Genomic DNA, 72,089 nt, shown 5'->3' on the forward strand with positions numbered 1-72,089 from the left:
CGAACGTCACATTTTTTTCTTCGTCGTGCCGCTTGTAGCGAAGGAGTTTCTTGGCAATGTTCTCTTTGGCTACGTCCTCTGGCGTCTTATCGTAGCGCAGTTGCGGACCCCAGGCTCTCTTTAGTTGCTTGGCATATTCTACGCGACTTACGGCGGTGTAGATAAGGTTGCTCCAACACAGCCGCTGGTCTATGATCCATAAGGTTTCTTTGATGGTAATTCCTTGTGCGCTGTGGACTGTCATGCAATAGCCCAAGCGCCAGTCTGGATGGGAGGTTATTTTTTCCACCTTTTCTATGGGTACCAAGGCTTTATCGTGGGTAACTGCGTTCTCTAGTTGAACATTCGTGCCTGGTACTAAGACATCTCTTTTTTGCATGCGGGTGTCGTGGGGTTTATAACAAACAGGTACGGGATGCGTAGGGAAGCGCTCTTGGTGTATTTTGAGTAAGTCTTTCTGTATGCGAGACTGTGCTGCGCGTTTGCTGCTCAGCACCAGATCCTTTGGATGCCACGTGTAAAGGAAGTCCTCGTATTTCTTCGCTCGTACGCGTTTGCGCAGCGTCTTGCATTGCTCGGCGTCACTAAGGCCCCTTAATTCCGCTTTCAGGTTTCTTACTTGATCCTTGCTGCGGTAGTCGGTGTTAATTTCCTCCGCATGGTCTACGAACCCCTTTAGCCATTCGTGGGGCATCTCTCCGGCTATTGGAGGAGGCTGGCAGGGATCTCCGGCGAATATTACTTGACACTTTCCACGGAGGAACTCTACGAATTCTTTGAGGATTTCCAAAGGTACGGTGCAAATCTCATCCCAAAGTATCACCGGAGGTATGTCGTGGATGGCTTCTGGTACCCACTTTTGGCCATTCCAACGAAAGAAGCTGTGGTAGGTCTGCGCGTCGTGGCCCATTTCGCAGAGTTCTCTTTCCAAACGATGCGTTGGCGTTAGCACCTTTAAGGCCGGAAAGAGTTCTAACACACGCGTACTCTTACCGCTGCCTCCCGTACCGTAAAGGTAAGAGAAGCGTTGGTAGGAAATGGGGTCCTTTACGGTTGGCATGGGCCTCATTGTGGGCATTACGACGCCCCAAGTATTTTCTCCGTGATATTCTACGCGTTCTCTCCAGGCTTTTATTTCTTCGTCTTTGACGCGCCATTGGCCACTTTCTGCTAATTCATCGTCGGTGTAGAATTCTTGCATCTTTTCTAAGACGTGCGGTTTCACGTATAGGGAATCCGTGGCTACGCGCGGGATGTCCTCTTTGTCGAACCGCAGCAGCATCGCGAGAAGGTTAATATGCGCATATGCTAACATACTCGCACGCAGGTGGTAATATTGCGGTCGATGGTCTTGGTAGTAACACAATGCATTCCATTTCTGTTCTTTCTGACCTTCTATGAAGTAGTCCCATTTCTCCACAGACACCATTGTTCCTTGTTCATGGGCGCGCTTAATAAGGAAGCTTAACTCTCCTTCGTCTGTTATCAGGCGTCGCTGCATATGTTTTTCTCCTTCTTTAGCGCCCTGTGTGAATTTACCTATAACAATTCGCGCTGTGGGGTTGTGCTCTGGGAGCCATTGTGTAAAGGCGCTATGACAAAGTATGGCTTCATGCGCCGCGTAGGTAAGCAGCTTACGCTCTTCGAAGAACTTTAACAGCGGTATGGGTATCCATTCCTTCTCCTGCAAGTGCTTTCCATACCACGCGTAGATTATTGGATGTAAGTTCTTTGCGAATTTCCAACTGGTCAATCTAACGAATCCTGTAGCTGGCGCATCGTACTTACCATCTAAAGCCACGCGGAAGAACTGGGAGTCCGGATGTCCGTAACGGTCGTAATATTCCTTACAATCGCCGAGGCCTTTGAAACTGGCAGGATAGCAATGTTTCATATCCAGCGACACGTATTCGTCTTCGTCGTACTCCATGTTCCATAGGCCTCCGTGGCCGTGTTCTACGCATGCTTTGGCTACGTCTTTGAACTCTGCCGGCGTGGGTTTCCAGCCGTTTCTTTTCTTGGCAGCCAGAAAGTCCAAACTACGGGAGCTAAGCACTTCGTCTGAGAAGTCTTCTCCTAAGGTCTCGCACGCGCTTTGGATGCGCTGGTGTTCAACTTCGGGGCGGTAAAGAGTACCGTCTTGCGTCATAAACTGACTTCCTTCTGAATCCATTAGCCAAACGGAGTTCTCGTGGATTAAATCTGCAAGTGGCGACTCCTTGTAGACCTTGGTTTCTTTTTTTCGTGGGAATCTAAGTTCTCGCCACGCATGCCCGTTGTGTTGGTAAATTACGATAGGCGCACCACGGCCGCCGTACTTATGCGTCCCGGAGTAAATGAAGCCGTCGGTAATATCTTTCACATGGATTCGCCTCTCCAGCGCCGTTTCTAACTTCTTGATGTTGTCTATCGACCCTCCGGTCCTATTAGTATCTTTTTCCCATTTCCTGATGGCTTCTCTTCTCTTTAAAGTCAGTTTACCGCCCCGAGAGGAGTCTTCAAAGAACTCTCTTACTAACTTCCCTACGCAGTTACCGGGATGTCGCATCGGTTTCAACTTCTTAACGTCTGGCGTCTTTATCTCGTACGCACCGTAAATGACTACGGTAACCGGGTAAGCAACCTCGTAGAACAACATGTCTATTCCTACCAATGCTCCCGGGCGTGTGTTTTCGTTTAAGACAAACAGGTCCTTCTTACCAGACGCCCTGATAGGATTGCGCCCCTTTTCTATCATCCACTCGCCGTCTAAATACTTTATGAACGTTAGCTCCAACCGGTAGTTACCTTCGGGTATTAAGTTAATTATTCTTTCAGCCCTTTCTTCTGTCATCGTCTCGTCCGTATCTCCCTCCATAAATGTTGTGAAGGCAAAGTCAGCATCCAGACGATCCAACACCTGAGTTCGCAGTCGGCGCACAGTTTTATTTCGAAACCTTGTGATGGTGTCCATCTATATGTAAGGAATATTTTAACCTCCGTTTGCGGTTCGACAACACAGCAGCAGTAAGGACTTATCGCGCGGCTTATTCCCGCTGCCGGCGCCTTCCTTAAACCGCCTGTAAAACCCGTAAATCTTTGACATCGACCGCGAGTCCCCCTTACTGCTGCTACTTCTCTCTCAAAAGTTGTACATCCCCATTACATGTAGCAGCACACCACCAAAGATGGTTTGAAATGGATTGTATCCAGGGTGCCAGCTCTTGGTTTTTCTTCAATTTTGCTTTCTTGTTCAGCTTTTTTACAATTGACTTGGAAAGATGCCACACATCATACTGGTGTTTGATGTGGCTAAAATCTTTTGCCATAGTGCTGGTGATGGATGTGTGTCTGTCAGTTGTGATACATTTTATACTGACCGTGTCTTCTAAAGTGTTCAAACACCTTAGAAACCCCTCTTTCTCCATAGCATTGGAGCTGGTTACTTCAGAGACTTGAACAATGCTGAAGGTGGCAATTTTCCCTGTGCTTGTATCCATCATAGTATATGTGCCATATTTAGCACTATGGCCAGGACTGTCACTTCGGCCATCACCATTGAGATTTACTATGTCCTTATTTGACAGCTCTTCAATTACAGCAGCCTCCTCTCTCTTCCAAGCATCATTAACAACAGGAAATAGGTAACGTTCCTGATGTCTGTAAAAGACCCTCTCACTCAGAAATTTTAGGCCAAGACAGGATGCAAAGTTTTGAAGTCTGGTAAAAGTATTACCAGTAAATAATATTGATGAGGAAATCAACAAGTTCCCAATAGCTAAGCGATTTAACATTGGCTGTGAGTACCATGTCAAAGCATGATGTTTCATACATATAGTTGTCACAATAAGTAGGCTGCCTTGACATACAAAGTTGACATCAGCGACAGGTGCTCCACAGCTTCTACAAAACTTGAATAACTGCTGCAAACAAGAGTTAAATACCAAATATTTAGGTTCTTTGATATGGTTTTCAAGAGTTTTATTGCAGTCTTTGTTTTCTGGCTCTAATTCACTGTCCGTTGTTGAAACTGTCTCTTGCGATGAAACAATGAAACCATCATCATCGTCACTTAGTGGGAGTCCCTCTTCCTCTGAAAACAAAGACTTTTCTGACTTTTGTGGAGACACTGTTGGCATTGACTTTACTGGTGAGGGGTGATAGCTAGTACTGTAGCTGTGGTCGTGGAAGCTCACACTGAGTATTTCATCTCTACTGATGTTTGGTGAAGGGGAGGGATTGTAAACTGTTGTTGTGTCGGCATCTTTATAGTATCCTGGCTCTGTCTGAGTTGATGCAGTGGATGTTACAACATGTCTACAACCAAGGCAACGCTGAACACCAATCTCCTTACAAAGTGGTTCAGGAGAGAACTCTGGTGTTTCCACACTTGGTGGATCTTCACACGAGGGATTTATTGTGGCACATAGCTGCTCCACATTCTTTGAAAATACGAAAATAAACAATGTTTTCAACAATACTATAAACCATTCTTCGAGGCCTACTTTACCTTAAATAATACAAAATAAACATATTAACCAACAATGCTATAAATTATTCTTGCGTGGTCATTTATCCAAGCAAATTTGGAACATTACGGCAACATTGTTATGGTTTACGAATAAATATCAAATGTAAACTAAACACGTGCAAATAACCATTTTGAAAATTTCAAGTATCGATCAAATACTACTAGCTATACTTATGATTTTAAGCAACATTTCATCTATGAAAGCATAAATAGCTAATGATTGATGACTCGCTTCGGTATGCATTAATAAGTCTTTTTCATGAGTGATTATTTCGAAAAACAATGTAAACTATGTTATGTATAAATGACATGTTATCTCACCTCTTCGTTTTGTTTGCGTTTGAGCCGGTTCTCTGATGTAGCTCTTCTTTTAGCTGGCTTGCAAAAATTGAATACTGACGGAACAGCATCGCTCTTTAATCTCCTCTTCCTTTTTATCCCGGTTAACTGCTCCATCAGATCCACTTCAAAGCATGAATCCTCGAAGTGATCGGTGCAAACGTAGCAGTTCTTCAAAGGCGGCAGGTTCTCTCTCTTTATCCGCGCTATCCATGCCTTCTGAAGAGCTATTTTGTTAGGAATTGTGTGGTAGCTAACAGACTCAGTTTTGGAAGAATGGTTGGTGCATTCTGGCACACAACAATGGACCATCTGGATTAAGAAACTTACTCTAACTTAGACTATTAAAAGATCGACTAGCACTCGAAATATACAAACTCAACAAGTTTGGAATGCAAGCTTCACGTTGTGACGTCACGGCATTAATGCGGTAATTTATTGCGGGCTCAAATATGGCGCTCTTCTATTGCTATTTTTCGCGAATTGATTATTTCTTTTCGGCGACATAGAAGCTGTATCAGAGTTCAAAGTTGAATTTATGTGATCTATGTACGTTGTAGTTTTATATGAAAAACGGCAATTTTTGGGGTCAGTTGTCCTTTAACTATACAACACCAAAACCCGGTGAGCTGAACATGCATTCAGTGAACTCTTGTTTGAAAGACTCGTACTCCACAAGTAACTTGCTAACTGGCAGGTAAAGGGTACAGCTGCAAGTATTAGCTGTGAGCTTCCTTTGTGTTTCAGTGTGATTGAACATCACAGAAAGTTGCTTATCAAATCCAGTCGCCGGTATGGTTGGACATCCAGTAACAAACTGTAAAATGTGTGTAAGTTGGACAGTGATCGAATTGAGGTCATCAGTGTCTGGATCAAGAATGCTTGTTGACACACTATCAGCTTCGACATCTTCAAGATAATGTGTAAAGTTGAATGCTATTGCTTCTTCATCCTTTCTGTTGTTACTTCCAGTGGGAAAATAACAAAACTGAAACAGTTGGTCAACCTTATCTGCATTGAGCTTTTCAGCTTCTGAGAACTGTAGCAATTTTCGAGATTTCATAGGGTTGCTTCTCATGACATCTAGGACTCCATTAATGTTCAAACCCTGGATGAACTGTTCTATTTCTGGTAGAGTTGACAGAATCATATAATGCAGGCAAATGCACCTTATAAACTCTTCTTTGTTTTGAAGGGTCACTACTGGTTTGGAATACCCTGCTTTAAATCTAAATGGGGTGTTAAATGAAGCTTCCTTCTTAAACACATCTGGATCACTGATTTCCTGAAGTTCCTCTAGTTTCGACCTAACTTTTCCTGTTGGTAGATCACTGATGGACGTGGAAACAGCTTGTAGTTTTCCATGGATAATATAGTCCACAACAGAGGGTGAAAAAATTATGGGACCAGGTGATCCCTGAAGAATGGACAATGCTGCCATTACACCATAATAATAGTATTCTTCTTTCTGCAAGGCCATCACATTGTGGGCAAAGCTTCGGCTGTGTGGTTGACCGGTGAAAAGGCAAGATGTTTGCATATATCTATGAATAAAGAAGAACAGTTCCTTTCTTGGTCCTCCCTCATCCACAGCAGGCTCTCCTATGAACTGAACGTTGACTGTGCCACTACTGAGACTTTCCTTCTTGTATCTCTTTAGTTTAAGCAGGGTGTCCTCCCAGACAAAGCTTCTTCTAACTTTAAGTTTGATTTCAGCACCTGAATCCGAATGTTCCTTGTATAACTTCTTCAGTTGATCACTAATGGAAGCCTGGTCTTCTACTTCTGTTTTATCACATGCATTATTTCCTTCATCAGATGTGATGTTCCAGGCAGACTCCACAAATTCATCTGAATCCCAACCATCATCATTTTCGATAACAGAAGCATATGAATCAATTAATTGATCTGAAGATCTTTCTGTTTTAGCAGAAAGGTTGATGACAGCATTTTCAACACCACCACCATCCTTTAAAGCATTCAAGATTGCCAAATCACTTAAATGGGGAAAGATGTCCTTCACAATTTTATGGGGAGTGATTTCATGGCAGCTAGTTTTAGCTTCCCTGTTGCTCTTTGTAGCCAAACTGTCACCCAGACTGCTTGAAGGACCAGATTCTTTTGTAACTTTCTCACTGCTGATTTTTACATCACTGATGTTCCTTAGGGAACTTGTTGGATGGCTAGTGTTTGCTGTCTCTCCTGTGAGATCACATTTGGTTAAGCAAATCTTCTTTTTAGGAATCTCTGAGACTTTACTTTCATCTTCACTGCTTTCTGCATTCGTGACTAAAAAACTATCAATGCTTCTTTCAAAAAAGTCGGAGTTGGTACAAATGTAGAAGGTTAACCGATTATATGGTTTTCCTATTTCAGATTTGTATTTACATAAAGAAAACGGTTCATCGCTTTCTTTTAAGATTTGAACCAATGTTCCATCAAGCAGCAGTAAGGGGGACTCGCGGTCAATGTCAAAGATTTACGGGTTTTACAGGCGGTTTAAGGAAGGCGCCGGCAGCGGGAATAAGCCGCGCGATAAGTCCTTACTGCTGCTGTCTTGGGAATCAAAGATAAGTGTTTATAAAAATGTACGATATATATACGATGCATGAATGTAAAAAGTTCACCAATGACTTCTGTATAATTTGTCTAAGATCCAAAGTTAACATACCTAAGCCCAAGGGTTTCTGGTGTTGTGGTAAGAAAATGCAAATAGAAGACGACACGTCAGCGCAGTGTTACGAATGTGGTAAGAATATTCGTAATGCCGTACCAAATGCTACCAGAGAGCAGTATTACGCCAATGGAGGTCGTAAGAAGACCCCATACAAAAGAATAAAATACTTCAGGGACTGGATGAGTCATATCCAAGGTTTACATCCGGTATATTTAAGCGACGAAGTAAAGAAGAAAATCATAGACCATTTAGAAGAGCCAACCCCGCAAAGTCTACGAAAAACGTTGAAAAAATTAAAGCTAGGGAAATATTACAAAGCTATTCCCTATCTTTTGTCTGAAATTACCGGTAAGTCTATTCCTGAGGTTTCTGATATGACAAAAGCCGAGTGGATGTTTTGTCGGCTGAATAAGGATATTCCTTATTATCCTGACGTAATTTACGAAATATTTTACAAAATAGACCCCAACCACCCCCTGTTAGGATGGATTCCGAGAAAATAAAAATGCAAAACTGGCGTTTATTTTGCCAGAAACCCCACTGGGGAATGCATCGCGCAGAACACCAAGCTATCCCCAGTGGAGTTTTTTGCATTTTGGGCTTACGGGGCTTATTTCATCCCGCGCCAGAGGCCCTCTAGTACATACACATATATCTTTCTTACGACCCACCAGAGGGTGAACTCCGGACAGCGTCCCGAGACACCCCCTGACTTTTCCAACTTTTCCTCGCGAAACCCCCCATCGCGGGGTTGAATCGCACTTTCTACCCCTCCCCCCACGGTTGCTGTGAGTGGGGGAGGCTTTTTTTTCACTCACAGCAACCGGTCCAAATGCATCTACAGCGAGGCTCGAACTCGGGACTTTAGGCCTCCCCAGCCCCAAAGTCCACGATCACAAGCGAACGCCAGACACATCTGGACGCTTATGTATGTGAAAATTATTATATTTAATCTGCATATTTTCTAGACTGACGTTCGATATGTAAATAGAATCCCGTCACGCTCTTTTCGAAGCAGATGTTTACTGAGCAAGCCTCCTGGTAGATCTTTTGCGAGATTCCTCGGAAAGATCTTTTACGATTGTTTTTTTATTCCTTATGTCCGTCTTTAATTTCTCGTATTTGTCTTCTTCGGCCAGAATAAGCGAGAATTCTACGTCGTCTATCTTTCTGTCACGCAAAGCCTTTGAGACAAGATCGGTAATAGTATTTACTTTAGCCCTAGATAGAGCTATTGTCGTGTCATGCTTGGATATTTTCGTGGATAGCTTTTTCATAATGCCCGTAGCAACAGCCGAAATGATACCACAAGCTGCCCCAACGCCGGCCAAAGGAACTCCAACGATTATTCCCGGCCCAGTAAGCGAAGTAGCAACGCCAGAGCCCGTTAACACAACAGATATGGATCCTGAAGTTATCGCAATCTTATGTAGCGTACTCCGGGCTCTAACGTACTTTTTTCTAACTTTTTCATAGTGTTTTGCCTGCCCTTCCAAGTAAGCCAGGATTAAGTTCGCTTTATTCAGACGAAAGTTTTCGCCGTTTAGTTCGTTAGGTGTAGTATAGGGAACATCTGGGTACAACTGAGGTGCTGATGGTATAACATCCATTATATATACTAATGTACGACGCTTTTGGGAATGATATTGAGAAGCAGCCACATCACGACAACCGGGATTACTGGAACTGGAGGGCCTTTAGGAAGATGTTTCCGCATGCAGACCCTAGTAAGTTCGAAAGGAGACCCGATGGGATTTACTATAACGGCTCTAGGATGTACAGCAACGAGGATTTGAAACCTACGCTGGTCGATCAGATAGACAATCAACTGAAGAATTCTGGTTATATCGAACATAAGCCCGTGCAAGGTTGGTCAAAGGAATTATTGCTTGGTACCGATACTTATCCGATACCCGCGGTTTCATTTGATGAACATCCAAGTTTGGATTTGACATTGAACATGCGGATCTCTAACAACCATTCCTTTCCGTTAAAGGTGCGAGATATCTTCAAAGAAGTTCCCATTGTTCATACCACCGCTAAGGAATCTCATGAATGGTTAAGTGGTCCTAACATGCGTTATTGGCCGCAGCAACTAAACTTTGCGGTTTGGTGTGCCACCAGCGGCTGCGGTGTAAGTGCGAAGTTGATGAAGAATTCGATATTTATGTTTCACTTCCACTTCACGGTTAGAAGAATACTACATGAAATGGGTGTTATTGCGCTGCCGGGAGATGCTGCGTTTTATCCTAGAGATAACAAATACAGCGTGCCGGCTTATGATAGACTTTGTAAGGAGTTTGGTGTTGTAGGGAAGGATTTCCGATGCACTACGGGCGCTAACAATGGTTTGGGACATATTTGGGCTTATTGGGGGATTGGTGGGCACGAGCTAAGCAACAGGGAAGTTCATGCATTGAATCTACGGTGGAACACGGGATATCATAAGGAAACTCACGACAGTAGCACCTTCTTTGAACCAAATGCTAAGACCACTAAGGAAGTTAGAGACGGACCTCTGTTCAAAGACGAGGGTGGTAAGTATGCAGGGGCCAATCCACTGATTATTAAGATTACCAACGACGAGCAAACGAAGCAATATCTTAATTTCATACCCCCAGAAGGTAAAGGACTAACTAGAGCCGGCCTTGCCCGTTTGAACCGCAGCATAGAAGCTTACGTGTATTCTATCCTTGGAGCTCAGGTAAATACCCGATCGAGTATAATTGGAAATACGGGCGCCGCGGAAGAAACGCGAGCCGAAGCCTTGATCTTATTCGAAAGTTCAATCTTGGAGGGCGACATTAGCAAGGGCGTACAGCGTTACCAACTAGCTATACAAAATTCTAAGGCGAGGTTGGACTATGCAGTAGCCCCGGGTTGTTGGTTAATGCCTAGTAATTTATCTATAAATACTGGTTCTGTAGTAGGATACAACAACAAACTGCAGCGAGCTACTAAGGATATGAAGTTTGGGGTGAACGACGTGAACTCTGACACTCTTAGGAACATTCCTCACTTCGTGGAGAAGTCTAAAAAGTCACACGAAACGAAGCTACCCGTAGTTAAGAAACGAAAGAAGGTCCTGCCTGCGATACCTGAGGAATATGACCATAACTTACTAAAAGCCGGCTTAGCAGCTGCAAGCATTGGTCTGAGCTATTATATATGGCGATGAACAACCCCTACGTAGCTGGAGTAGATTGTGTCTATACAACTTACACAGGCGAGAAAAAATACACCCAGGCATCTTGGGTTGATGTCACGGGCATGTCTGTGGATTTGAACTACTCAGGAAAGAAGTTAATCCTTTGTAGTATTTGCATGGGCGCGAGCAGTCACGCCAACGTCGGCTTTAGGTTCCTGGATGAGAATGGCGTACTGCAGCCTATGCGCGCGAAGACAAACAACAGGGAGCCTGCGCATTTCTCCGTAGAGCCCAACCCAGCCAGTAACGAGAACCTATCGGTTTGGACTTTCCACATGGTCGCCGATTGCCATGGGAAGGTAAAGCTGCAGATACGCGTAGATGATACGGGGAAGGTCACGGTAAATAGCATAGAAAATCAGAGGGATCAGCCTTATAATCACGCAACCATTAGCACTCTTACGGTGGTAAGCCTTTAAATATATGAATCCGCACACGAAAGAGGACTGGTTTTTTCATTACCTGGGGGAGAAGGGCTACGTAAACGACGAATGGTATGACACCGGATTGTGGGTGAAGGTTGGGGGCCTGGGATTGATCATGTGTACCATTAGCATTTCGACAGAGTATTCGGGCAATGTCGGGTTTAGGCTCGTCGATGAGGCCAACCATCCGCTATTGCCTTACAGGTCAAAAAATAATGCTAGACATTCAACCCATTTTTCATGTGAACCCAATCCACCTACCCAAGAAGACCTAACGCCCGTGACTTTTCATATGATAGCTAATTGTCAATATGCAAAGCTTCAAGCTCGCCCCAGCGATGCCACTAATTCTGGAGCCAACCCCAGCAACCTCCGAATAAATGTTGTGGGAGATCCTCCGGTGGATGCTACTTGGAATCATAAGACCATTAGCACTATGACCGCCATACCGCTAGTTCCGCATTATCAAGGCGGTGCGAATACTATCTTTACTTATCCCCAGTCGAGGACGCCTCGGATGCCTGACGACGATAAGCCACCAGTAACGTACCCAGATAAGATCATCCCCGAATCTTCTTCAGGAGGACCACCCCAATAGCTACGACTAAGATCCAAATGTTATTCCCCACGAACTTTAACAGTTCTCCGCCGGCCCTAAGTGCCAAGGAAACAACCGAACCCAGCAGCCCAGGAAGACCGGCTGCCATCTTTTTTCCCAAGTCCGTCAGCCCACTGCCTAATTTCTTTACGCCTGCGCCCGTAGCCTTAAGCGTGGATAGGATAACTCCTACTACGGTGCTAATAGCGACCGCAAATGCCAGCGGAATACCATACTTCACCAGAGCTCTTTTTACCTTTTCCTTGGTGGTAAGCCCCAGCTCTTTTTCCAGGTTTTCCTTTTGAGCCCGCAATTCCGCAAGGCGTATTTCGAGCGTATCTACTTCCTTTTGAGCTGCTTCCCTTTCTTCCTCGGTACGAGTTTGGTCCTCGATTACTTCTTGCTGCCGCTCTATTTGCCCCTCCAGGTCCTCAATGGCCTGATCTCTTTGCCGGATTTGTTCCTCCTTAGTATTGATTTCAGCCATTAACCGTCGCCGTTCCACTAAAGAGCCGGCTATGGTGGTTTGCAGGTTATCGGTATCGTCTTTAATTAAGTCTAACTCTTGCAGGGCGAGGTTAAGAGCCCTTTGAGTTTGATTTCTTTCGCGTCGAATTTGGGTTCTTTGGTCTACCAGCTCCCTTATTTCTTGATTTTTAAATTCGACTTCCCTCCTATGCGCGTCGGCAAGCCGCTGGTTTTGCTTCATGTATTCCTCCTCCCTTTCTTCCAACGTTTCCCGCAGCGCTTCCACTGAGGCGCCAGAGCTTTGGGCTTCTCCTAAGTCCTCCCGTGCTTTGTCTAATTCGCGCAGGGCCTGATCCACCTGATTTCCTATTTCTTTTATTCTTTCATCTTGATGGGCGGACTTCTTTTCAGCATCGGCAAGTAGCTGACCTTGCTTTGCATATTCTACATCTTTTTCTCTTAACTCCCTTTGCAGATCCGCGGCACGTTTTTCCGCGTTGGTCCTTTCGGTTAAGTTGTGCAGCCTTTCTAACAGGCTTCTAGTAGCACGCTGAAAGCCTCTTAATCTCAAGACGTCACCCCTAACGTTGCCCTCCTCATCAAAGAGGTTTTGCGGTTTTGTCCAGCGGTCTTTGTCGGGAAATCTTAAGTCTTGGACGCTTATTAGGACTTTGTTTCCCTTTTCCGTGAGCTTTACGTCGTCAGCATCAAAGTTGTCGTAGCGCAGCTCTAGCTCCTGCTTTGCCCACTCTACGGTTTCCCGCGCGGCTGCTTCCGGCTCGCCCATGTTTTGAAGCTCAATGTGCTCACGCGGAAACGTGTACTCGCGTGCTTTGGGATGTCTTAGGGCCTTTGCAATCCTATCCCTTAGGGAATCGTCGACTTGTTGGGTGGGAAGCAGCGGTTCTTCATCACCGTCGTTAATGTCAGCCTGACCTTCCTATGTGGTGGGATCGAAGTCGGGGTCTGTTCCTTCTACTTCCATTATATATGATAAGCTCAAAGTTAAATCCCAACGTATTACCTAAGCAGGTTGGCGGACTGAAAGCAGAACGCACCTTTCACCGGGTCACCTTTACCCCCAGCAGCGCTAAGCCAGGGGAAACCCTGTACGTAGGCGTGCCCCGCCTAACGGATAACCTAGTCTTAGTACCTGGTACCTTGGCTTTAAGGTTCGACCTAGCGGTGCAGTCAAGCCCCACAGATGAAAGGATTATCGTTAACAACGTGGGTCGCAACATCGTTTCTAAGATGCGCGTAAAGTTCGCCAGGGAATCCTTGCTGGACTTAAATAGGTACGATCTGTATACCACGTACAAAGACTTATGGTTGACAGCCTTTGACCGCGCGCAAAGGATAGAACAAGGAATTGGTAGTGTCATTTTACGTAAGGTCCGCACACCTACGAAAACGCAACCTACTGACGGCAGCGGAGAAACCGCAGTGGCAGACGCAAAGCGAATAAAGACCGCCTATGGTAGCAAGTATGTCATACCGCTGGACTTTGAAGTAATCACGAATCACGGTGTCTATTACCCAAGACAGTTATCCGAGCTACAGTTTGAAGTAACTTTAGCAGATGCTAATAACATCATTGGTGGGCTAAGCACTGCACTTACCACAACAACCCCATACTCTATTACCAATCTAGAGCTACAGTACGAAACGGTGTACAGCGAAGAGCTGGCCCGTAGCGCTGGCATGTAATACAGCTCCGGGAAGGCATTCTTATACGACCACGTAGTGATGTATAAGACGTTTAGCTTCTTGGATAAGACGGATGAGGTTATCAACCAAAGTATTAACCTCCCCCGAAGAAGTCTCACGGGGTTGATGTTGGTGTTTGCCAAACCCTACGAGGCCGGTAAGCGCGACAGCGAGGCCTTTCACAACCCTATTACTAACGTAGGGGTCAACATAAACGGCGTTCCAAACAAGGTCTACTCCCAGGGAATAAAGCCTGCAGACGTGTACAGGGAGGCAATGCGCAAGTTTGGTGACCAAATTAGCCCTGAGGAATTCTTTAAGGACAAATATGCGTTATGGATTGACATGCGCACCATTAACGACGAAGACCTACATGGCCAGGGTTTACGTCTAGTAAATACGCAGGATGGTATAACATTGGAGATCAAACGCACCAAGAATGCCTCCGCGGGCGACGGCGATAAGATAAACTGCTACGTCTTCGTCGTGTCTGACGCGCAACTGAGCGTAGAAATGAATCAGCTAAAGAGCGTTGCCTATTGATCCACTCGCTCATCCTTTTGATAAAAAAATATCGTTGGTATATAATGCTTCGCGTATTCGAAAACAACGAAACCAAACTGCAATGCATAGTGCAAGGCGAAACTTTGTACTTCAAAGCAAAGGAGGTGGCTTTGGCGTTGGGCTATGAGCGCCCTAGAGATGCAATTAGAGCACACGTATCTGAGAAATACCAGAAAAAATGGGTTGATCTACAAGGGGCTGCGAATCACCGCTCCTTTACTACGCAACCAAATGCCGTGTTTATATCCGAACCTGGTTTGTACGAACTGATATTTAGCTCCAAACTACCCAAAGCTGTGGAGTTTCGTGATTGGGTCTTTGAGGAAGTCCTACCCGCGCTAAGGAAAACGGGTAAATATGCAATAGAAAGGCGGTTTGGCGGCCCAAACAAGTTAGTATTCAAGATCGAAAATGAAGCCGACCTACACGCGAAGGTCGTCGACTACACACGTAGGTTGTACCCCGATTTCATCATAGCGCCGGGTCTTGGCGAACTTCAAGATTCAGACAGCAAGCGAATAACCTGCTGGCGAAAAGGCTACCAAGCCGGTCAACCCGACCTTTTGATCCTAAATGCGCATAAGAAATACCGCGGGTTGTGTATTGAGTTGAAAACCCCAAAAGGAAACGGCGTCTTATCCGCGAAGCAATCTAAGAAAATCTCACAGCTTGACGTAAATGGTTACCTAACGATGGTTAGCAACGATTACGACATTATCTGCCGTGCCCTCATGGATTACGCGGACGGCATTCGTATTCCCTGTAAGGGCTGTGTAAAGCGGTTTAAGTCCTACGCCACTTTGAAAACGCACCTAAAGATATTCCATAGGTATAATGAAGCTCAGCTTGACTCACTGGCGTGATCTTGTCCACGGTAAAGCATACGAAATAAAAAATTACGTCGTCTTCGAAGACATCGACCGTTTACGGTTAGTCCTCAAAGACTTAGAAGGCAAGGAATATTCCCTTTGGGCGCCGGATTGCGTGCGGTACGTAATTCAGGGCGAGGAATTCACCCACTTACGCAGCTATGGTAAAGTAAATGGCCGATGGAAGTTTGATATTGAAAGAACAGTCACTCCATCTCCTCTTTGTAGTTAAGCGCCCGCTGCGCTTTAGGATCCGCAGAGCACCAATGCCCCACAAAGGATCCTTCGGAGAATACCCTGTCGCAATGAAGGCAGGTGTATTTTTTACGCGGCTTACGAGGGGTAATGCAGTCGGCAGGTAGTTCGCAAGTAATACAGTCCATATATTGAAAGGGTAATTAGGGCGCCCCCAAAGAATGCCGTGAAGTAGGCTACCATATACTTAGGGGACTCTGCAAGGCCCCTTTAAAGGGGTCTTTATTTTTATTTATTATTATTCATTATCCTTAATAATAATAAATAAAAATAAGGATGGGATTTGAGACTCTTTGCGCAAACCCTACCTTACTATTAAAGGCCCCAAGAAATGCTATTTCAAAAGTGTCTCAGAATGTTAACAATAAGGTTAAATCTTTGTTAAGTATGTGTGGAAACTATTTCAAAGAGTGTCTCAGAATGTTAACAATAAGGTTAAATCTTTGTTAAGACACCCCGGAAACTATTTCAAAGAGTGTCTCAGAATGTTGACGTTTAGGTTAAATCTTTGTTAAGGCAGTTGAAGATATGTTCCTCTTCTCTAACACAACCACAACGATCGCACTCCTGCCTCCAATACTCCCTTTTAGTCCACGGAACGCCTTCGGCGCGTTCAAAAGAGGGGAAAGTACGGACTATCTTCTTATGGTAATCTATGCGATTCCTTAAGTAATCCTCTTTATGCGGGCAGCGACACATCAAATCCGCACATTGGTAGCAATCCACGCCTTCCAAGTCGTAAGCGCGGGAGAGAAACCTATAATTCACTTCATGCGTTCTCCGGTGCGTCTGTAAACGTTGACGACTACTAAGTATCTTATTACTGAAACTACACTGTCTGGTTCGATTACAGACGCCCCTTTTCAGATGCTGCTGCATTTCGAAGGGGTTGTGGAATTCCTTATTACAGTCCTTACAAAGCCCACAAATGCGTTTATCCTGATGTTGTTGCATCTTTTGAACGGTGCTGAATTCCTTACCGAGTAGTATAGGGAATGGGGGTTCTAGCGCAGTGACCACACGAGGATTTCCCGTTTAAAGTCACTAACCCGTGTTTGCGTAGCCCTCATTCCCTATGAGACCCCCAGGATTACCCGTGGGGGTAACAGCGCACTCGAAATATGTTAGTTTACGCCAGGATTACCCGTGAGGGCAACAGCGCAATCTCAACACGGGCAAGATCCGTATCAAAAATCCACCTACGGACGACCCCCACTCCAAGTGTGGTTGAGGGCAACAGCGCACTTAAATATGTTAGTCTATATATGGAGTGCGAAGAATGTAAGAGAACTTTTAAGAAAGAAGCGGATTTGAAAAAGCATTTGAAAATGAAGACGAAGTGTATGAGCAGTTATGATTGTGGATGTGGTAAGAAGTTTGAGACTAAGGTTAAATTGTTTTGGCATTGTCAGGACTGTGAGTACGACTACGACGACCTAAAAAGTGCTTGGTATTAGGTATAAAATATTTCCTATTATATAGATGGAATCCCAAAGCAACTTCAGCACGGTGACAATACCCGGTAACGGTGAGATTGACGTTAGACAGTTTTGGCGTCAGTCAGAAAGGAAGGTTAAAAGGACTCTCCGAAAAGGTATAGAAGAATTAGGAGCCCTGAAAGCGAGCATAATGGTAGAAGTAAGTTTGTCAAAAGACGAGGTAATGACGACAGCAATGTTGCGATCAAAGTCGTTAGTGATATTAGAATCCACGAATCTGGATAGGTCACTCAGTGAAGCCTTAGAAGCAATAATGGAGTCGCTGTCTAACTACACGAAAGAAGGATCGGGTTGGACAGTAGAGGAGGTTGAAGGAATAGAGATAAGTATAGCCAGGTACGTACCCATACGAGGGGGGAGTTACGTACCGCTACCAACGTGGGTAGAAAGGAAGAAGGCTATTGTAAACGTGAAGAATGAAGACAATCGATGCTTTATGTGGGCAATCAGGTCTGCACTGTATCCAGCAGAGAAGGATCCCTGTAGGACAAGTAAGTATCCCACAGATGATTTAGAGTGGGATGGTGTGGAATTTCCCATGCAGTTGGTAGACATCCCCATATTTGAGGAAATAAACGATCTAGCAATTAACGTTTACGGAGTCAGAGAGCAGACGATAGTACCGTTAGTTCTGTCAAAAAGTAAAGGAGAGCGCGTACATTTATTCTACCACGGCGGACACTACTCATGGGTTAAATACATTAGCAGACTATTCTACAGACATACTAAGCACAAAGGCAAAAAGTACTTCTGCGACTGCTGCTTGCTGTCATTTACATCCTTAAATACCCTAAAGAAACACGATGAGATCTGCCGCGGAGTCGAAGAAGTGGCGCAACGGATCCAGATGCCCACCAACAAAGAGCTTTCATACGCAGACCATCAAAAGCAGATGCAGGTGCCTTACGTGATATATGCAGACTTTGAAGCGTTGATAACTAAGGAAGAGCAGAAACGTGGCGCCATGAATAAGGTAGGATTACACGAGATCTGCTCCTTTGGTTACATAGTAGTCAGATCAGACGGTAAGGCCGACCCTCCTGTGATTTACCGAGGTAAGAACGCAGCTAATAAGTTTCTAGAAGCATTGCGAGAAGAGGAGGAAGAGATAAGAGAACAATTAAGACGTCCAAAGAAGATGGTATTTACCAGAGAGAACCAGGAGGCTTTTAACAAGGCAAAAAAATGCCACATTTGCCAACATACGCTTCTTCAGTTTGGAAGACGAGCCAAGAAAGCGTGGGATGAAGATGGAAAGTATCTAGGAGAAGCTCATTTTAAATGCGGGAAGTATGCTAAGAAAGGTGAGAAGCCGGGAAAGCCCTCCACGCACTGCATTCACTGCCACAAAGCATTTGTTGAGGATTTCTATGTGGATAAGGTTAGGGATCACTGCCACATCACTGGTAAATACAGAGGAGCGGCTCATTGGAAATGCAATATAAACTTCAAAGTAAATCCAGATATGGAGATTCCGGTGTTCTTTCACAACCTCCGCGGGTACGACTCCCATTTGCTACTACAAGGAACAGACGGCTCCGACGTCAAATGCATACCCAACAACAAAGAGCGCTACATGTCCGTAACTGTGGGTAAGCTAAAGTTCTTAGATTCGCAGCAGTTTATGGCGGACTCCTTAGCAAACCTCGTAAAGTATAACACCAACTTTCCCATTTCCAGTCAATATGGCGCGGAAAGGAAAGGAGTCTACCCATATGAATACATGGATTCCTGGGATCGATTCAAAGAGTCCCTACCACCCAAAGATCGCTTCTACAGCACCCTAAACGAGTCCGGTATAAAGGATGAGGAGTACCAACATGCGTTAGACGTGTGGGAAAAGTACTCCTGTGAGAACATGGGGGACTACCACGACATCTACCTAAGGTCTGACGTAGTGCTGCTTGCAGATGTTTTCCAAAGCTTCAGAAAGATGGCTATGGAATATTACGGATTGGATCCCGCTAATTTCTACACGGCTCCTGGGCTCAGCTGGAGTGCTTTGTTAAAGAAGACAAATGCGCAGTTGGATCTCCTAACGGAATACGACATGTACCGCTTTATGGAAGACGGTATTCGTGGCGGCGTATGCGGACCCAGCCGACGTTACGCCCGCGCAAACAACCCCTTAGTAGAGCACGACCCAGAGAAACCAACCACATACATTTACTACCTGGATGCGAATAACCTTTATGGTTGGGCAATGTCACAGTACCTACCTGTGAGAGACTTCGAATGGGATCCAGTGAAGCCGATAGACTTCTACATGCAGGTAGGAAAGGAGGAAGACAAGGGTTACGTTTTAGAAGTGGATCTGGAGTACCCAGAGCGCCTGCACGACGAACACAATGAGTTCCCCTTAGCACCAGAAGCGATAGAGATACCATTTAAGCAGCTAAGTCCGCTGCAAAAGCAAATGTGCCCTGGTTACAAACCGTACAGGAAACTAACTATGAACCTGATGGATAAGAAGAAGTATGTGGTACATTACCGCAACCTGCAGTTCTACGTGCGACATGGAATGCGCGTAGAGAAGATCCACAGAGTCCTAAAATTCACGCAGGAACCATGGATGCGCCCCTACATTGACTTTAACACGCAAAAGCGTACGCAGGCAAAGAATGACTTCGAAAAGAACCTGTTTAAACTAATGAACAATAGCGTATTTGGTAAGACAATGGAGACCATCCGCAAGCGCGTAAGCGTAAAAATAGTCGGCACCAAAGAGGAAGCAGAAGCATACGTGTCACAGCCAGGCTTCGTTAGATACGTAGAAATGCTGAACTTCTACGTGATTCACATGAAAAGGGCAAACCTCTTACTAAACAAGCCCGTTTACACAGGCTTTACGGTGCTGGATCTATCGAAGCTGCTTATGTACGAGTTCTACTACGATAAGCTTAAGCCAAAGTACGGAGACCGCTGTCGCCTCCTGTACACAGACACCGACTCCCTAATTCTAGAAGTGCAAACGGAAGACGTTTACAAAGACTGCCTCCCCGACATAGACGAGTACGACACCAGCGGTTACCCGAAGGAGCACTTCCTTTACTCTGCGAAGAATAAGAAGGTAATTGGGAAGATGAAAGACGAAATGTTAGGAAAACCCATAGTAGAGTACGTGGGTCTGAAACCAAAGATGTACAGCGTGCTAAAGTTAGACGGCGTAGAAAAGAAAGCTAAAGGCGTAAAAAAGTACGTGGTTAAGAAGGACATTACGCACGAGTCCTACCTCAACGTATTACGAACACGCAAGGAACAGCGGCATAAGATGAACAGCCTGCGCAGCTATGGTCATCAGATACATAACGTCACGCAGGAGAAGGTGTCACTGTCTGCATTTGACGGTAAGCGATGGATGTGTGATGACGGAGTGCATACGATAGCATTCGGACATCACACGATAAGCAGTTCTTCTTTGACGAACCCACGTGTGGGGCCATCGTGAAGATAATACAAGATGGGCTGACCCTTCTTAGCTATTACGCTTCGGATCTGGTAAGTTTCCAAAGACCAATTAGGATCCGTAGCTCTTTTGGATCCTCCTTCTAATTCACCCGGCTCATAGAGATATCGAACCGTGACATTACCTAATTTTTTTTCCTGGGGGAAGACCGCCCTCGAACTTCTGACGTAGGACTTGTGTTCCACGTGTTTCTTTTTTATGGCATCCTTGGGTTTCATTCCTGTAGCCCTGGCCGCCTCGTTGTTCAAAGCCGCGACGACCTGGGGGAGCCTCTGAGTCCATTCCCTGTTGCGTTTGGAGGGATCTTCCAGCTCTTTCCAATACTGGTACCCAAAGAGACGCTCGGCCAAGGTATTATTGAATCTTTCGACGATGCTCTGACCCCTGTGATACTCAGCTTCAGCTCTCCTAATCTTAGTGTCGTGGTCTTTCAGGGTCTTAGTAACCACGCCCATGAACTCCGTCCCCGCATCCACTTGCAGCAGCTTGGGCCATTTCAAGACGGGCTTATAAATCCTACCTAGGGCTTCTGCGACTTCTCCAGAATCCTTGCTGGTTATGGGTTCGGCGTCCTTGTATCTGCTTGCGATATCAACTACGGTCAAAGCGTACCTATAGGTCTTTCTTCTCACCTTGTCGTGCGGTAAGAAAAGCAAATCCACCTGATGAACTTCATTGGGGGCATTTACGGTAAAGCTGGGCCTGGGAATGTACTTAGGCACGGGAAGATAAACCTGCCAGAGGGTTTGTTTTCTTAGCCAGTTTTTAGCCGTTTCTTCTGATACCCTGGCCGCGGTCGCGAGTTTCTTGATGGCCGACGCTCCTTTCCAATAGCCTTCAGGCCCGTAGTAAATCCTTTTGAGTTTGTCCTCTACGCGGCCCATTATATGAATTCCAGGACGAGATTGATCTTGCGTCCGTTGAAATCCACCTTCTTTCCGTCCACTTTAATGGTGATGTTTAAGCTTTCTACCAAATTAGACAAGTCATAGCTTAAAGAAATGGGAGTGTATTCTACTGGGTCAAATGGATTACCTTTGGGCAGAAACTTGGACATAAGAGAAGACTTTTCTCCATTGTTGTAACTATGGACTAAATCGCAATAGACTTCGTAAGAGGATGCGACTTTCCATTTCACAGGTATGGCTGTGTCGGTAATTGTCTTGCCCGAGGCACATAATAAAGATCCCAATGGGTCAGACTTTCCAAAAGTCATTGAATAATTTGACATATTATGTTTGAGGGTCATTTCGTGCGGCAATCCTGTGGTGAGAGTATAACCGTGTTTTGCTAATTCCTTGGCCAGTGTGATTGGCGTATAATGTCCATCGGGCAGCAATACGGCTTGATAGTTAGATCCTCCTGTATGCTCAGCGACTATGCCCCTAATCAGGTTATACCAAGAATTGTACAAAGAGCAACTTATGAGCCGGACCTTATGGGCTTTGATGGGAGGATTCAAGTAAGTGGTAAAGTCATTCTTGTCGCTTTCCAAAAAGACGATCATTATATTAGATACGCCAAAGCTACGCCTCCCGCCAGCCCTGCGACTCCTACAAAGACCAATTCATTATCTTTTTGTTTCTTAGGAGGCTGATAGTAATCCTTAAACTGAGGCTTTCTTAACCCCGTTAATGCCGCGGGGTGCGCCTGCGCATAGAGCTTAAAGGCGTAGTCTGTATTTTCAAAGTTCTTATCCGCCTGCATTTTGTCTTGGTAATTCTTGTCCAACCAATCCCTGTAAGCTTGTCTTTTTTCATTCCAAGCCGCAACGTCTCGCTGATATTTCTCCAGCGCTAAGTCGTGTCTCTTCCTTTCGGCGTTAGATTCTGCGTTTTTATCACCGCTAACTAATCTATCCAGATATCTACCACCATAATTAGCCCCTGTAAATGCTAAAGCTGCAATAACTCCGCCTGCAACTAAGCTAGCCATTTATATGTTAGGTAGGTACTTTTCCTTCTGTAGGTAATTCTTTGCCATGATAGCCCCGCCTACGGCAGCGGTCATCTTAGCAAAATTAGCGAAGCTCTTGCTTGGGTCTTCAGTAAAGTCTTCTTTGAGCACTTTCTTACCTACCCAACCAATACCCGCAACGATGGAAGTAATAATAGCTGCTTCTTCAACAGTTTTCAACAACGCGGTCGACATTATATTACAGAGCGAGAAGGAAAATCTAGGTCGCCACGGCACGTGGTGATAAATTTACTCCATTTCAGGGATCTTACTTTTTCTAACGGGCGGCTCCGTAGGCGTGTAATGCGCTGGCTCCAACTTTACTTTTGGCTTTGCTGCCCGCCATTGTAAGTAAAGGCTGCCTGCTGCTATAGCGACTCCTAACGCACCGATGACGTACCCAGGATTCCAAAAGGATTCCTCTTCTTTTTCCTCCACCTTTTCCTCCTTTTTTGCCTTGTTCTTTTTATTCATCTCCGCGAGCTTCTTCCCCGCGGCAACTCTGCCTGGAGATTTAGCCTTGGTAATCTTGGTATCTTCTACGGGTGGTTGTTCTTCGGTGCCACTCATCTTATATTAAGGGACTTGAAGGACTTGACAAGTAACTTGATGACGACTTGACAATGACTTAAGGACGACTTGACTAAGTACTTGAGAATGACTTAAGGACGACTTGACTAAGTACTTGAGGTGACTTGACTAAGTACTTGACTAAGTACTTGAGGCGACTTGATCAGGTACCTCAGCAAGTGCCGCCTGGAAGACCTTTTCGACTTCTCTGTCCTTCTTGAAGTCCTTCCAAGACACCAGTACCTCCTTCAAGTCAACGTGCTGAGCTACGTGAAGTGCCGCAGAGGCGACTGCCATTAACTTACCGCACTTCAAAGACAACCACCCGCAGGTTATCTTAAGTTCTTGGGCGATGACATAGTCATCTCTTATGTCCTTACGCAGTTGCTCCACGTCGTCTATGGGCAGCGCAAGTCCGAGAAGCTTGGTGGCCAGCTTAATGGCTGAGTCTGCTACGGCGTCCGTGGTCTTACTTGCAAGGGCAGCCTCGTACCTCTTATGGAACTTCTTAACTTCCTCTTCTGACAACTTATTAACCTGTTCATGGGTAAGTTCCTTGCCTATCATTTCTTTACACTTCCCAGAAGACACGAGGATGTTAAGTTGTTCCTTGAGGTTACTTTCGTCTAACTGTGTGGGGACTTCATCTAAGAGCTGCTCAATGTCCATATATGTTAATGGAATACGGAAACCTCAAAGAGAAGATCATCTTGGAATGTTGGTGCGTTTTTAGGTGCCGCATGTATTCGTGTAACTGTTCCTTGGATATCTCACCGCCGTAGTCAGAAAGGATGGTTTCCAGGTCACTCCGGCTCGGAGTATAAAATACGACCAGGGATCCTATGTTTTCCCTAAAAGGCTTAGAGACGCTGGTAAGCTGCTGCGAGAGCAACCAAACGCTAATATTGTCGTGTCTGCCGCTAAAGGCGAGCTTCACTAATTCGGAGGTGCGTCTTTTTACGTCGTCCCCGCAGGCAATGTCATCCAATATGAGGAGCGTCTGCGTATCTTTAGGGAATTGCTTATGCCAGAACTTCAAATGGCTGGATAACTCGTTAGGGTCTAAGATATCTACGAAGAAGTCGTCATCTTTCACTCCTATGCCCGTCCAGGTGCGGTTATTCACGTAGGTGGGGCATAATAGCACGATGTAGTCGAAGCGGTATCTAAAGGGTCCTAATAGCTGCTCCACGACGAACTGGGTCTTTCCGCAGCCGGTGGGTCCTACTATCAGAGCATTGCAGGGAATATGGTTCGGATCCATTATATATACGATGGACCCAGTGGACGCAGTAAGAAGGATTGCCACCGACGCAAAAGATAAAAGAGACACCATAGAAATGCAAAGGGAGGAGATCGATCGGCTGAAAGAGCGCGTGCAGGAATTGTACGATGAAATGTGCGGTCTGAAGCGCGCAGAACGGTTTGGTGCGCTGATAACTATGGCAACGTGGGCTAAGGAGTCCGTTAAGGACTTCATGCGATATCCCCTGTAGAATGTTAACAATAAGGTTAAATCTTTGTTAAGGATGCCTGGAAACTATTTCAAAGAGTGTCTCAGAATGTTGACGTTTAGGTTAAATCTTTGTTAAGACGTGCCCTTCAAAGGGGTTGTTATTTTTATTTATTATTATTAAATATCCCTAATTATTCTTAATAATAATAAATAAAAATAAGAATGGGATTTGAGACTCTTTGCACAAACCCAACTTTACTATTTTAAGCCGCCTACTAATCCTTACGGGCTTTCCACATATACTTAACAAAGATTTAACCTTATTGTTAACATTCTGAGACACTCTTTGAAATAGTTTCCAGGCATCCTTAACAAAGATTTAACCTAAACGTCAACATTCTGAGACACTCTTTGAAATAGTATCCGGGGCAAAAGAGTCCATTAAGGACTTTATGCGGTATCCCATATAAGGGTTATTAAATCCTTATTATATATGGAGTGTGAGCGGTGTAACAAGGAGTTCAGCAGCAAGCAAATGTTAAAATACCACCTGGAAAAGAAGGTATGCGCTAAGAAGGCACGCGAAAGGCGTTGTAAGGAGTGTAATCGCCTCTTTAGCAGCGCGCAGATGTTGGATTACCACGTTGATAACCGCGTTTGCCTAAAGAACGTATGTGAGCGCTGCGAGGAGGACAAGAACGACGAATGGCATCGACATCGGTGCCGCGGCAATTACGACCTGCTGAGCGTAGCCTGTGAGGAACACGGCGACGTTGCTGCACGATGTTGCCCAAAGGAAACCCAAAGGAAGTTAACGCGCCGGAAGAAGGAAATTGACCAGCGCTTTGCGGAGTTTGACTGCGTCGAAGGCGTAAGGTGGGAGGATAGAGAATATTGGGAGGCAACTTGTGAGCGCTGCGGCTGTCAAAGAAGTGACCAACATGTTTGGCAGTGTCTCTATGACAGCCAAGGCGGTTTCAAGGAGTACTTAGATCGCTTCGAAGCTTGGCATGCCGGCAATGAGGCGGCAAGGAAAGCCCGTAGAAGTTAGAAAGGACCTAAGATAGTAAAGTAGGGTTTGTGCAAAGAGTCTCAAATCCCATTCTTATTTTTATTTATTATTATTAAGAATATTCGATAATAATGAATTAAGGATATTTAATAATAATAAATAAAAATAAAGACCCCTTTTAAGGGCGCTTGCATAATGAAAATAAGGACCCCTTTTAAAGGTATATGCTAGCCTACGCAGCTGCCTTTCTGGGAGGCATTCTAATTACCCTTTCAATATATGGACTGTATTACTTGCGAACTACCTGCCGACTGCATTACCCCTTGTAAGCCGCCGCGTAAAAAATACACCTGCCTTCATTGCGACAGGGTATTCTCCGAAGGATCCTTTGTGGGGCATTGGTGCTCCGCGGATCCGAAAGCGCAGCGGGCGCTTAACTACAAAGAGGAGATGGAGTGACTGTTCTTTCAATGTCAAACTTCCATCGGCCATTTACCTTACCATAGCTGCGTAAGTGGGTGAATTCCTCGCCCTGAATTACGTACCGCACGCAATCCGGCGCCCAAAGGGAATATTCCTTGCCTTCTAAGTCTTTGAGGACTAACCGTAAACGGTCGATGTCTTCGAAGACGACGTAATTTTTTATTTCGTATGCTTTACCGTGGACCAGATCACGCCAGTGAGTCAAGCTGAGCTTCATTATACCTATGGAATATCTTTAGGTGCGTTTTCAAAGTGGCGTAGGACTTAAACCGCTTTACGCAGCCCTTACAGGGAATACGAATGCCGTCCGCATAATCCATGAGGGCACGGCAGATAATGTCGTAATCATTGCTAACCATAGTTAGGTAACCATTTACATCAAGCTGCGCAATTTTTTTGGATTGCTTTGCGGATACGACGCCGTTTCCTTTTGGGGTTTTCAACTCAATACACAACCCGCGGTATTTCTTATGCGCATTTAGGATTAAGAGGTCGGGTTGACCGGCTTGGTAGCCTTTTCGCCAGCAGGTTATTCGCTTGCTGTCTGAATCTTGAAGCTCGCCAAGACCCGGCGCTATGATGAAATCGGGGTAAAACCTACGTATGTAGTCGACTACCTTCGCGTGTAGGTCGGCTTCATTTTCGATCTTGAATACTAATTTATTCGGGCTGTCGAAGCGTTTGTCCATCGCATATTTACCCGTCTTTCTCAACGCGGGTAGGACTTCTTCGAGGACCCAATCTTGGAATTCTTCTGCCTTTGCCATCTTCGAGGAGAATATCAACTGATACAATCCGGATTCGTTCACATACAGGGAATGTGGGTGTGAATTGGAAGGGAGGCGATTCACCTCCATTCTAAGTTCGCTAAGCCTTACCTTGTATTTATCGCGAACGTGCACCTTAATTGCATCTTTTGGGCGTTCGTAGCCCAATGCGGCCGCTACTTCCTTTGCTTTGAAGTACAATTTATCGCCTTGCACGACTTGCAGTTTCGTACCGTTGCTTTCAAATACGCGAAGCATTGTATATTCAAGAAATATTTTAACATTGACGACTTCATTCCTCAGCCGTCCTAGTAGGCAACGCTTTTCAATTGGTTCATTTCTACGCTTAACTGCGCGTCAGACACGACGAAGACGTAGCAGTTTATTTTATCACCGTCGCCCGCGGAGGCATTCTTGGTGCGTTTGATTTCCAATGTTATGCCGTCCTGCGTATTTACTAGACATAAACCTTGACCATGTAGGTCTTCGTCGTTAATGGTGCGCATGTCAATCCACAGCGCATATTTGTCCTTAAAGAATTCCTCGGGGCTAATTTGGTCGCCAAACTTGCGCATGGCCTCTCTGTACACGTCTGCGGGCTTTATCCCCTGGGAGTAGACCTTGTTTGGAACGCCGTTTATGTTGACCCCCACGTTAGTAATGTTGGGGTTGTGAAAGGCCTCGGAGTCGCGCTTACCGGCTTCGTAGGGTTTGGCAAACACCAGCATCAACCCCGTGAGACTTCTTCGGGGGAGGTTAATGCTTTGGTTGATAACCTCATCCGTCTTATCCAGGAAGCTGAACGTCTTATACATCACTACGTGGTCGTAAAGGAATGCCTTGCCGGAGCTGTATTCCATGCCAGCGCTACGGGCCAGCTCTTCGCTGTACACCGTTTCGTACTGTAATTCTAAGTTGGTAATAGAGTATGGGGTTGTTGTGGTAAGTGCAGTGCTTAGCCCACCAATAATGTTATTAGCATCTGCTAAAGTTACTTCAAACTGTAGCTCGGATAACTGTCTTGGGTAATACACACCGTGATTCGTGATTACTTCAAAGTCCAACGGTATGACATACTTACTACCATAGGCGGTCTTTATTCGCTTTGCGTCTGCCACTGCGGTTTCTCCGCTGCCGTCAGTAGGTTGCGTTTTCGTAGGTGTGCGGACCTTACGTAGAATGACACTACCAATTCCTTGTTCTATCCTTTGCGCGCGGTCAAAGGCCGTCAACCATAAGTCTTTGTACGTGGTATACAGATCGTACCTATTTAAGTCCAGCAAGGATTCCCCGGCGAACTTTACGCGCATCTTAGAAACGATGTTGCGACCCACGTTGTTAACGATAATCCTTTCATCTGTGGGGCTTGACTGCACCGCTAGGTCAAACCTTAGCGCCAGGGTGCCAGGAACCAACACTAGGTTATCTGTTAGGCGGGGCACGCCTACGTACAGGGTTTCCCCTGGCTTTGCGCTACTGGGGGTAAAGGTGACCCGGTGAAAGGTGCGTTCTGCTTTCAGTCCGCCAACCTGCTTAGGTAATACGTTGGGATTTAACTTTGAGCTTATCATATATAATGGAAGTAGAAGGAACAGATCCCGAATTGGATCCCCTTACCGAAGAAGGCCAGGCTGATATTAACGACAACGAATATGAAGAACTAATAAAGGTCGCAGATACTAATTCTTCAATGCTCGACATTAAATTCGTAACCATGTTTGGTAAAGAATGGAGAAGCTTTAAGAAAGCCTTTGCTCGTAAGTGGGGGGAAAAGAACCCCGGCAAGTCTCCCCCTGAGTACATAGAGCTTCAAAACATGGGCGAGCCGGAAGCAGCCGCGCGGGAAACCGTAGAGTGGGCAATGCAAGAGCTAACGCAGCGCTACGACAACTTTGATGCTGACGACGTAAAGCTTACGGAAAAGGGAAACAAAGTCCTCATAAGCGTCCAAGACTTAAGATTTCCCGACAAAGACCGCTGGACAAAACCGCAACCCCTCTTTGATGAGGAGGGCAACGTTAGGGGCGACGTCTCAAGATTAAGAGGCTTTCAGCGTGCTACTAGAAGCCTGTTAGAAAGGCTGCACAACTTAACCGAAAGGACCAACGCGGAAAAACGTGCCGCGGATCTGCAAAGGGAGTTAAGAGAAAAAGATGTAGAATATGCAAAGCAAGGTCAGCTACTTGCCGATGCTGAAAAGAAGTCCGCCCATCAAGATGAAAGAATAAAAGAAATAGGAAATCAGGTGGATCAGGCCCTGCGCGAATTAGACAAAGCACGGGAGGACTTAGGAGAAGCCCAAAGCTCTGGCGCCTCAGTGGAAGCACTGCGGGAAACGTTGGAAGAAAGGGAGGAGGAATACATGAAGCAAAACCAACGGCTTGCCGACGCACATAGGAGGGAAGTCGAATTTAAAAATCAAGAAATAAGGGAGCTGGTAGACCAAAGAACCCAAATTCGACGCGAAAGAAATCAAACTCAAAGGGCTCTTAACCTCGCCCTGCAGGAGTTGGATCTAATTAAAGACGATACCGATAACCTACAAACCACCATAGCCGGCTCTTTAGTGGAACGGCGACGGTTAATGGCTGAAATTAACACTAAGGAGGAACAAATCCGGCAAAGAGATCAGGCCATCGAAGACCTGGAGGGACAAATAGAGCGGCAGCAGGAAATAATCAATGACCAAACTCGTCCCGAAGAGGAAAGGGAGGCAGCACAAAGGGAATTAGAAGCCCTTCAGGAAAGAGTCGCGGAATTACAAGCGCAAAAGGACAACCTGGAAAGAGAATTGGGACTTACCACCAAGGAAAAGGTAAAAAGAGCCCTTTTGAAGTATGGTCTTCCGCTGGCATTTGCGGTCGCTATTAGCACCGTAGTAGGCGTGATCTTGTCCACGCTTAAGGCTACAGGCGCGGGCGTAAAGAAATTAGGCAGTGGGCTGACGGACTTGGGAAAAAAGATGGCAGCCGGTCTTCCTGGGCTGCTGGGTTCGGTTGTTTCCTTGGCACTTAGGGCCGGCGGAGAACTGCTAAAGTTTGTGGGGAATAACATTTGGATGTTAGTCGTAGCTATTGGAGTGGTACTCCTGAAGAAGATGAAGGGTTAATCTTATCCTTGTATGTTATGTCGGGCTTATCGTCGTCGGGTGTCCGAGGCGTCCTCGACTGGGGATAAGTAAAGATAGTATTCGCACCGCCTTGATAATGCGGAACTAGTGGTATGGCGGTCATGGTGCTAATGGGCTTATGATTCCAAATAGCATCCGTCGGAGGACCTTCTGTCGGAGCAGCATTTATCCGAAAGCGGCTGTCTTTGCCACTCAACTCGCTGGGACGAACTTGAAGCTTTGCATGTTGGCAATTGGCTATCATATGAAACGTTGCTGGCGTTAGATCTTCTGCGCTACTCACGGGGGGCTCCGAAGAAAAGTGAACCGGATGCCTATTACTAATTTTTGCTCTGTAAGGCATTAGTGGGTTGTTGGTCTCATCGACGATCCTAAACCCTACATTACACGAACGCCCCGCCGAAATGTCAATAGTGCATATGATCAATCCCAGGCCCCCAACCTTCACCCACAGCCCGGTGTCGTGCCAATTACCATCGTTCTTGTACTCCTCCTCCCCCAGGTAATGAAAAAACCTATTTTCCTTAACGTGCGGATTCATATATATCAAGGATCAAAGATCCTCCTAAAGGCTAAGCACCGTAAGAGTGCTGATGGTGGCGTGGTTATAGATAGTATCCCTTTGATTTTCTATGCTATTTACCGTGACCTTTCCCGTATCGTCTACTCTTATCTGCAGCCTTACCTTCCCATGGCAATCAGCAACCATATGGAAAGTCCAAACCGATAGATTTTCGACGCTGCCGGGGTTGGGCTCTACGGAGAAATGCGCAGGCTCCCTGTTGTTCGTCTTCGTGCGCATAGGCTGCAGTATGCCGTTGTCATCCAGGAACCTAAAGCCGACGTTGGCATGGCTGCTCGTACCAATGCAAATACTACAAAGGATTAACTTCTTCCCTGAGTAGTTCAGGTCCACGGACATCCCCGTGACGTCCACCCAAGATGCCTGGGAGTATTTTTTCTCGCCTGTGTATGTCGTATAGACACAATCTACTCCAGTTACGTAGGGGTTGTTCATCGCCATATATAATAGCTCAGACCAATGCTTGCGGTGGCTAAGCCGGCTTTTAGTAAGTTATGGTCATATTCCTCAGATATCGTAGGCAAAACCTTCTTTGATGGTTTCTTCTTTACGTTCTTTGGTGCGGGCTTTTCTACGTGCTCCTTCTTAGGCTTCTCCACGAAATGGGGGATGCTTCTAAGAGTGTCAGAGTTCACGTCATTCACCCCAAACTTCATATCCTTGGTTGCTCGCTGAAGTTTGTTGTTATAACCCACGACGGAATTGGCGTTGATAACCAAATTACTTGGCATCAACCAACAACCAGGCGACAAAGCGTAATCCAGTCGCACTTTAGACTGCTGCACCGCCAATTGATATCTCTGCACCGATTTAGATATGTCATTTTCTATTATTGCAGACTCAAATAAAGTTAGGAATTCTTGTTGCGTTTCCTGTGAAGCGCCTTGGGATCCAACAATGGGGTTGCGGGTATTTACCTGCGCTCCCAGGATGCAGTACACGAATGCTTCAATGCTACGGTTAATCCTGGCTAGGTTCCTTAAACCTTTTCCTTTCATTAACACAAATGGATCCCAAGTGCCGGGGTAGTTCGTTTGAATTCTAGTAATTAATGAATTATTACCCTTATTACCACCCATATCACTGAACTCTAACTCATTACTTGGGTATTCCTGATGTCCGTAGTCAGCCGGCTTCTCACCATTGGCACCCCAAACGTAAACTATACCCAGCCCATGCGTCTTACCCTCCTTATAACGAAAGTCTTTTTGCTGTGGTTTGAACTCATTAATTAACCTTTCCAGGGCTGCGGCGTTATATCGATTATTCATTGGATTAAATGCCTTATCTCCCGGTAAAGGTACGTTAAGCTCCTTCAACAACCTCCTTACCGTAAAGGCAACGTGAAACCGCATGATCGGAACGTGAAACATATCCGCGGCAACGCCACAACCTTTAGTGGCGGCCCAGACAGCAAAGTTTAACTGCTGCGGCCAATATCGCATATTGGGTCCTGCTAACCATTCCCTGGCCTCTTTACCCGACGTATGCTTTAACATCGTATCCCCATAGATATTCCTTACTACTACATCAAATGATTGTTTACCCACTGAAATCTTCAGGTGCGTTACCAGCTTTTCGAAGTTGTTTACACCACCTTCAGCATCGTAAAATGGGTAATCTTCCGTAGTTAACAATAAGTTTCTAGGAAAATTAGGTGCTTTATGCTCGGGTTTTGGTGGCCTTTCTTTATGAACGGGGTGTACAATCGTCAATCGCTGCACCTGATCACCTACTTGCTCCAGCTTCGAATGTTTCAAATCCTCGTTGCTGTACATCCTAGAGCCGTTATAGTAAATCCCATCGGGTCTCCTTTCGAACTTACTAGGGTCTGCATGCGGAAACATCTTCCTAAAGGCCCTCCAGTTCCAGTAATCCCGGTTGTCGTGATGTGGCTGCTCCTCAATATCATTCCCAAAAGCGTCGTACATTAGTATATATAATGGATGTTATACCTTCAGCACCTCAGTTGTACCCAGATGTTCCCAATTATCACACTACGGCACCAATAACGGATGCCGAAAACTTCAGGCTTAATAAAGCGAACTTAATCCTGGCTTACTTGGAAGGGCAGACAAAACACTACGAAAAAGTCCGAAAAAAGTACGTCAGAGCCCGGAGTACGCTACATAAGATTGCGATAACTTCAGGATCCATATCTGTTGTGTTAACGGGCTCTGGCGTTGCTACTTCGCTTACTGGGCCGGGAATAATTGTTGGAGTTCCTTTGGCCGGCGTTGGGGCAACCTGTGGTATTATTTCTGCTGTTGCTACGGGTATTATGAAAAAGCTATCCACGAAAATATCCAAGCATGACACGACAATAGCTCTGTCTAGGGCTAAAGTAAATACTATTACCGACCTTGTCTCAAAGGCTTTGCGTGACAGAAAGATAGACGACGTAGAATTCTCGCTTATTCTGACCGAAGAAGACAAATACGAGAAATTAAAGTCGGACATAAGGAATAAAAAAACAGTCGTAAAAGATCTTTCCGAGGAATCTCGCAAAAAGATCTATCAAGAAGCGAAAGAAGAGCTTCAAAGAAAGCTTGCTCAGTAAATATCGTGACGGGATTCTATTTACATATCGAACGTCAGTCTAGAAATTACGCGTAATATAAATTCAGTGAATTATTACGCGTAATATAAATTTAGTGAATTATTACGCGTAATATGAATTATTTGGCGAATTATTACGCGTAATATGAATTATTTGGCGAATTATTACGCGTAATATGAATTATTTGGCGAATTATTACGCGTAATATGTTATTGTCGCCTCGGAATCCATCCTAACAGGGGGTGGTTGGGGTCTATTTTGTAAAATATTTCGTAAATTACGTCAGGGTAATAAGGAATATCCTTATCCAGCCGACAAAACATCCACTCGGCTTTTGTCATATCAGAAACCTCAGGAATAGACTTACCGGTAATTTCAGACAAAAGATAGGGAATAGCTTTGTAATATTTCCCTAGCTTTAATTTTTTCAACGTTTTCCGTAGACTTTGCGGGGTTGGCTCTTCTAAATGGTCTATGATTTTCTTCTTTACTTCGTCGCTTAAATATATCGGATGTAAACCTTGGATATGACTCATCCAGTCCCTGAAGTATTTTAATCTCTTATATGGCGTTTTCTTACGACCTCCATTGGCGTAATACTGCTCTCTGGTAGCATTTGGTACGGCATTACGAATATTCTTACCACACTCGTAACACTGTGCTGACGTGTCGTCTTCTATTTGCATTTTCTTACCACAACACCAAAAGGGTTCTGGCTTAGGTACGATAACTTTAGGTCTTAGACAAATTATGCAAAAGTCGTTAACGAACTCTTTACATTCTTCGCACTCCATATATAGACTAACATATTTAAGTGCGCTGTTGCCCTCAACCACACTTGGAGTGGGGGTCGTCCGTAGGTGGATTTTTGATACGGATCTTGCCCGTGTTGAGATTGCGCTGTTGCCCTCACGGGTAATCCTGGCGTAAACTAACATATTTCGAGTACGCTGTTACCCCCACGGGTAATCCTGGGGGTCTCATAGGGAATGAGGGCTACGCAAACACGGGTTAGTGACTTTAAACGGGAAATCCTCGTGTGGTCACTGCGCTAGAACCCCCATTCCCTATACTACTTTACCGCAATCCTTACAAGCGCGGCTAAGGGGTTTCTTTGTACAAACTCCATGCCGAACATGGTATTGCAGTCTTTGTTTGGTGCTGAACACCTTCTTACACAACAAGCAGTCCATATATACTTAACAATATCTTAGCCTCCATTTAACATCCTTAACAAAGATTTAACCTAAACGTCAACATTCTGAGACACTCTTTGAAATAGTTTCCAGGCATCCTTAACAAAGATTTAACCTTATTGTTAACATTCTGAGACACTCTTTGAAATAGTTTCCAGGCATCCTTAACAAAGATTTAACCTTATCGTCAACATTCTACAGGGGATATCGCATGAAGTCCTTAACGGACTCCTTAGCCCACGTTGCCATAGTTATCAGCGCACCAAACCTTTCCGCGCGCTTCAGACCGCACATTTCATCGTACAATTCCTGCACGCGCTCTTTCAGCCGATCGATCTCCTCCCTTTGCATTTCTATGGTGTCTCTTTTATCTTTTGCGTCGGCGGCAATCCTTCTTACTGCGTCCACTGGGTCCATCGTATATATAATGGATCCGAACCATATTCCTTGTAACGCTCTGATAGTAGGACCCACCGGCTGCGGAAAGACCCAGTTCGTCGTGGAGCAGCTATTAGGACCCTTTAGATACCGCTTCGACTACATCGTGCTATTATGCCCCACCTACGTGAATAACCGCACCTGGACGGGCATAGGAGTGAAAGACGACGACTTCTTCGTAGATATCTTAGACCCTAACGAGTTATCCAGCCATTTGAAGTTTTGGCACAAACAATTCCCTAAGGATACGCAAACTTTACTCATACTGGACGACATCGCCTGTGGGGACGACGTAAAAAGGCGCACTTCGGAGTTGGTGAATCTCGCTTTCAGCGGCAGACACGACAACATTAGCGTTTGGCTGCTTTCCCAGCAGCTTACCAGTGTCTCTAAACCCTTCAGGGAAAACATAGGCTCTCTCGTAGTATTTTATACTCCAAGTAAGTCTGACCTGGAAACCATCTTAAGCGACTACGGCGGTGAGATAAGCAAGGAACAGTTACACGAATACATGCGGCACCTAAAAACGCACCAACATTCCAAGATGATCTTCTCTTTGAGGTTTCCGTATTCCATAAAGATCGCAGATCTTTAAAGTCTTTGATTCCTAATGTATATGGACATTGAGCAGCTCTTAGATGAAGTCCCCACGCAGTTAGATGAAAGTAACCTCAAGGAACAACTTAACATCCTTGTGTCTTCTGGGAAGTGTAAAGAAATGATAGGCAAGGAACTTACCCATGAGCATGTTAATAAGCTGTCAGAAGAGGAAAGTCAAGAAGTTCCATAAGAGATACGAGGCCGCCCTTGCAAGTAAGACCACGGACGCCGTAGCAGACTCCGCTATCCGACTTGCGACTAAATTGCTTGGACTTGCGCTGCCCATAGACGACGTGGAGCAACTGCGGAAGGACATCAGCGAGGACTATGTCATCGCCCAAGAACTTAAGATAACCTGTGGGTGGTTGTCTTTGAAGTGCGGTAAGTTAATGGCAGTCGCCTCTGCGGCACTTCACGTAGCTCAGCACGTCGACTTGAGGGAGGTACTGGTGTCTTGGAAGGACTTTAAGAAGGACAGAGAAGTCGAAAAGGTCTTCCAGGCGGCACTTGCTGAGGTACCTGATCAAGTCGCCTCAAGTCCTTCTTAAGTACTTACTTAAGTTATCCTCAAGTACTTGGTCAGGTCGCGCCCAGGTTATTTCCAAGTCGTCCTTAAGTAATTATCAAGTACTTATCAAGTCCTTCAAGTCCTTAGATATAAATGAGTGAACCAGAGTCGAAGGTAGAGCAACCCGAGCAAAAGATTACCAAGGCTAAATCTCCAGGCAGAGTCGCCGCGGGAAAGAAGCTCGCGGAGATGAACAGGAAGAACAAAGCAAAGAAGGAGGAAAAGGTAGAAGAGAAAGAAGAGGAATCCTTTATTAATCCAGGCTACGTCATCGGCGCGTTAGGAGTTGCTATAGCAGCAGGCAGCCTCTACTTACAATGGCGGGCTACAAAAAAGGTAAAACCACCAACATATCACGCGCCCGTGCACGCACCTGTGGAACCGGCTGTTAGAAATAGTAAGATCCCTGAAATGGAGTAATAACCTTCTCGCTTTGTAATATAATGTCGACCGCGTTGTTGAAAACTGTTGAAGAAGCAGCTATTATTACTTCCATCGTTGCGGGTATTGGTTGGGTAGGTAAGAAAGTGCTCAAAGAAGACTTTACTGAAGACCCAAGCAAGAGCTTCGCTAATTTTGCTAAGATGACCGCTGCCGTAGGCGGGGCTATCATGGTAAAGGATTACCTACGGAAGGAAAAGTACCTGCCTACGGTGTGATTTTCTAATATATATGGCTAGCGTAGTCGTAGGCGGAGTCATTGCAGCTTTAGCATTCACTGGAGCTAATTATGGTGGTCAGTATTTAGATAGATTAGTTAGAGGCGACAAAAGCGGAGATTTAGCCGCCGAAAGGAAGAGACACGACTTAGCGCTGGAGAAATATCAGCGAGACGTGGCAGCTTGGAATGAAAAAAGACAAGCTTACAGGGATTGGTTGGACAAGAACTACCAAGACAAAATGCAGGCAGACAAGAACTTCGAAAACACAGACTACGCCTTTAAGCTCTATGCGCAGGCGCACCCCGCGGCATTAACGGGGTTAAGAAAGCCTCAGTTCAAGAATTACTACCAGCCTTCTAAGAAACAAAAAGACAATGAATTGGTCTTTGTAGGAGTCGCAGGGCTGGCGGGAGGCGTGGCTTTGGCGTATTTAGTCTAAGCTGCGCTTAGCCTCTAGTGGCGCCTTTGGCGCCTAGAATATAATGATCGTCTTTTTGGAAAGCGACAAGAATAACTTTACTACTTATCTGAATCCTCCCATCAAAGCTCATAACGTAAGGTTGGTTAGTTGCTCTTTGTACAATTCTTGGTATAATTTGATTAATGGCTTTGTCGTTGTGAATTCCCAAAAGCCAAAGTTACCAGATTCCCATTACACCCCCATAACACTGGCTAAGGAGCTAGCAAAGCATGGATATACTCTTACCACAGGATTACCCCATGAAATGAAATTCAAGAAAAATAATGGAAGCGCCAATTTAAAGGACAGTTCATTGGTAGAACTCCTGGGCCTTACTAGTACCACGATAAATAGCGGCAGTACATATGATGTGAAATGGAAAGTCGCATCCTCTTACGAAGTCTATTGCGATTTGGCCAATAGTTACAACGATGGAGAAAAGTCTTCTCTTATGTCCAAGTTTCTACCCAAAGGTAATCCATTTGACCCAGTAGAATACACTCCCATTTCTTTGAGCTATGACTTGTCTAATTTGGTAGAAAACATAAACATCACCATTAAAGTGGACGGAAAGACGGTGGATTTTAACGGACGTAAGATCAATCTTGTTTTAGAATTCATATAATGGGCCGCGTAGAGGACAAACTCAAAAGGATTTACTATGGGCCTGAAGGCTATTGGAAAGGAGCGTCGGCCATCAAGAAACTCGCGACCGCGGCCAGGGTATCAGAAGAAACGGCTAAGAACTGGCTAAGAAAACAAACCATCTGGCAGGTTTATCTTCCCGTGCCTAAGTACATTCCCAGGCCCAGCTTTACCGTAAATACCCCCAATGAAGTTCATCAGGCAGATTTGCTTTTCTTACCGCACGACAAGGTGAGAAGAAAGACCTATAGGTACGCTTTGACCGTAGTCGATATCGCAAGCAGATACAAGGACGCCGAACCCATAACCAGCAAGGATTCTGGAGAAGTCGCAGAAGCCCTAGGTAGGATTTATAAGCGCGTCTTGAAATGGCCTAAGCTGCTGCAAGTGGATGCGGGGACAGAGTTCATGGGCGTGGTTACTAAGACCCTGAAAGACCACAGCACTAAGATTAGGAGAGCCGAAGCAGAGTACCACAGGGGTCAGAGCATTGTCGAAAGATTCAATAAGACCCTGGCCGAGCGTCTCTTTGGGTACCAGTATTGGAAAGAGCTGGAAGATCCCTCCAAACGCAACAGGGAATGGACTCAGCGGCTCCCCCAGGTCATCGCGGCTTTGAACAACGAGGCGGCCAGGGCTACGGGAATGAAACCCAAGGATGCCATAAAAAAGAAACACGTGGAGCACAAGTCCTACGTCAGAAGTTCAAGGGCGGTCGGACTGAAGGAAAAAAAGCTACCCCGCAACATAGTGGTCAGATACCTCTATCAGCCGGGGGAACTCGAAGATGGCAGTAAGAAAGCCACGGATCCTAACTGGTCTTCGGAAACGTATGAGATTTCGAAGTCCGTCACCAAGGAAGGGCAACCTGTGTTGTATTACCTAAATGGCCCAAGTCGCGGATTCGTCAAGGAAGAGCTGCTCATAGTCCCCAAAGACTCAGAGTAGTGCTGCTCCACGCGCCCGATTACACTCTAGGCATGTCAGTCTTACGTTGCCTCTGCAATGCCCGCGTTTATTATTTATGCGATCCACGGAGAACTGCTGATCGTCATTTGGGTCAAACCTCCATAGTAGAGGTATGTTACATTTGGCACACCTTGCCCCTTTCTTATAGACGTCGTCCGCGCATAGGTCGAATTTGACCCCCGCATAGCGGGGATCCGTACTCTTTTCTTCGTCGTGTCTTTTGTAGCTAAGGAGTTTCTTAGCAATGTTCTCTTTGGCTACGTCCTCTGGGGTGCGGTCGTAGCGCAATTGCGGACCCCAAGCTCTTTTTAACTGCTTGGCATATTCTACGCGACTTACGGCGGTGTAGATAAGGTTGCTCCAACACAGCCGCTGGTCTATGATCCATAAGGTTTCTTTTATGGTAAGCCCTTGCGCGCTGTGGACTGTCATGCAATAGCCCAAGCGCCAGTCTGGATGGGAGGTTATTTTTTCCACCTTTTCTATGGGTACCCAGGCTTTATCATGCGTTACTGCGTTCTGCAGTTGGATGTCGGTACCAGGTACCCAGACGTCTCTTTTTTGCATGCGGGTGTCGTGGGGTTTGTAGCAAACAGGTACGGGATGCGTAGGGAAGCGCTCTCGGTGTATATTGAGTAAGTCTTTCTGTATGCGAGACTGTGCCGCGCGCTTACTACTTAGCACCAGATCCTTAGGGTGCCAGGCGTATAGAAAGTCCTCGTATTTCTTCGCTCGTACGCGTTTGCGCAGTGTTTTGCATTGCTCGGCGTCACTGAGGCCCCTCAATTCCGCTATCAGGTTTCTTATTTGATCCTTACTGCGGTAGTCGGCGTTAATTTCCTCCGCATGGTCTACGAACCCCTTTAGCCATTCGTGGGGCATTTCTCCGGCTATTGGAGGAGGCTGGCAGGGATCTCCGGCGAATATTACTTGACACTTTCCACGGAGGAACTCTACGAATTCTTTGAGGATTTTTTAAGGAACGGTGCAAATCTCATCCCAAAGTATCACCGGAGGTATGTCGTGGATGGCTTCTGGTACCCACTTTTGGCCATTCCAACGGAAGAAGCTGTGGTACGTTTGAGCGTCGTGGCCCATTTCGCAGAGTTCTCTTTCCAAACGATGTGTTGGCGTTAGCACCTTTATCTTAGGAAAGAGTTCTAACACGCGCGTAGTCTTACCGCTGCCTCCCGTACCGTAAAGGTAAGAGAAGCGTTGGTAGGAAATGGGGTCCTTTACGGTTGGCATGGGCCTCATTGTGGGCATTACGACGCCCCAAGTATTTTCTCCGTGATATTCTACGCGTTCTCTCCAGGCTTTTATTTCTTCGTCTTTGACGCGCCATTGGCCACTTTCTGCTAATTCATCGTCGGTGTAGAATTCTTGCATCTTTTCTAAGACGTGCGGTTTCACGTGTAGGGAATCCGTGGCTACGCGCGGGATGTCCTCTTTGTCGAACCGCAGCAGCATCGCGAGAAGGTTAATATGCGCATATGCTAACATACTCGCACGCAGGTGGTAATATTGCGGTCGATGGTCTTGGTAGTAACACAATGCATTCCATTTCTGTTCTTTCTGACCTTCTATGAAGTAGTCCCATTTCTCCACAGACACCATTGTTCCTTGTTCATGGGCGCGCTTAATAAGGAAGCTTAACTCTCCTTCGTCTGTTATCAGGCGTCGCTGCATATGTTTTTCTCCTTCTTTAGCGCCCTGTGTGAATTTACCTATAACAATTCGCGCTGTGGGGTTGTGCTCTGGGAGCCATTGTGTAAAGGCGCTATGACAAAGTATGGCTTCATGCGCCGCGTAGGTAAGCAGCTTACGCTCTTCGAAGAACTTTAACAGCGGTATGGGTATCCATTCCTTCTCCTGCAAGTGCTTTCCATACCACGCGTAGATTATTGGATGCAAGTTCTTTGCGAATTTCCAACTGGTCAATCTAACGAATCCTGTAGCTGGCGCATCGTACTTACCATCTAAAGCCACGCGGAAGAACTGGGAGTCCGGATGTCCGTAACGGTCGTAATATTCCTTACAATCGCCGAGGCCTTTGAAACTGGCAGGATAGCAATGTTTCATATCCAGCGACACGTATTCGTCTTCGTCGTACTCCATGTTCCATAGGCCTCCGTGGCCGTGTTCTACGCATGCTTTGGCTACGTCTTTGAACTCTGCCGGCGTGGGTTTCCAGCCGTTTCTTTTCTTGGCAGCCAGAAAGTCCAAACTACGGGAGCTAAGCACTTCGTCTGAGAAGTCTTCTCCTAAGGTCTCGCACGCGCTTTGGATGCGCTGGTGTTCAACTTCGGGGCGGTAAAGAGTACCGTCTTGCGTCATAAACTGACTTCCTTCTGAATCCATTAGCCAAACGGAGTTCTCGTGGATTAAATCTGCAAGTGGCGACTCCTTGTAGACCTTGGTTTCTTTTTTTCGTGGGAATCTAAGTTCTCGCCACGCATGCCCGTTGTGTTGGTAAATTACGATAGGCGCACCACGGCCGCCGTACTTATGCGTCCCGGAGTAAATGAAGCCGTCGGTAATATCTTTCACATGGATTCGCCTCTCCAGCGCCGTTTCTAACTTCTTGATGTTGTCTATCGACCCTCCGGTCCTATTAGTATCTTTTTCCCATTTCCTGATGGATTCTCTTCTCTTTAAAGTCAGTTTACCGCCCCGAGAGGAGTCTTCAAAGAACTCTCTTACTAACTTCCCTACGCAGTTACCGGGATGTCGCATCGGTTTCAACTTCTTAACGTCTGGCGTCTTTATCTCGTACGCACCGTAAATGACTACGGTAACCGGGTAAGCAACCTCGTAGAACAGCATGTCTATTCCTACCAATGCTCCCGGGCGTGTGTTTTCGTTTAAGACAAACAGGTCCTTCTTACCAGACGCCCTGATAGGATTGCGCCCCTTTTCTATCATCCACTCGCCGTCTAAATACTTTATGAACGTTAGCTCCAACCGGTAGTTACCTTCGGGTATTAAGTTAATTATTCTTTCAGCCCTTTCTTCTGTCATCGTCTCGTCCGTATCTCCCTCCATAAATGTTGTGAAGGCAAAGTCAGCATCCAGACGATCCAACACCTGAGTTCGCAGTCGGCGCACAGTTTTATTTCGAATGCTTGTGATGGTGTCCATCTATATGTAAAGGATATTTTAACCTCCGTTTGCGGTTCGACAACACAGCAGCAGTAAGGACTTATCGCGCGGCTTATTCCCGCTGCCGGCGCCTTCCTTAAACCGCCTGTAAAACCCGTAAATCTTTGACATTGACCGCGAGTCCCCCTTACTGCTGCTCATCAGGATACAACAGTTTGTAGCACTTCGGGGATGATTTTATGACGTCATTGGAATTGTGCATTGTAAGTTTTGTCACAGCTAATGTCAAGATCTCTTCACTGTTCGACGACTTCCTGAGTTTCAGTGGCAGATTCTTGCCTCTCTGAGGTTTGAGCACGCCTTCCTCTTCATTAAATCTCATAATTCCAACGTTGATGCATACTTCTTCGACTGAATCCAATTTTTTCCCTTTCTTTTGCTTGAAGCGACTGGTTCTTTCATCTTTTTTCTTCAGCATAAAGGAATCGAAGGTTGGTGGCTTGACGGCGGCTGTAGGAGCTTCACCAGACATATTACTCTGATCGCAGGAAGAACCCACATTCTTACCACATTTCACACAGAATCTGAAGCCCTCTTTCACAGGATTTCCACACGAGCTACAGAACATGATTAAAGCAAAACGATAACTATAACTTGATGTTAAACAAACATGGCATCTTTCGTACGAAAACCCTCCGTGCCAGCTTATGGCAGGCGTTCCAAACCATAAGCATTGCTGCTTAGTCTTCCTCTGTCAAATATATGGAGTTGGTTACCATGCCTCTGACTTGTGTTTTGAGTTCTGGGGCGTGCTTTGGTTTGAATATTTGTGTTTCGGAATATTTGTGTGTGTTTCAGAATATTTCGTGTTTTGAAATATTTATTTGTGTTTTAGAATTTTGTGTTGTGTTTTAGAATATCTATTTGTGTTCTGGAATATTTATTTGTTCTGGAATATTTATTTGTGTTTTAGAATATTTATTTGTGTTTGACCCTTTTGGGCCACCGTAATTTACATATTGAACGCCGGCTGTCTGGTTCATATGCAGATTAAATATAATAATTTTCACATACATAAGCGTCCAGATGTGTCTGGCGTTCGCTTGTGATCGTGGACTTTGGAGCTGGGGAGGCCTAAAGTCCCGAGTTCAAGCCTCGCTGTAGACGCATTTGGACCGGTTGCTGTGAGTGAAAAAAAGCCTCCCCCACTCACAGCAACCGTGGGGGGAGGGGTGGAAAAGAAAAGATAGAAAGTGCGATTCAACCCCGCGATGGGGGGTTGTACGGCCGCAAAAATGATCCCTGACGCAAAAATGATCCCTGCCGCAAAAATGATCTTAAAATGTCGCAAAAATGATCCCCAGCGCAAAAATGATCCCCACGTCACCGCAAAAATGATCCCCTGGAAATCGCGGAACCTGGACGGGTTCTTTCAATAGAATAATACTCTTTTTTCAGTCTTGATTATTTTAATGTTGCAATGCGTTCGTGTAAAAACAAACAAACAATCGAAAAGAAATATTTAAAAAAGGAAAGAAGAGAAAAATACAATAAAAAAGAAACAACGTTTTTCTAACTAGAACTAATGAGCAGCAGAGAGAGCGTATGGACTTGTACAAACTTTTTTTTTTTTTTGTATGCGTTTCTTCTCTAACGAAAACTTCTTTGGGTAATGACTAAATACAACTCTAAGCCAACTATCCAAAAACACACCAAATTAGAACGTGCCTGACACAAATCCTTCTGTGGGCGTGACTAAAAATGCTGGTTATGGACGTCATTAACAACGCTGTGATTATATGTTGTTGTCATAGCAGAAATCGTGAAAATAAACAAATAAATCCGCTTAAATGTAATCTTACAAGCAGGAAATAAAGGAGGCTACTGGAACTGCAAAATAAGTTCACATTCGTCACACAGTTCTTGGTCCATGGAATAGCAGACCATCGACTTACTAAGCTCGTAAACTCCACTGGAATAGTTTTGGTACTTTTTATTGCACCTCGGGCAAATTTCCTCGGAGATCTTCCCTTCTCCATACCTTGCTTTCATTTCGTGGGCGACGTTAGGTTGGTTGGAGCTGTCATCACCACCGTCGCTACTTGTGGTTTTCGTCTTCGGGCATGGTTCCAAACTGAAATGGTGCAATTCTGCTTGATGCCCCAAAAGAATCATCCCCTCATTCTTCTTGATGGCGATGGAGTCCGCAGAGCTGTCAGTGTGTGGGTTTATGACCCGCAGGCCGGAACTACCGGTTGATGAGATTATGGGGATGTCAATATTCGGCATATTGGCCATTGCCCACACCACAATCCAGTCAGCCCACTCACCATCTCTTTGCATTCGTTTCAAGTAAGAATTCCATCCATTATGCTTGATAAACTCGGAGAAGTGAGTGCCATCTGGCGTATTGGGATGATCTCGCAGATACTGAATTACGTTTTCTCTGAGTCTGGTATGCGACTGAGAAGCGAAACCAAGCCTGTTGAGTTGGTCACTTACGTCATGGAAAAAACAGTTTCCATCCATTGGAATTTCTCCTCGATAGCGGCATCCTGCTTCTTTCACTTGGCCGTCCAAAAGAGCTTTGGTATTCGCCTTACTGCAAGCCTCATTCGTTTCAAATACATCTCGAGGGAAGCGGCAGTCGTGAGGTGGAGAAGATACTAGCGTCGGGAGATCAAGCAAGTCGTTGGCCATTTCATTACGCGAATCTTGAGTGTCATTAATTCGTATAACATTTTCATTGCCAAAATTTGACTGACATAGCTTTTTAATAGCCAAGCACATAAAGACTCCACAATCCGAGTCGTTAGTTTGTTTTGGTAAGCCTTGCACAATGATTTCCTTGAAGTTATTAGGATTTCGTATTCCCATTTGACCCGAGTCATCATTGCATTGGTTCTCCTTTGCGATGAACCTCGATTTCAGCTTTGAAAACACATCGGCATAACTTTTGGCGTTTAATTCCAAAGAGTCAAAGATAGTGATCGTAAGTTTAAGCATACAGATGATGGCCAGCAACCAGTGTTTTAATTCTTGAATGTGCACGGGAATCAGCAGTTTTTCAACGCCGTCATTTAGCTTTTTGTTGGAGATGAATTTTCGATATGACACAGTTTTCTCCTTTTCAGCAAGTCTATCTAACGATGGGTAAAAGAATGTGCTCGCTATAACAGTATTAGAACATGGAAAAGATTCACTAACATAGCTAGTGTATAGATTGACGGTCTCACCTGTCAGTTTGTTAACATTGGTGATCTCTGTTATTGCCTTGTCCAGAACATTTTCACTTATATTAGAATGTTTTGCTTTTTTTACTGACCCATAGTTTTGAGACTTTCTTCTTTTATGTACAGATTTCGCAAATTTAACGGCTTCCTCTGACTTTTTCTGCCTGCTCGATTCATCTTCGATTGTCAGAGATGTGACATCATTTACGGAGAACCATTTCGTTAGAACTTTTTGTGAGTTTGGATCTGTATACTTTATACGATATCTATGTTTCTCGTGGCCCGTCTTCTGCATTTCACCTTCAGTATGTGTCTTTAGAGTAAGCTTTTTACCAGTCTTTTTTGCTGCAGTCTTTTTGATTACTCTTACAAGAACTGTTTCTCCAGTATGGTAAATCGAAGGCGGGAATTTTTGCAAGTTTCTTTTTATCATAGTTTGCGCTGATTTCTCGGAAGCTTTTGAAGCTTTAGCTCTGATCAGTTCTTGAATATTCCTCCAATGCTCTATTTCTTCCAAAGTAGGCTCCTTAAAGTGCGTATCCTGTTCTAATGTCTCCTCCTCAATGCCTATATTCGTAGCAGCGTTGGCATTTAATGAAAGTCGGTTTTTTAAGCGGTTAGGGATACGGCCGTAATAAATTTCAAAGGGGCACGCTAAGCCAAGAGAGCGATGGGGAGATTCATTGTACAGTTGTTGATATAAAAGTAATTTTTGTACCCAGTTCACCCCTTCATCGTTACAATTCATCAGGTCAAAATGCAATTTCTCTTTCCATGTTCTATGAGAACGCTCGTCTTTGCCTTGTGTTGCAGGTGTGTAGGCGGAGCTGCGAATAATTTTCACTCCCATTTCCTTACAGACATTTTCCACTGTCCCCTTGAACTCGGTCCCTTGGTCGCTTTGAAGGATTTCAGGTACACCATGATCATAATAAATACTTATGAGTTCACGTGCAACAACCAGAGATTCCTTGCTTTCGAGAGGGCGAAGGTGTAAGTACCTGCTAAAGATATCAATTACAGATAGAATATACTTGTAGGTTTTGCCCTCGGTCGTTATCGGCAAATTACTCATGTCGACAAGGTCGACCTGGTTCCGCTCTTGCACCTTCTTAGCGGTTATAGGGCAAAGGGGAGCCTTGTTTTTAAAGAGAGGCCTTAGTTTTTGTTGTTCTTTCATCTTGTTCAAAGCTTTGTGCACATTCTTTTCTGCAACGCCAGAATAAATGTTCTGCATATTTCTTCGAATCTTCTTTGCCCCCTCTCCCTTCGTTTTTTCATAATACCTCTTAACCAGACTTTCGATTTCTGATTTCTAAAGCACTATTTTTTCTGAAACCCTCTCGACTATTTTAACGACATTGCCTTCACTTCTAGGATCATAAACTTCTTTCACCTCGTAATGACCGCTTTTCCACTTTCGGTACACCTTTTGTCTCAGGGATGGACGTTCTTTCTTTGGCCAATCGGAAAATCCCTGTTTCTCCTCTAAAATTTCTTTCAGTTTGTCATATACTTCATCAGGAAGACTACTTCTTATTCCTTTCTTTCTAGACGCGGCCTGAAAATTTATACAAATATTTAGGATATAAGATATGCCAACGATAAAATAACCGATGATAATCATTGCCTATGTAGCCATAGCCCTGGCAAATTGCTGACTCACTCAGTCAGTAAGTCAGTCCGTTCATCCGTCTGTCAGTCAGTCAATTAACGTTAAAAATAAACTAGCTATAATCCATGTCTTAGTACTAGAGGTCAAATGTCTTGCTCTTAAAGAACATTGTTGTAGAATTGAATAAGCATACTGTTTACGGTCGTAGCTGACGTAAAAGTTTCTAAACAATATGTTAATATAAGCAAATATTTATCTTTCAGTTAAATTCAATACCATTTAATGCTATGACTTTTGTTTTGAAATCATGCGTTTACAATGATGATAAGGCGGACGCATGTAATGCACATAAACAGTTCACAAAATTAGGCTAAAAATATGATACATATAAGATTCTTACCTTATTTTCCACAAAATCATCATCTGAATTTGATGCTTCGTTATCACTGACCGAGGCGGTAACAGCAAGAGTGCATAAAATGATCATGAAAAGACAGTAACATTTAAGAGATTCATTATGAAATACTTTGCAACTAAACCACGAGGTAAAGAGATTATCAGTAAAGGAATTGCCCAATTCAAAATCACGTCATACCTTGTTCTTGTTGCTATAGAGACTATCAATTTTTGAAAGATTTTTTGTAGATTAAAAAATAAATAAATAAAAAAGAAAGAAAGAAAGAATTTTTTTCTCCAAGTTATTATTTAAAAAAACAACAACAACAACAAAAAAAACAAAAACAAAAAAAAAAAAAAAAACAGGAATAACCATTACGGCAAACGACAATCGTCAGCTCACCAATTCTTTGTGAAGTGAAAAAGACTTGGCAAGTCCGAGTGGTAAATAAACAAAAGAATATTTGTCTTTGGTGAGAAGGTTTGCCAAAGTTAAAGTGAAATGCAAGGAAGTGATGAAAACATGGTCATGTTTGCCATCGGCGATTCGGGGCAAATATGCATGAGTTATAACAACTCTATTCAGTCCAGGTTCCGCGATTTCCAGGGGATCATTTTTGCGGTGACGTGGGGATCATTTTTGCGACATTTTGAGATCATTTTTGCGGCAGGGATCATTTTTGCGTCGAGGATCATTTTTGCGGCCGTACAGGGGTTTCGCGAGGAAAAGTTGGAAAAGTCAGGGGGGTGTCTCGGGACGCTGTCCGGAGTTCACCCTCTGGTGGGTCGTAAGAAAGATATATGTGTATGTACTAGAGGGCCTCTGGCGTGGGATGAAATAAGCCCCGTAAGCCCAAAATGCAAAAAACCCCACTGGGGATAGCTTGGTGTTCTGCGCGATGCATTCCCCAGTGGGATTTCTGGCAAAATAAACGCCAGTTTTGCATTTTTATTTTCTCGGAATCCATCCTAACAGTGGGTGGTTGGGGTCTATTTTGTAAAATATTTCATAGATTACGTCAGGGTAATAAGGAATGTCCTTATCCAGCCGACAAAACATCCACTCGGCTTTTGTCATATCAGAAACCTCAGGAATAGACTTACCGGTAATTTCAGACAAAAGATAGGGAATAGCTTTGTAATATTTCCCTAGTTTTAATTTTTTTAATGTCTTCCCTAGACTTTGCGGGGTTGGCTCTTCTAAGTGGTCTATGATTTTCTTCTTTACTTCGTTGTCTAAATATACCGGGTGTAAACCTTGGATATGACTCATCCAGTCCCTAAAGTATTTTATTCTCTTATAAGGTGTTTTCTTACGACCTCCATTGGCGTAATATTGCTCTTTGGTAGCATTTGGTACGGCATTACGAATATTCTTACCACACTCGTAACACTGTGCTGACGTGTCGTCTTCTATTTGCATTTTCTTACCACAACAAATATACTTATTTGACTTAGTAGGTACAAACTTGGGTTTCAAGCACTTTACACAGAAATCATAAGCAAACTCTTTACATTCATGCATATATATATCATAGATTTCGCAAACACAGCAGCAGTAAGGGAATCATCGCGTGGGTAATACCCGCTGCCGACGCATACATTTAGAGGGGCCTGAAACGCAGGTAATACCCGTGAAATTCGATGCTTAGTGATTCGGATTTCGCGAGTCCCCCTTACTGCTGCTAGTGGAGGCTTTAATGTACCTGAATAAATGCGTGTTAAAGGAACGTGAAGGGCCATATATACTTTGCTTTAATCTTGTGATTAAATGACAGACATATATACCTTTACACACCTTTATCTTTTGGTAAAGGTACAAGAGGATATACTCATATACCGTTCTTTAATGTACATGATTAAAGATAGGTTTTATGGAAGGGCATACATTTATGATATATATATATATATATACATATGCGTGTTATTTGATATTTGGTTCATCTGATACATAACAAAAATATCCATATCAAATATAAATGATATCAAGACAGCATTTGATGACTGAAAATGTTTATTTATAACTTTTGTCAATACCATTTAATATACAAGACATATATATTGTCGTTGCTATCGTCGTTAGCCTTCTATATTTAAATTGTTTGTTTAACGAACAAGTTGTTACAGTAAAATATATGAGGAAGGTCGAAACGTCTTATAATTATAAAATTGCTACAATTATAATAGTTCTCTGCTCTGCTGGTTCTTTTCTTATTCTACTTATTATGTATATCTCTTTATCTGTATATATATGAAGGAAAAAAAGAAAACTAAATTATAATTACTATTTATTTACAAGAAATACGGAATAACTAAGAATTAGATGCCCACTCAGGGCATCCGTCTGGTTTGGGCCTTGTAGAGGGATTTCCTTTTTCTCGTGGAGAAATTCGTCTTCGCACGAGTTGTGGAAGAGTGGAAATATGATATTTGTCTAAAGACTGCTTTTTCCGTTTCAAATCCACACTCTCCTATAGCAGTGGCCGAACGACATAGACTCTTCTTTGATTGCCATTTTCATCTTCCTCTTCTCCACTTTCCTCGCTGGACATATAATCAATAGTCAGCACTTCAGCCACTTTGGCTTTTTTTGCCTCACTCCAGTTTGGCTTTTTGTCTAAACTCTTAACACGCCTTCCCAGCTTCTGTGAAACAAAGTGTAAAAAAAGGTGAATACCTCATTTCATTTTTTAAAAACAGGTGACTAAGATAATAATCGTTCCCTTTTCACTACGCTTTGCGTAGGCGCGATTTGATCTCATGTATGTCTTGTATGCAGCTACAAACCAAATGAAAAGGAGTTATAAGAAATTGCTCACTACTGACTGAAATACAAAGATTAGATATCTGGTTTATGCAATCGGAAAGCAAAATATTCAAAAGGATTGACACCTCAATAATATTTTTAGATGTCGATTTTTGCCCTATATTCTCTGATCAGGTTACCTTTGAGTTGAATAGCGCTCCAAGGACATGAACCATTATACTCGTGCTTTAATTCATCGGCTATGTGGTTAAATATTCGAATATTATGAGGCGACTCATTACTGCAATAGAGAAAGATGAAATTACATAAATGTCAAATGTGCGTCAAAAACTCATGCATAACGGGTTTAATTATGTGAAATTGAAATAATGCTTTAGAAGAATACCTTTCTTGGATTTTAAGCGTGTAGTTTTCTTCATCTCCATCGGCCAGTGCTTTGGCTTTTCTTCGTAGGTCATTCTATGAGAGAAAGAAGAAGCATCGAATAAAACCATTTTCGCGTGTTTTTTTTTTTTTTTTTTTTTTTTTTTCCGTGTCTTTTTTTAATTATGATTGATATTTTAACAGATTTTATCAGGTCATCGTTTAAGGTCACGCGATCCTTAGGCACTTTTAGGCGGGAAGAAATGGAACCGGTGAACGATTGAAGGAGTTTAAACAAAATTACATTAAATCATATCAAAATTATCTAAAACTTCTTTCATTCTACACTGTGATGTTAAATTCCCTTTACAAGTGAATTATATGGCATTTAGCAAAATGAATTAATAATCAGTTCCGTAACATCCAGTTTGAGATGACTAATTAAAATAATTAATTTAGGCGGGACTTTATGTTTCTTAGACTAATAGCTCACAAAACCCTTGTGATAAATAGAAGATATTCGTTCGAAATATTTACTTACACTACACATGCTAGGTACGCGGATTGTTCCTGCACCTATTTGCCTCACTCGCCTGCCATGTCCACCTTCAGCATTCATTTTTGCTATTAGCCCATCGATCTTTTCAGTCATTGTTCTGAAGGCGGCTTGATCTTTAGAGTGTATTTGCTGGACCTGTCCCCTTAATGCTCTGTTTTCTTCCATGACGTTATCTAGAAGAACCGCATAATTCTCGTTCAAAGATAATTCTTGAGCCATTCTGAGTTTTATATTAACCTTCTTTACTTCAGTTCAGATTATTCTTTCGCTACTAAATTATTTAAAAAAATCTGTGATTGTTGTTCATAAACATATTAAGAAAGTTATTACAAACTATCATTGTAATTGCACTGTACTGAACAAAAGCACAGGGCTGTGCATCTCAATGCTGCCTTCCTACAATTGCATTGGCCCATCCACAATGAAGAAGTTTATTAAGGTCGGCTGCTTGAGGTAACAATGTCCATAGAGGCTCCCAGCCTCCTTGCAACTCATTGTATTTCCAGCCTCACCTTTCAGGAGAAGGTAAGTCCCGCCCCTTGATGTGCGCTTGACCCCATATGTGGCCCATATGTGGCCTCCTTGATATATGGCTCGCCTTGTGTGCTGGACAAGTGCAGCAGCTGTTGGAGGGATTGTGTCGATGGCTCTGTTTTTCCTGCAAAACAACTGCTTTCTTGCTGCATCGACTTTATCCTCTGTGCTTGATCGATCATGTAGAAGCACAACAAAACGTTCTAGTACAGGCATGAGGTCTTCACTGAACGTGGAGGGAGATTTAGATAGCTGTACAAATATCTTTGTAACATCATCATATGCCATCCAAACACCAAACGCTGTCTTCTTTCCTCTTCCTGAAAACGACGACACTGTGTCGCAGCCAGTGAAAGAATGGAATACAGGTAGTGCTTGAGACTTTTCTTCACCCAATGCTCGACATATTCCATGACATGGAATGTATCGTAGATGTTTGCCAGAACTAAATGCCACCCAAAGCTCTGTTCCGTCCAAAGAAGAAGCGTAAAAACGCATAAAACCAGAACATCTGTGTCCACTGTACGAAGCATTAATCGTGTGTAGCCCAGTCTTCTTGCATCATCTACATGTAGAATCGTCCTTGTATCAGCCTCTTCGTGTGTGCAGGGGGCTAGAAAAGATACATCTGCGCATATATCTGTAGCGACTACATCACTGCCATAGGTGGAAAAGACAACTTTCTCGGTTATGCCTGCTTCGTCTCTTACATAGTGCTCAAGGAAATGGAAGAGCTCTGTCTTGTTATCCTCTGATCTTAGGAACGCCTGTCAGTTTCCTGGTAGCTTTTTGGAAGCTGCCACACGTCTTTGGACACCCTTCCCACGTTTTTCTCTTGCAGTGGACTTGAGACTTTCATCGAGATACACATCCTACACGATGTCAACTCTTGTTGCAGCTCGGAGCTGAGCCATAAATAAAGGGTAAAAATGTGTTGGCTGCATAGTCGTGGAATGTCTTTACTCCAACAGGCTTCAACATATTAATGATAGCTGCTCCATCTAGAATGATGACATCAGTCTCATAGGGAGAATCTACTCTTGTGACACATTGCTTCTCCAAGCATTCTACTAAATCAGACTTCGTACCAATTCTTAACATTCCTTGCTGCGACAACGACGGGGGACATGCATGGTTCTCATGTTTGAAAAACGTATCCAGGTCACCACTTCTTGATTGACATGAGATGTATAATCGTGAAAACAATACACAGTCACTCTTAAGCGAAGACACTAGCTGCTTTGTTGAAGACTGAACTTTCACACCTGGCTTGCTGAATAATGGCAGCGAATGTTTCTTGATTGGATCTGAAATAGGCTTGCTTCTTTCTACCAATCTCTCTTTGATGTGCATGTCATAGCTTTCCTGACCAACCTTTTCTATTTACGAACAGTTTCAACCCAACCGCTCCACCATCACCCTTGACAAGTGCATTGTTCTGCTCGTGGGCTTGATCAATTGCTATCGAAGAAAAAGGATGTTTGGTTTTGTGAACAACAAAGTTACCGTGGCTAAATTCAGTTGCCAATTCAGGAAATAACTTCTCCAAACACTACATGTCGCGAACGTGCACTGGTAGCCATCTTGAATAGTTAATACGATCCAGCGCAAAGAACCAAGGGATCAACTTCGCTATCTATATACAGTGAGAAATACAGCTTCTCTGAAATATTTAACAGAAATCAAAACTAGAAGTTCCAGCTTCATGGTGAGATGCCAATACTGAAACTGTGGAGAAACTTCTGCATTTGTCGTGCACCAATCTTCAAATTGAATTCATATGCTTTGTGGATAATGATGAATAATGCGCTTGCGATTACTTGGTGAGCATACGGTGTTCTAGTGACATGTGAGGCTTTAAGAAACGATTCTGCAGTTCCAGGTAATGCCACATCTGCTTGAGTTATGGCATTCGTCCATCCACTACTCTCAAGCCAATCTCCCACAGTTGCCCATGCCGCCATTTCAATATGCAAACCTCCGAACATGATAACACAATTATCTTCACCATACATGTGAGGCCATAACAACTGTACTTGCTTGGCTATCGCATTAAGCGGAGTTCAGGAGTTGTGTAAATCTCTTGATTATATCCATTGAGTGTCTGATCATAGCTAAAGATTTAGCTTCTTCTGGGAACGAAGAGAGTAGAGATGTTATTGCAGCCTCACTGCTGTTCAGTTGCTGTTGTGATGCATGGAATGCTGCCCAAGAGATCGGATCATTTGATTTTAATGACAAATTTGATTTGACAACTGGACAGCGGTTGTTTTCATCGAAGAAATAATTATTATGGGATGCTGAAAAAATTATGGTCTAAGCCACATCAAAAGCAAGTTTTTTACTGTTGTTACTTTTCAAAATCCATCAACAATGTGATTCATAAGATTATTCCTGTAAAATTATATGTTGCCACGCCCTTACAATAAAAAGGGGCGTGGTCGCTGTCTGATGGCAAAATCACTTTGGCACTATATCTGAGATTGACAAGCATGTTTCAATCTATCACTGTGCCAAATTTGGTACTTTTACCATAAAACGCACAATTCCACTATTTTTTTGCACCAATCTGCCTAACTATTAATATCTCTGGCCATTCGATGGTCAATGATTTTTGGTTGCAGCCTACCAAGACAAAAACAAGAATATCATCTATGGGGATTCCGTAGTAAACCCTTGTCACATACAGACATGTCGTATGAAGTACAGTGTTTTCAGTGTGCAAGGAAGTTTCAAAAACGAAAAACCCCTAGGAAACATCTTGAAGGATACCATCAAGAATACCACAAGTCTGGCAACAGGCAATACTGCCCTAACTGTAATAAGAAGCTCCTTCACCTTCTTTCTTTGTTCAAACACTTATATGTGTGTGGGGAGGAATGGAGGCGACGGAGACATCGACGATCGTGAAGACACTAATCAAATGGCTCCTTTAGGGGCCACCACCTGCATAAAAGTTGGGACGTCATATATGCTGCTTTAGTCATAGACTAAGCGAATTTATGAAAGCACACGTGAGTTATCGATACAAGTGGCAAAGGAAAAAGCGTCTGTTTTATCAGATATAAAACGAAAACAACAAACCATTCGTCGTTTACAATCGAAATTATGATATATATTGATATAATTAATTATTAATTCATATTTAATTTTATTAATTTCATAATTTTATTTCCTCGCCGGCAGATAATTTTATATTACATAACTAGAGCGTGCATCTGTGGCTGTTATTTTGTTATTTCCTAACAATTATGACCAACATCCCGAATTATTTTAGTCATTATCTTTTAGAATGTATTTGAACAATGTATTTTCGTTTGAAACTTCTCATGACGAGCTTTATACTGCTCAGGAATGCATCGCTGGATTCCTCAGAAATATGCGTTACTATGGTGATAATCCAATTCGTACGAAGAGGCTGGAATTGGATTTACGGCTTTGTGGTTTTAGAAGTGCTTCGAATCGCAGTCTTTTGCGTTTGAGTCATCTCACCCTACACTTAATAGTTAATATTATATTAAAATTTGATAGAGGATTATGTATTGGAAGACAACTTTGGCGCGACGCTCAGTTCTTAGATCGTCTTGTTAGACATGTAGCTCTCGTTGCAGATGCGGGGATTTGAGATTAATCAAGTCTTTAACACATCACTTCCCTCTAAATAGCGGTGGTATGCATTGTCAACCGCATTATGTGGCTGTAAACCGAGAATATTTGCATCTAACAAGATATTTTCGCACTTTCCAAACAAAATTTTGAGGACGAAGATTGAAGGATTGTGGCGGGAAAACGGCGAGACTCCTGCTAGTACTTACTTCGATACTGGACGAGAAAAAGACGAAGTATACGTCGCCACAGCGTTCGGGATATGTGCTGGTCTCCTAAGGCAGCGAGAATTTTCAAGAGACTTTTTTTATCCAAGAATTTTCAAAAGATTATTGCCGTTAACAAAATTAAACTTCGAGGATGTGAAGCTGACGATGTTGATGCACACAAAAATGCCGGGAACAATATTACTCCGAAGACACTCCGTTGATTACTGTAGCAGTTTGTTATATGGTTTACCTGCAAAGCATTTGCATAAATTGCAACGAGTTTTGAATACTGCGGCAAGGTTGGTATCCTGCGCCCCGCGGTTTTGTCATATCTCGCCTCTGATGCGCGAGCTGCCGTATACACGAGGTACCGTATACACTTTAAGATACTGCTATTCGCATTTAAGGCCATTCATGGTCTCGCGCCACCGTACATAAAAAAAATTGATTTCAATCAAGAGTCAAGGCAACTACAATCTGCGTTCATCTTCAGGAATATTGCTAGCTTATCCTAGTTTTCGCACACGGGCTACCTTAGGGGATAGAGCGTTTGTTGCAGCTGCGCCTGCACTTTGGAATGACCTTCCATTTGAATTGCGCGCAATAACTGATATTAACACATTTAAGCGTCATTTGAAAACTTTGCTTTTTAGCCTGGCATACAATTAGGTGATTTGAAATATATTATGTAATCCAGAGAGCATCCACAAAGTTGGGACATGATATTATTTTATGTATATAGTTATATTTTTATGATTTTTATTGGTATTTTTATGGCAAGCCGAATGTAGCAATATTCAATTCAGCTCGTTTATTCAACGTTCAACCATATTTATTCAACGTTCAACCATATTTATTCAACGTTCAACCATATTTATTCAACGTTCAACCCCTTATTCAACGTTCAACCCCTTATTCAACGTTCAACCCCTTATAATTCAACGTTCAACCCCTTATTCAACGTTCAACCATATTCATTCAACGTTCAACCATATTCATTCAACGTTCAACCATATTTATTCAACGTTCAACCCCTTATTCAACGTTCAACCATATTTATTCAACGTTCAACCATATTCATTCAACGTTCAACCCCTTATTCAACGTTCAACCATATTTATTCAACGTTCAACCACCCCTCCCCAATCCCCTCCCCAAGGTTTACTCGTTCCCGGTTTCCTCTCGGCCCGACTACAACAGCCTCGGGCAGAGGGGAGCCTAGGAACAAGGTTGAAGGCGACCTGGCCTAAAACAGAGCCCAGTTACACCGCGTACGTTGTCAGATTTGATCGGTTACGCACGTGTTTGGATTTGGGCATAGTTATAATAGAGATTGGGGCAGTAATGGACAATAACAATAAAAAATACTTGGATGATCTGGCAAAATGCCTAACCGAGGCAGGAAAGATCTTAAATCAGATGAATGGTTCTTCGAATCCATCAACTTCTACTGGTCTCTCTAGCAGAATGGAATCTGCTATTTCTTCGGTCGGGAGAACAGTCAATAGAGCTCAATCTATGGTCCAGAACTCTACAAACAGAGGGCTTTATTCCCGTTTAAATGAACGAGAACGTCTGCGAGCCATTTCAGGTATTGTTTATACTTTTCTTTGGAGATCCCATTGTTCAAAACCTATCGTAGTTTTCGTGACTCAGGCTTACACGTGGTAAAAGCTGCCATTTTGTAGCGCTGCGCGAACGTAATAAAAATAAAATATACTGCAGTATGTCCTGCTCTCGGACCCTCCATATGATTCAAGCGTCGTTTTATAGTACTATGACTATGGATTTCACCGAAGTGTGGTATGCACACTGAGACGTTTGCTACTGTGCTAATAAACATAAACGTTGTAGTCTGCATTCCTTTCTACAGTCGGTATCCTTTTGATTAGGGATAGACCATTATATTTAGGGGGAGGGGGGGGGGGTGGTATGAGCAAAAAGATTTTTTTTAAATTATTATATTACATGGTTGGAAAAAAATATTGTTGTTGAGGGCTTATCATATTTTTTTTGCCAAAAAGTTTGATGTTAAGGCGAATCATTGATTTTGTAAAAAGGATGCTGTAACAAAGCCAGTTTAATTTTGATTAGCTTATTAGATGCAGAAGTTTTAACTATTGCTTATGCTTATTAGGTACTTCTGCCTCATCTGCACAAAAAAAGGCCAAACCAATGGAAAAGACTTTCGAGTTTGTTCTTGTAAATTCCAGGGGGCAGCTCAATGAGAGTGATTCATTGCTATTAGAAGATGATGCCATCATACTGAGAGGCATTGTTACTCTGAACTCTAACATGAATGAACAAAACATTCGAGCATGCTTGGCTGAGGCAGTTGTTATAAAGTTTCCAACTGTGGCTCCACAGGATTTGGAATTTTTAAAAGCAATTAGAAGAAAATTGTCAAAGCCTGTAAATGCTGGTGAATTCTCCTTCAAAGAAGTAAAACTCCTTGCAGGCCAGGGAAGCATTTATATAACCCTGAAGGATGGATTTGAATGCTTGCTTGATGATTATATTCAAGGAAGAAATCGTGAACCCAATGTAGAAGGTGAAGAAAGGCAGGAAACACCAGCACCAGTCACTCAAGATGGCAGGGAAAATAACCATGGCCAAAATGTAGAGGATTATGAAAGCCTTGTTCCTTCTCAAAAGCCACAAGAGGAAGATGACGGCGACCTACTTAAGTCTGCATGGGGTGGGAACTATGATGTTGAATCAGCAGTGAAAGAATGCTTGAAAGCATGTGAGGCAGACAAGGCTACTAACCCAGTTGAGGTATTAAGATGTGCACAAAAATATATTGTGAAGGGACGACCACTTGATACTACTGAAACTGAGTCAAATTTGGAAGGAGAGGTGAACTTTATTGATGTGAACAGACAAAACTTGTTAAAAACTGCATTTGATGAAATTGAAGAGATTGAAAACCTTCAGCTCACTTTGCAAGTAACCTTTTATGGTGAAGTTGCACATGATAATGGGGGGCCAAGAAAGGAATTCTTCCGTTTATGCCTCAGAGAGATTAAAGAAAAATATTTTGACAATGGATTGAGGAATCTGCTTTCTGATGACTATATAAAGGTTGGCATCATCATGGCTCTTAGCATGCTTCAAAATGGGCCAGTACCAAAATTTATGGATGAATCAATGTTACAAGAGTTGTTTCAAGAACCCAAGCCCAGCATATGCATTCTTAAGCTACGTATGGGGTTTGCAAAGATTGGCTTGTACCAAATTGCAAAGGCTGTCCCACAGTTAGTACACTTGATGCGATCCTCTCAATCGTATAATCTTACAAGAAGAAAGTTGATTTCCTTACTTGCACCTTCCTTCTCAGATGAAGGGTCAAATGCAAAGAGGTATGAAATGGCTGTCTATGAGTTATTCTTAAAGTATGTCCGAGAGGCTACCAGTGGTCGTAGGGCAGCCATCACCATTGGACATATCTTACAATTCGCAACTGGTGCTGAAGAAGAGCCAGTTCTGGGCTTTGCAATTCCACCTAGCATCTGCTTCGCCACTGCAACTAGTAAGAACAAGTGGGCTTTTGTGCCTACTTCAAACACTTGCACCCAGACATTGTATTTACCCACTGGGTCACATGATTGTCCTCTTCCTTCTGAAGAAGAGCTCTTTGATGTATATGACAGTGCCTTTGTTAATGTTTATTTCGGTCTGGCATGAGTAAGTAGTATAGGGGATGGGGGTTCCAGCGCAACGACCACCGGAGGATTACCCGTCTAAAGTGAATTCCTCGATTCGTACCGCGATTACCCGCATCCCGTCTTTATGTAAAATATGTTAGTCTATATATGGAGTGCGAAGATTGTAAAGAGTTTGCTTATGATTTCTGTGTAAAGTGCTTGAAACCCAAGTTTGTACCTACTAAGCCAAATAAGTATATTTGTTGTGGTAAAAAAATGCAAATAGAAGACGACACGTCAGCACAGTGTTATGAATGTGGTAAGAATATTCGTAATGCCGTACCAAATGCTACCAAAGAGCAATATTATGCCAATGGAGGTCGTAAGAAGACGCCATACAAGAGAATAAAATACTTTAGGGACTGGATGAGTCATATCCAAGGTTATCGACCGGTATATTTAGACAACGAAGTAAAGAAGAAAATCATAGACCATTTAGAAGAGCCAACCCCACAAAGTCTACGGAAGACATTGAAAAAATTAAAACTAGGGAAATATTACAAAGCTATTCCCTATCTTTTGTCTGAAATTACCGGTAAGTCTATTCCTGAGGTTTCTGATATGACAAAAGCCGAGTGGATGTTTTGTCGGCTGGATAAGGATATTCCTTATTACCCTGACGTAATTTACGAAATATTTTACAAAATTGACCCCAACCACCCCCTGTTAGGATGGATTCCGAGGCGACAATAACATATTACGTGTATTTATATTACGCGTAATAATTTGCCAAATAAGGTTATGTAAATAATTCATATTACGCGTAATAATTCGCCAAATAATTCATATTACGCGTAATAATTCGCCAAATAATTCGTATTACGCGTAATAATTCGCCAAATAATTCGTATTACGCGTAATAATTCACTGAATTTATATTACGCGTAATAATTCGCTAAATGATTCATATTACGCGTAATAATTCGCCAAATAATTCGTATTACGCGTAATAATTCACTGAAATTATATTACGCGTAATAATTCGCTAAATAATTCATCGTATGAATTACGCGTAATTTCCAGACTGTCGTTCGATATGTAAATGAAATCCTGTCACGCTCTTTTCAAAGTAAATATTTACTGAGCAAGCTTTCTTTGAAGCTCTTCTTTTGCCTCCTGGTAGATCTTTTTGCGAGATTCCTCGGAAAGATCTCTTACGATTGTTTTTTTATTCCTTATGTCCGACTTTAATTTCTCGTACTTTTCCTCTTCGGCCAGAATAAGCGAGAATTCTACGTCGTCTATCTTTCTGTCACGCAAAGCCTTTGAGACAAGGTCGGTAATAGTATTTACTTTAGCCCTAGACAGAGCTATTGTCGTGTCATGCTTGGATATTTTCGTGGATAGCTTTTTCATAATGCCCGTAGCAACAGCCGAAATAATACCACAAGCTGCCCCAACGCCGGCCAAAGGAACTCCAACGATTATTCCCGGCCCAGTAAGCGAAGTAGCAACGCCAGAGCCCGTTAACACAACAGATATGGATCCTGAAGTTATCGCAATCTTATGTAGCGTACTCCTGGCTCTGACGTACTTTTTTCTAACTTTTTCATAGTGTTTTGCCTGCCCTTCCAAGTAAGCCAGGATTAAGTTCGCTTTATTCAGACGAAAGTTTTCGGCGTTTAGTTCATTAGGTGTAGTATAGGGAACATCTGGGTACAACTGAGGTGCTGATGGTATAACATCCATTATATATACTAATGTACGACGCTTTTGGGAATGATATCGAGGAGCAGCCACATCATGACAACCGGGATTACTGGAATTGGAGAGCATTTAGGAAGATGTTTCCACATGCAGACCCTAGTAAGTTCGAAAGAAGACCCGATGGGATTTACTTTAACGGCTCCAGGATGTACAGCAATGCAGACTTGGAGCCGCATGAGGAGAGGAAAAAGGCACAGCATTTGTCAATAACGAAGGAGGCACCCGTGCATAAAGCGCCCAGTTTTCCTAGAAACTTATTGTTAACCACGGAAGATTACCCATTTTACGATGCTGAAGGTGGTGTAAACGACTTTGAAACGATGGTAACGTTCCTGAAGATTTCAGTGGGTAGGCAATCATTTGATGTAGTAGTAAGGAATATCTATGGGGATACGATGTTAAAGCATACGTCGGGTAAAGAGGCCAGGGAATGGTTAGCAGGACCCAATATGCGATATTGGCCGCAGCAGTTAAACTTTGCTGTCTGGGCCGCCACTAAAGGTTGTGGCGTTGCCGCGGATATGTTTCACGTTCCGATCATGCGGTTTCACGTTGCCTTTACGGTAAGGAGGTTGTTGAAGGAGCTTAACGCACCCCTACCAGGAGATAAGGCATTTAATCCAATGAATAACCGATATGACGCCGCAGCCCTGGAAAGGTTAATTAATGAGTTCAAACCACAGCAAAAAGACTTTCGTTATAAGGAGGGTAAGACGCATGGGCTGGGTATAGTTTACGTTTGGGGTGCCAATGGTGAGAAGCCGGCTGACTACGGACATCAGGAATACCCAAGTAATGAGTTAGAGTTCGGTGATATGGGTGGTGATAAGAGCAATAATTCATTAATTACCAGAATCCAATCGAACTACCTCGGCACTTGGGATCCATTCGTGTTGATGAAAGGAAAAGGTTTAAGGAACCTAGCCAGGATTAACCGCAGCATTGAAGCATTTGTGTACTGCATCTTAGGAGCGCAGGTAAATACCCGCAACCCCATTGTTGGATCCCAAGGCGCTTCACAGGAAACGCAACAAGAATTCCTAACTTTATTTGAGTCTGCAATAATAGAAAATGACATATCCAAGTCGGTGCAGAGATATCAATTAGCGGTGCAGCAGTCTAAAGTGCGACTGGATTACGCTTTGTCGCCTGGTTGTTGGTTAATGCCAAGTAATTTAGTTATTAACACCAATTCCGTTGTGGGTTATAACAACAAGCTGCAGCGAGCTACTAAGGATATGAAGTTTGGGGTGAACGACGTGAACTCTGACACTCTTAGGAACATTCCTCACTTCGTAGAGAAGCCAAAAAAGTCACACGAAGCGAAGCTACCCGTAGTTAAGAAACCATCGAAGAAGGCCCATGTTATGCCTACGATACCCGAGGAATACGACCATAACTTACTAAAAGCCGGCTTAGCAGCTGCGGGTGTTGGTCTGAGTTATTATATATGGCGATGAACAACCCCTACGTAGCTGGAGTAGATTGCGTTTATACGACTTACACAGGTGAGAAAAAATACACCCAAGCATCTTGGGTTGATGTCACGGGCATGTCCGTGAATTTGAATTACTCAGGAAAGAAATTGATCCTTTGCAGTATTTGCATTGGTACGACCGGCCATGCCAACGTCGGCTTTAGGTTCCTGGATGACAATGGCATACTGCAGCCTATGCGCGCGAAGACGAACAACAGGGAGCCTACGCATTTCTCAGTAGAGCCGCCACCGAATAGCCCTGAGAATCTTACGACTTGGACTTTTCATATGGTCACTAACTGTCACGGGAAGGTAAAGCTACAAATAAGAGTAGACGACTCGGGGAGCGTTTGCGTGAATAGCATAGAGGATCAAAGAGATGCGGCTTATAACCATTTAACCATTAGCACTTTGACAGTGCTTAGTCTTTAAATATATGAATCCACATCAGAGGGAAACCCACCATGTTTATTACTTAACAGATAAGACTCTTGAGCATCGCGGCTGGCGTGATATTGGAATGTGGGCTGAAGTTGGAGGTCTTGCACTGATCATTTGTAGTATTAACTTTTCCCCAGCGTATCAATCTAATATAGGGCTTAGATTAATAGATGAGAATAATGAGCCTTTGGCGCCCTTTAGGATATCGGCTAATAATCGAGAGCCTTCTCATTTCTCGGCGCAACCATATCGATATAGTGCCGAGTCGTTTTACGTGTTGACGTTTCAAATGGTGGTTAATTGTGAGTACGCTAAGCTACAACTTTTCCCAGATAGTAGGCTTAGCATCCGCACGGTTTTCATAAATAAATTAGCCAACAACCCCAATGAAACTTGGAATCATAAAACCATTTCTACTATAACAGCCATACCACTAGTTCCGCATTATCAAGGCGGTGCGAATACTATCTTTACTTATCCCCAGTCGAGAACACCTCGGGCACCCGACGACGATAAGCCCGACATAACATACAAGGATAAGATCATCCCCGAATCTTCTTCAGGAGTACCACCCCAATAGCGACAACCAAGATCCAAATGTTGTTGCCCACGAACTTCAACAGTTCGCCGCCGGCCCTAAGTGCCAAGGAAACAACCGAACCCAGCAGCCCAGGAAGACCGGCTGCCATCTTTTTTCCTAAGTCCGTTAGTCCATTGCCTAATTTCTTTACGCCCGCGCCTGTAGCCTTAAGCGCGGATAGGATAACTCCTACTACGGTGCTAATAGCGACGGCAAACGCCAGCGGAACGCCATACTTCAAAAGGGCTCTTTTTACCTTTTCCTTGGTGGTAAGCCCCAGCTCTTTTTCCAGGTTTTCCTTTTGCGCTTGTAATTCCGCAAGGCGTATTTCAAGGGCCTCCACTTCCTTTTGAGCTGCTTCCCTTTCTTCCTCGGTACGAGTTTGGTCCTCGATTACTTCTTGCTGCCGCTCTATTTGCCCCTCCAGGTCTTCGATAGCCTGATCTCTTTGCCGGATTTGCTCCTCTTTAGTGTTGATTTCGGCAACCAACTGCCGCCGTTCCTCTAAAGAGCCGGCTATGGTGATATGCAAGTTTTTAGCTTCCTCTTTTGTCAGGTCTAGCTCATGTAAGGCGAGGTCGAAAGCCCTTTGGGCTTGGTCTCTATCGCGTAGGGCATTGTCCCTTTGCCCTCTAATTTCTATTATTCTTTGGGTTTTGTCATCAACTTCTCTCTTTTGAGCATCGAGAAGTAGTCGGTTTTGCCTCATGTATTCTGCCTCCCTTTCTTCCAACGTTTCTTGCAGTTCCTCGACGCGTTTTTCTAACGCAACCCTTTCATTTATGTTTTCCAATCTTTCTAACATGCTTCTAGTGGCACGCTGGAAGCCTTTTAATCTTGCTACGTCACCCCTAACTCCGCCATTTTCGTCAAAGAGGGGCTGTGGTTTCGTCCAGCGGTCTTTATCAGGAAATCTCAGGTCTTGAACGCTTATGAGTACTTTGTTTCCGCGTTCTGTGAGCCTTACGTCGTCAGCATCGAAGTGGGAATAGCGCTGCGTTAGCTCTTGCGTTGCCCACTCTACAGTTTCCCGCGCGGCTGCCTCAGGCTGCTCTATGTTTTGAAGCTCCAAGTACTCAGGGACGGGGCTGCCGTGGTTTTTTGATTGCCACATGCGATTCAAGGCGGCCTTGAAGCTTTTCCATCTACTACCATACTTGTCTTCTAGAGCCATGTCGTAGATTAGGGGGTCGGTTTCCGCGCCTTTAGTCCATGCGTCGTATTCTTCGTCGTTAATGTCTACTTGACCTTCTTCGGTGGTGGGGTCAAAATCCGTTCCTTCTACTTCCATTATATATGATAAGCTCAAAGTTAAACCCCAACGTATTACCTAAGCAGGTTGGCGGACTGAAAGCAGAACGCACCTTTCACCGTGTCACCTTTACCCCCAGCAGCGCTAGACCTGGGGAAACCCTGTACGTAGGCGTGCCCCGCCTAACGGATAACCTAGTCTTAGTTCCTGGAACCCTGGCGCTAAGGTTTGACCTAGCAATACAACCAAGCACTGCGGACGCGCGTCACGTTGTCAACGACCTTGGCCGCAACATTGTCTCAAAGATGCGGGTGAAGTTCGCAGGGGAATCCCTCTTGGACTTAAATAGGTACGATCTGTATACCACGTACAAAGACTTATGGTTGACTGCATTTGACCGCGCGCAAAGGATAGAGCAGGGAATCGCCAGTGATGCTATACGCAAGGTAAGAAGTGCAACCTCTGGCGCCTCAGGAGAAGACGAAATAAAGGCGGCTTATGGTACTAAATATGTCATTCCATTAGATTTCGAAGTTATCACGAACCACGGTGCATACTACCCAAGGCAGCTAAGCGAGCTGCAGTTCGAAGTAACCCTAGCAGACACTACGAACATCCTACAGGGAAAGGACGTAAGTTCCTCAGCCGTCCACCCATACTCCGTTACTAACTTAGAGCTGCAGTATGAAACGGTATACAGCGAAGACTTAGCACGTAGCGCCGGTATGGAATACAGCTCCGGGAAGGCTTTCCTTTACGATCACGTCGTGATGTACAAGACGTTCAGCTTTACAAATAACGTCGAAGAGGTCATCAACCAAAGCATTAACCTTCCCAGGCGCAGCCTTACAGGGATAATGTTGCTGTTCGCAAAGACATACACGGCAGGATTGCGTGACTCTGAGGCGTTCTTTAATCCTAACATTACCAACGTAGGTGTTAGCATCAACGGAGTGCCTAATAAGGTTTACTCACAAGGGATAAAGCCCGCGGATATGTACCGGGAAGTCGCACGTAAGTTTGGTGACCAAATTGACCCAAAGAAATTCTTTAAGGATAAGTACGCGCTGTGGATCGACATGCGCACGACGAACGACGAAGACCTACATGGACAGGGATTGCGGCTGGTAAATACCCAGGACGGCATTACGTTGGAGATCAAGCGCGCCAAACATGCCAGCGATACTACTAAGATAAATGCATACATTTTCGTAGTCTCAGACGCGCAGCTAAGCGTGGAAATGAATCAGCTAAAAAGCGTTGCGTACTAGGATGACTGAGGATAAAAATATCCCTTACGTATAATATGCTCCGCGTATTCGAAAACAACGAAACTAAACTGCAATGCATAGTGCAAAGCGACAAGCTGTACTTTAAGGCGAAAGAGGTAGCAAAGGCATTAGGTTACGCAGACACCAAAGATGCTATTAAAGTCCACGTGCGGGATAAGCATAAGAAGAGGCTTAGCGAATTTAGAATAGAGGTGAATCGCCTCCCTTCTGGTTCACACCCACAATCCCTGTACGTGACGGAATCTGGTTTGTATCAGTTAATATTTAGCTCCAAGCTACCGACAGCAGAGGCATTTCAAGATTGGGTCTTCGAGGATGTCCTACCTACGTTAAGGAAGACGGGAAAGTACTCGTTGGATGGTCCAAACAAGTTAGTCTTCAAGATCGAGAACGAGTTCGACCTGCACACGAAGGTCATCGATTACATACGCCGGTTTCACCCTACGCTGTTATTAGCACCTGGACTCGGGGAATTGCAAGATACCACCAGTAAAAGGATAACGTGCTGGCAAAAGGGCTACCAGGCAGGTCAACCCGACATCCTAATTCTTAACTCCCATAAAAAATACAATGGGTTATGTCTGGAACTGAAGACGCCAAAGGGTAACGGCGTATTGTCCGACAAACAAAAAGCGGTATTGACGCAATATGAAATGAATGGTTATCTTACGATGGTTTGCAACGATTACGATCTGATCTGCAGGGAAATCGACCGTTACGTCGACGGCATTCGCATACCTTGTCCTGGCTGCGTTAAGGCTTTCAAGTCACAGGAGACGCTACAAACGCACCGAAAGATATTTCATAAATATAATGATAGTTGAACAAACTCACTGGCGCGAATTAATACAAGGCATTTCATACAAAATAAAAAATTACGTCGTCTTCGAGGACATTAACCGTTTAAGGTTGGTCCTCTTAGACGGCAGCCAAGAGTACAGTTTATGGGCTCCTGACTGCGTACGGTACGTACTGCAAGGCGAAGAGTACACTCACATACGTAGCTATGGTAAAGTCAACGGTCGATGGAAGTTCGACGTTGAAAGAAAGGCGGAGGCTAATCCATTGTGTGATTAGTCGTCCTCATGGGCTTCTAGGTATTGGTCTGCTACGTCGGACCTCATTTTTTCCGACATGAAATCGATCGATATCGTAATCAAGGCTCCTCCTGCGAACGCTGCGACGTAAGGTAACATCATATATTAGACCATTCTTTTCGTATTGCAAGGTAATGGTCTAAAGGCTTGGGACCTTCGTACAGGCAACACCAAATATGTTGACCGCTGCGTTGACAACCACATTTATCGCAGATGCCGTCCCAGTGTTCCCTATTCTCCCATCTTACTCCTTCGTAGTCGTCAAAGCATACGAAATCTTGGTCTATTTCTTTTTTACGCAGCACTAAAGCCCGGCTGGTTTCAAGGGGGCAACATCGCTCTGCTAAATCGCCGTGGGTTTCACAGACGACTTCTTCGAGGCGGTAACGTCGGCAGCGGTATTTATGCCAGTTCTCTTCAAAGAGGGGTTCATCGCATCGGCGGCAATGACCTTTAAGGCAGACTCTATGCTCGCGGTGATATCGTAGGGCCTGTACTGTGGACAGTTCCTTACCACAGTCGCCGCAAACAGTGCTGATGGTCTTCTGACAGACTTTCTTGGAAAGATGGTATTGCAGTCGCTGCTTGCTACTAAAAGCTCTATCACATTGCACGCACTTCATTATATATACCTTATTTTTTATTGTTAAATTGTTAAACCCTGTAAGGGGTTTTAGGATAGGGTCTATTATTTCTTGTTATTTTGTTAAGCCCCCATTAAGAGATGAGGTATCATTCTTTCTCATCGTTGAAACCAGCAAAAAGATAATCATGTTAACCATTCTTCGATTACGATGATTTAACAAAATAACAATAAAAAATAGGTCCTTACTTGAGACCTCTTTGCAGCATTTAACAAAATAACAATAAAAAAGAAAGACCTATGCTAATTCCCCTTGCCGGGGCTTAGTAAGATCTTCTTTGCGACCTCTTACTCTTCTCGAGCGTCGTCTAAAGTCCTTTGTGCTTTAGTATCCGCGGGACACCAATGTCCAACGAAGTCTTCTTCAGAGAATACCTTATTACAGTGACGGCAGGTGTATTTTTTACACGGTTTGGGTATCGGTGTTTTGGGGGGGATTATGCAGTCAGCAGGTAGTTCGCACGTAATGCAGTCCATATATCTATGGGGGATATCGAATGAAGTCCTTAATGGACTCCTTAGCCCACGTCGCCATTGTCAAAAGCGCACCAAACCGTTCCGCGCGCTTCAGACCACACATTTCATCGTACAATTCCTGTACGCGCTCTTTTAACCGGTCTATCTCCTCCCTTTGCATTTCTATGGTGTCTTTTTTATCCTTTGCATCGGCGGTAATCCTTCTTACTGCTTCCACTGGTTCCATCTATATATGAACCCAGATCACATGCCTTGTAACGCTCTGATAGTAGGACCCACCGGCTGCGGAAAGACCCAGTTCGTGGTAGAGCAGCTATTAGGACCCTTTAGATACCGCTTCGACTACATAGTGCTATTATGCCCCACCTACGTGAATAACCGCACCTGGGCGGGTATAGGAGTGAAAGATGACGACTTCTTCGTAGATATTTTAGACCCTAACGAGTTATCCAGCCATTTGAAGTTCTGGCACAAGCAATTCCCTAAAGATACACAGACACTCCTCATACTGGATGACATCGCCTGCGGGGACGACGTAAAAAAGCGTACCTCCGAGCTCGTTAAGCTCGCCTTCAGCGGTAGACACGACAATATCAGCGTTTGGTTGCTCTCGCAGCAGCTTACCAGCGTCTCTAAGCCCTTCAGGGAAAACATAGGCTCTCTCGTAGTATTTTATACTCCGAGCAAGTCTGACCTGGAAACCATTTTAAGCGACTACGGCGGTGAGATAAGCAAGGAACAGCTGCACGAATACATGCGGCATTTAAAAACGCACCAACATTCCAAGATGATCTTCTCTTTGAGGTTTCCGTATGACGTTAACATATATGGACATTGAGCAGTTGATAGATGAAGTCCCCACACAGTTAGATGAAAGTAACCTCAAGGAACAACTTAACATCCTTGTGTCTTCGGGGAAGTGTAAAGAAATGATAGGTAAGGAACTTACCCATGAGCAGGTTAATAAGCTGTCAGAAGAGGAGGTTAAGAAGTTCCATAAGAGGTACGAGGCTGCCCTCGCAAGTAAGACCACGGACGCCGTAGCAGACTCCGCTATCCGACTTGCGACTAAATTGCTTGGACTTGCACTGCCCATAGACGACGTGGAGCAACTACAGAAGGACATAAGAGATGACTATGTCATCGCCCAAGAACTTAAGATAACCTGTGGGTGGTTGTCTTTGAAGTGCGGTAAGTTAATGGCAGTCGCCTCTGCGGCTTTGCACGTGGCTCAGCACGTCGACTTGAAGGAAGTACTAGGTTCCTTAGGAACATCTTGGAAGGACTTCAAGAAGGACAGAGAAGTCGAAAAGGTATTCAAGGTGGCACTTGCTGAGGTACCTAGTCAAGTACCTGCAAGTGACTTATCAAGTACTTAGTCAAGTCGTTCGCGGGAATTACCCAGGTCGCCTCAAGTACCTAGTTAAGTACTTATCAATTCCTTCAAGTCCTTAGATATAAATGAGTGAAGCTGAATCGAAGGCGGAGGAAACCCCTCAAGTAGAGGAGCAACGAATCACCAAGGCTAAATCTCCAGGCAGAGTTGCTGCCGGTAAGAAGCTCGCGGAGATGAACAGGAAGAACAAAGCAAAGAAAGAAGAAAAGGTGGAGGAAGAGGAATCCTTCATTAATCCTGGGTACGTCATTGGCGCGTTAGGAGTCGCTATAGCAGCAGGCAGCTTTTACTTACAATGGCGGGTAACGAAAAAGGTAGAACCACCAACGTATCACACACCTGTGGAGGTTAGAAAAAGTAAGATCCCTGAAATGGAGTAATAACCTTCTCGCTTTGTAATATAATGTCAACCGCGTTGTTGAAAACTGTTGAAGAAGCAGCTATCATTACTTCCATCGTTGCGGGTATTGGTTGGGTAGGTAAGAAAGTGCTCAAAGAAGACTTTACTGAAGACCCAAGCAAGAGCTTCGCTAATTTTGCTAAGATGACCGCTGCCGTTGGCGGGGCTATCATGCTAAAGGATTACCTACGAAAGGAAAAGTACCTGCCTACGGCGTAATATATAATGGCTAGCTTAGTCGCAGGTGGAGTCATTGCAGCTTTAGCATTCACTGGAGCTAATTATGGTGGTCAATATTTAGATAGATTAGTTAGAGGCGACAAAAGCGGAGATTTAGCCGCTGAGAGGAAGAGACACGACTTAGCGCTGGAGAAATATCAAAGGGACGTGGCGGCTTGGAATGAAAAAAGGCAAGCTTACAGGGATTGGTTGGACAAGAACTACCAAGACAAAATGCAGGCGGATAAGAACTTTGAAAATACAGACTACGCCTTTAAGCTCTATGCACAAGCACACCCCGCGGCATTAACGGGGTTGAGAAAGCCTCAGTTTAAGAATTACTACCAGCCTTCTAAGAAACAAAAAGATAGCGAGTTGGTATTCGTGGGAGTTGCAGGGCTGGCGGGAGGCGTAGCCTTGGCGTATCTGCTCTAACGAAGGGGACTTGTCCCCTGTAATATATGATCGTCTTTTTGGAAAGCGACAAGAATAACTTTACCACTTATCTGAATCCCCCCATCAAAGCCTGTAAGGTTCGGCTGGTTAGTTGCTCTTTGTATAATTCTTGGTATAATTTAATTAATGGCTTTGTCATCGGAACTTCCGGCACCAAACCAAAAATACCAGATTCCCATTACACCCCAATAACACTGGCTAAGGAGCTAGCGAAGCATGGATACACTCTTACCACAGGATTGCCCCATGAAATGACATTCAAGAAAAATAATGGGAGCGCTAATTTAAAGGACAGTTCATTGGTAGAACTCCTGGGCCTTACTAGTACCACAATAAATAGCGGCAATACATATGATGTGAAATGGAAAGTCGCATCCTCTTACGAAGTCTATTGCGACTTGGTTCATAGTTACAACAATGGAGAAAAGTCTTCTCTTATGTCCAAGTTTCTGCCCCAAGGTAATCCATTTGACCCAGTAGAATACACTCCCATTTCTTTGAGCTATGACTTGTCTAATTTGGTAGAAAGCATAAACATCACCATTAAAGTGGACGGAAAGACGGTGGATTTTAACGGACGTAAGATCAATCTTGTTTTGGAATTCATATAATGGGCCGCGTAGAGGACAAACTTAAAAGGATTTACTATGGGCCGGAAGGCTATTGGAGAGGAGCGTCAGCTATCAAGAAACTCGCGACCGCGGCCAGGGTATCAGACGAAACGGCTAAGAACTGGTTGAAAAAACAAACCCTCTGGCAGGTTTATCTTCCCGTGCCTAAGTACATTCCCAGGCCCAGCTTCACCGTAAATACCCCCAATGAAGTTCATCAGGCGGATTTGCTTTTCTTACCGCACGATAAGGTGAGAAAGAAGACCTATAGGTACGCTTTGACCGTAGTCGATATCGCAAGCAGATACAAGGACGCCGAACCTATAACCAGCAAGGATTCTGGGGAAGTCGCAGAAGCCCTAGGTAGGATTTATAAGCGCGTCTTGAAATGGCCTAAGCTGCTGCAAGTGGATGCGGGGACGGAGTTTATGGGCGTGGTTACCAAGACCCTGAAAGACCACGACACTAAAATTAGAAGAGCTAAAGCAGAGTACCACAGGGGTCAAAGCATTGTCGAAAGATTCAATAAGACCCTGGCCGAGCGTCTCTTTGGATACCAGTATTGGAAAGAGCTGGAAGATCCCTCCAAACGCAATAGGGAATGGACTCAGAGGCTCCCCCAGGTCGTCGCAGCTTCGAACAACGAGGCGGCCAGGGCTACGGGAATGAAACCCAGGGATGCCATAAAAAAGAAACACGTGGAACACAAGTCCTTCATCAGAAGTTCGAGGGCGGTCTTCCCCCATGAAAAGAAATTAGGTAATGTCACGGTTCGATATCTCTATGAGCCGGGTGAATTAGAAGGAGGATCCAAAAGAGCTACGGATCCTAATTGGTCTTTGGAAACTTACCAGATCCGAAGTGCGATAGCTAAGAAGGGTCAGCCCATCTTGTATTATCTTCATGATGGTCCCACGCGTGGGTTCGTCAAAGAAGAACTGCTTATCGTGTGATGTCCGAATGCTATCGTATGCACTCCGTCATCACACATCCATCGCTTACCGTCAAATGCAGACAGCGACACCTTCTCCTGCGTGACGTTATGTATCTGATGACCATAGCTGCGCAGGCTGTTCATCTTATGCCGCTGTTCCTTCCGTGTTCGTAATACGTTGAGGTAGGACTCGTGCGTAATGTCCTTCTTAACCACGTACTTTTTTACGCCTTTAGCTTTCTTTTCTACACCGTCTAACTTTAGCACGCTGTACATCTTTGGTTTCAGACCCACGTATTCCACGATGGGTTTTCCTAACATTTCGTCTTTCATCTTCCCAATTACCTTCTTATTCTTCGCAGAGTAAAGGAAGTGC

At 44.1% G+C, this 72,089-nt stretch overlaps 2 protein-coding genes and 1 pseudogene across 2 annotated transcripts; 1 reads left to right on the forward strand and 2 right to left on the reverse strand.

Moving 5' to 3' along the window:
• Positions 1-5,453: 5,453 nt before the first annotated feature.
• LOC148909292 (uncharacterized) lies at positions 5,454-42,370 on the reverse strand. Its single transcript, XM_089034076.1, has 3 exons — positions 41,934-42,370; positions 40,588-40,699; positions 5,454-7,307 (listed from the first exon to the last, which is right to left on the reverse strand). Exons 1-3 carry the CDS (start codon positions 42,368-42,370, stop codon positions 5,454-5,456), a joined length of 2,403 nt encoding a protein of 800 aa, XP_088890202.1.
• Positions 42,371-43,623: 1,253 nt separating this feature from the next.
• On the reverse strand, positions 43,624-47,077 carry LOC148909293 (uncharacterized; annotated as a pseudogene).
• A 9,873-nt stretch (positions 47,078-56,950) lies between these two features.
• On the forward strand, positions 56,951-58,711 carry LOC148909294 (uncharacterized). The gene has a single exon (XM_089034077.1). The coding sequence runs from the start codon at positions 57,200-57,202 to the stop codon at positions 58,709-58,711; it is 1,512 nt and encodes a 503-aa protein (XP_088890203.1). The 5' UTR covers positions 56,951-57,199.
• The last annotated feature ends 13,378 nt before the right edge of the window (positions 58,712-72,089 follow it).

This window comes from Actinia tenebrosa, unplaced genomic scaffold (genome assembly GCF_029948245.1).
Source record: "Actinia tenebrosa isolate PJP-AT-01 unplaced genomic scaffold, QUT_ActTen_1.0 PGA_scaffold2__45_contigs__length_23673736, whole genome shotgun sequence".
Lineage (NCBI taxonomy): Eukaryota > Metazoa > Cnidaria > Anthozoa > Actiniaria > Actiniidae > Actinia > Actinia tenebrosa.

Bases quoted from the DNA above. Each gene is read 5' to 3' on its own strand.
- LOC148909292 (XM_089034076.1), bottom strand. From the start codon at position 42,370: ATGTTCTGTAGCTCGTGTGGAAATCCTGTGAAAGAGGGCTTCAGATTC. The intron at 40,700-41,933 runs GTAAGGGGGACT...CTATCCTGCCAG, and splicing joins TTGTATCCTGATGAGCAGCA to TTTCAAAGGCCTCGGCGATT. The intron at 7,308-40,587 runs GTTAGATTGACC...ATTGACCGCGAG, and splicing joins ATGCGCCAGCTACAGGATTC to TCCCCCTTACTGCTGCTTGA.
- LOC148909294 (XM_089034077.1), top strand. From the start codon at position 57,200: ATGGAAAAGACTTTCGAGTTTGTTCTTGTAAATTCCAGGGGGCAGCTC.